This window comes from Chelonia mydas, chromosome 4 (assembly GCF_015237465.2).
Source record: "Chelonia mydas isolate rCheMyd1 chromosome 4, rCheMyd1.pri.v2, whole genome shotgun sequence".
NCBI lineage: Eukaryota > Metazoa > Chordata > Testudines > Cheloniidae > Chelonia > Chelonia mydas.
Genome location: NC_057852.1, coordinates 89,335,399 through 89,400,781, shown reverse-complemented (window position 1 = coordinate 89,400,781; position 65,383 = coordinate 89,335,399). Strand labels below are relative to the sequence as shown.

Below are 65,383 nucleotides of genomic sequence, written 5' to 3'. Positions count from 1 at the left end.
TTTCATTACATTTTTGACTTATGCTTTTAAATCAATTAATTCCCTTTTCCTGAATGAAATATAAAATTTTATGAATTGCTTATTTTATACAGTCTTTTGTGTAACAAATGTAATTAATAGTTTTCTATTAACTGGAATACTAAAATTGTCTGTGAAAACACATTTCTTAAGTCTAATTGTACTCTAGATAATGGCCTACTTTTTACATTGTGATATCTTAACTCATAACTTCTAGACTTTCACAGTAGCTATGTTTAGACATGTTTACTATGTGCTCATGACAAAATTACAGAGCCATAGATGTTTTAAGGCTTTAAATGGATCCCCATAAAGATGAAGCTGCTCTTGAAGGCTCGCATTGGCTAGAAGTGGAGTTTTAGAGTTACATACTATTTCATGGCAATCTCATTTGTTAGGATTCAGGGATAATCTGTTTACAGATGTATTCAAATCTGAATTTCTTTTAAGTGAATTTAGTGTTCTTGAAAGGGACCAGACCCACAGTCTGAGACTAAAATCTCATTTGTCCACAGAGCAGTTACTACACATGCAACGGCATTCTCCCACCGCCAGTCCCAAAATGCTTCAGTCCTATCATGGAGTGGAGAGACATCCTAATAGGATACAGAGGGACCTAGACAAATTGGAGGATTGGGCCAAAAGAAATCTGATGAGGTTCAACAAGGACAAGTGCAGAGTCCTGCACTTAGGACGGAAGAATCCAATGCACCGCTACAGACTAGGGACCGAATGGCTAGGCAGCAGTTCTGCAGAGAAGGACCTAGGGGTGACAGTGGATGAGAAGTTGGATATGAGTCAACAGTGTGCCAAGAAGGCCAATGGCATTTTGGGGTGTATAAGTAGGGGCATTGCCAGCAGATCGAGGGACGTGATTGTTCCCCTCTATTCGACATTGGTGAGACCTCATCTGGAGTATTGTGTCCAGTTTTGAGGCCCCACACTACAAGAAGGATGTGGAGAAATTGGAAAACGTCCAACGGAGGGCAACAAAAATGATTAGGGATCTGGAACACATGACTTATGAGGAGAGGCTGAGGGAACTGGGATTGTTTAGTCTACGGAAGAGAAGAATGAGGGGGGATTTGATAGCTGCTTTTAACTACCTGAAAGGTGGATCCAGAGAGGATGGATCTAGACTGTTCTCAGTGATAACAGATGACAGGACAAGGAGTAATTGTCTCAAGTTGCAGTGAGGGAGATTTAGGTTGGATATTAGGAAAAACTTTTTCACTAGGAGGGTGGTGAAACACTGGAATGCATTACCTAGGGAGGTGGTGGAATCCCCTTCCTTAGAAGTTTTTAAGGTCAGGCTTGACAAAGCCCTGGCTGGGATGATTTAGTTGGGGATTGGTCCTGCTCTGGGCAGGGGGTTGGAGTAGATGACCTCCAGAGGTCCCTTCCAACTCTGATATTCTATGATTCTATGAATAGGGCTAAGAGTACAAGTCAATCTCCATGACATTAAATCCTTGGTCCGTCTACCTCACCTGCAGTAAAAGTGCCTACTACTGCCAGTTGTGATTGTGGTTTTGTGATGTAGACACCTGTCACCATTTCACAAAGGACCCCAAATAACCATCACATGGTAAATAACTTCAGATTGACCTAGATAAAATCTACACCAGTGATCAAGTTGTGCAAGACTCCAAATCCTGTTGTTGCTACCCTGAGCCTTTTAGTCCCAAAAACCGAGGCCAAATCCTGCTCACTTTATTCAGACGTGCAGTCTCATTGACATCTGTGGGACTATATATATAAAGTAAGCTAGACATAGACTGAAATTTTTCAAAAATATTATTTTGAGACTCTGCCTTATATAAATCTTTACTTCCTGCAATTCCAATTTCCAGCTGTAATCAAACAAAAGCACAAATCTAGGTGAAAAGATAATAAGGGCCAAATCTCAGAAGTGCATATAAGATCTGAGCCAAACCCTACTGAAGTTAATTGGAGTCCCTCCGTTGACTTTAACAGTCATTGAATCAGGCCCATACATTTTTAGCAGGCATCTGTCTTAAATATACAAAAACTCTTATGCATGAATGCAAGTTGGGGGTTGTACACCCCTTATGAACATTCCAACTGACAAGCATGCATTAGGAGCTGCACATAAAGCTGCATAGGAACCACATTTTCCATTTCACAGGAAAATCCACAATTTTGAATTTTTCTTTATTCCAAAACTGAATGAAAACAAACATTTAAAATTTCCCGAGAGATGAAATTGTGGGGAAAAAATGGTTCTAGGTCAATCAAAACATTTTGTTTAAAATCAAAATATTCTATTCTGATTTTGACTATTTTTAAAATTATATATTACAAAATATGTATTTTTTTAAAAAAATAAACAAAGCCATTTTTAAATGGAAAATCAATAATCTGTTCCATTTTTTTTCCAGAATGAAATTTTGTTGAAATCTACATTTTGATTAAATGTTTTCCTTTAAATGACTTGACATTTTCCAATAGAAAAATATTCCACTGGAAAAATCTCTGACCTGCTCTAGTTGCACAGTTTGTATAAACTTTTGAAGATTTGCCCCTAAAGCTATTGGGGATGCTCCATAAGGGCCAGATCCTGCATTCCTTCTGTATGCAAAATTCCCATTAAGATCAATGAGATTTTGATGGGGCAAGAAATGCAATAGTGGGCTCCATATATACAATGTGTATTCACGTATAAAAAATGCAGCTTTTAAAATTGTATATGCAGCATCCCTAAATATTCAACAGCTTCCTTAAAGCTGAATAAGTAAATGTGGCTGTGTTTTTTCTTTTTGTTAGGATTTGTTTCATTAGGAAACATTTAAAAGGTCGTTCTTAAAGAACAGAAATCCTTGTATGTTTCACTTTCTGTGATGTATCTTTGCATGTCTCCATGGTCTAGAATTTCTTTCCTTTACACCACAAATCTAAGTTCCAAACCAGATATTTCTAAGATGTCTAGAAAGAAAACAGAAAGAGATGTGGCAAGATTATGCCCTATCAGCTTGAACCACACATTGAGATTTCTGGTGTACATAAAAATTCCAGACTTAAGTCGCTTGCCTCTCCCTTCAAAAACATTTCCTGCATAGCTTTTTTAAAAACAGAGACTTTTGGGACATGAAAAGAGGGGGGACAAAAGTTCAACAAGAAAAAAATCTATAGATGCAACAGCTTACTGGGTCAGATCCTCAGCTAGTGTCGATTAGCTGTATCTGAAGTCAGTGGAGCTATGCTAATTTACAGCAGCTAAGGATCTGGCCCATAGTGGCCCCAGTCTCTCTCAGCTCCAAATGGTTTTTCTTCTGTAGCAGGAAAAAACGAAGTTAAAATTGGAGGTGATTAAAAATTGCAAATAGTTGGGCCTGATGCTCTTTTACACCAAGGCCCCTTTACACTACCAGAGTGGTATACAGGCACATTAGTATGAATATCAAGCATCAGAGGGGTAGCTGTGTTAGTCTGTATCCACAAAAACAACGAAGAGTCCGGTGGCACCTTAAAGGCTAACAGATTTATTTGGGCATAAGCTTTCGTGGGTAAAAAACCCACTTTACCCACAAAAGCTTATGTTCAAATAAATCTGTTAGTCTTTAAGGTGCCACCGGACTCCTCGTTGTTTTTATTAGTATGAATGAGACTCAGGCCTATACATCTATATCACAATGGGCCAGATCCTGTTCCCACACTAGACAAGCTCTCAACAGGAGCAGTATTAACCCAATGTGTTAGCATGGCATTATACTAATGTAAGAGTTACAAAGCTCCAGGGAAAACGGATTGCTACTCAAGATATCTTAATTCCTTCTGGCCCTTCAATAACCCTATAATATGATGGATTAGTACATGTGTTATGTGTAATGGCACGATACTCTTAGCCACAACAAGTCACTGAGCGGCCATAGAGAACAACTGAAGTGTCATTTTCATATTTCTCCAAAGTAGCCTCTTTATTAAGACATTCTTCATATGGTCAACTTGCTTTGTCTTCAGATCCCATTGGGCAGATGAAAGGAAAGATGGGAACACAGCAAAATGTCTGTTGATATGGTATTTTGAGAAGTGGTGAAAATAGATGAAGGGAGAGTTCCTTGCCCTATAACATGCAGCCCTAAAACTCTGCTAATCAGTTGACTATTTATAGTTGAAAAATTAACCCCAGCTTTCCTAATGGCCTTGGATGACTCGACTTCAAAGCATGCTGTTTATTCCATTATGAGGAATGATAGGTAGTATGAAAGGCCAAATCTATGAGCAAGAGGATGCAATTAAGAAATGGAAAATTAGATCTGTGCATCGCCTTTCATGCCAGATTTTCAAAAGGGCTGAGCACCTAACTGCTCCCTTGTAAGCTCCCAAAATGAGTGGCCAGATATTCAAAAGAGTTCATTGATCTCAATTGGGTCTAAGCAATTTTAAAAATCTAGCCCCAGAGCAGCTTCCAAGGTGCTGAAATTTTCATCCGCTTCTCTGATAGCGGAGCACCAACTAATAGAGGGGACACTTTTCTAACACTGTGTCTGATGCAGGAACTGAACAAAAGCCATTGTCCCAGAGACACTCAGATCATCTAGGTGCGGATTAAATGAAATGAAGGAGTTTTATGTGTTTCCCTCAAGTCCATAGGTTGTTGAGTCAAAATTCAGGAACGATAAGCAAAATGCTGGCCAAATGGGTTTCTCACAGACACCACCAATCACAATCATGCTTGTAACTATCATACCAACAAATACTATGGAGGGCCCACTTCAGGAAAGCATTGATGAACAGGCTTAAATCCATCACTGTTCAGCAAAGCACTTGAGTATGTGTTTAAAACCCTTGCTGAATGGGAATGGAGGGCTAAATTGGGGCCAAAACCAGTTGCAACATGCCCTGTTCCAATCAAGGTCAGTTAAGTCCTTCCCTGCCTCTTAGGTCTATCATCCGCAGTTCCTTATCCCACAGAACAGTCATATTATGGTGCCGTGACAGTGTATTGGCATGTGTGACAGAGTATCATGACATGAAGATGAAATCCAAGATTATGTCAGGGCCTTTGAACACCCAGCACAGCCCAGTTGGAGGATGGATTTTCCTGTTGAAATTGGAATGATCACAGATTAGACAAAGGGGTGCATTGTGGCACTTAGCCAGTAGCCTGTTTGGGAGTTGGTGAAGGGCTGCACTTCCACGAAAGGCACAACCTTAGCCTGATCTCACTAGCTTACATGAGGATAGCTGCCATCCTGGCTGACACACCAGCAGTTGAACTGGTGATCTCCAGAGCTAAGAACCTCTACAGCAGTTACTCTCAAACTGGGGGTTGGGACCCCTCAGGGGGTCACGAGGTTATTACATGGGGGGTCACAAGCTGTCAGCCTCCACACCAAACCCCGCTTTTCCTCCGGCATTTATAATGGTGTTAAATATATAAAAAAGTGTTTTTAATGTATATGGGGGCTTGCACGCAGAGGCTTGCTGTGTGTGAAAGGGGTCACCAGTACAAAAGTTTGAGAACCACTGCTCTACAGCTAGAGCTAACAAGCCAGGCTCTCTAGCTAAGTGTTGTAACAGACTCACAACCTCCATCGATTGGGCACCGATGGAGACACACAACACACACTGATCAATGTGTTACATCTACACACGACACTGTCCCTTTGTGTAGAGCTAAGCGCTTCTCTCTCTGACCAAAGAGCTCTACAGGTCAGTGTAGAGGGGACAGGGCCCTGGCCTCTTCACCCCACTAGGATGGTTTGAGCCCCTGAGAGCAGCTCAGTCACTATCTATCTTCCTTGTACCATCCCCATCCTATGCACTGGCCTGGACAGTCTGGCCCAGAATGATTAGCGATCCTACCTCCTACTCAATTGTATGCTTGTTTCTGTCATTTGTGTGCTAAATGGTACAGCAAAAATTACACTTAAGCCTTTATTTTAAAAAGTACTATGATAGCCTATGGTAATGGTCGAAAACATCGCTTCTTTCTTTCTTTTGCAATGGGCAATGTTTGGGGTTGATTACTGCAGAGTACTCTAGTATTTTGTGTATAAGGGAAAACAAGGTTGTGACATAAATTGACAAGAGCTAGGAAACCCTTGCTAGTTACTAAGGCTATGTCTACACTAGCATTTTTGTTGGTCAAACTTTTGGCAGTCAGGAGTGTGAAAAAACACCCTCGTAACCAATATAAGTTTTACTGACAGAAGGGCCGGTGTGGACAGTGCTATGGCAGCAGGAGATGCTTTCCCACCAGCATAGCTACCGCTGCTCGTTGTGGGTGGTTTAATTATGCCAGTGGGAGAGCTCTCTCCCATTGGCATAGAGCGGCTACACGGAAGACCTGACAGCGCCACAGCTGCAGTGGTACAGCTGTACTGCTGTAAGATCTGTAGTGTAGACATAGCATTAGGCTGATTCTCTGTCCCCAGTTCATCCTGTTCTGCCTTAGTGTTGTCGCTCACGCAAGGTGCTGTACATACTGTTGTACACAGCTAAGAGATTTCTGCCATGTCTAGGCACAATGGAGTGAGTCAAGGAACGTCAATCAGCCGCAGCTCTGAATTTTCTTATTTATGTTACTGTACATTCCCTATACGGACGGAAGGAGACAGCATGTGCAAGGTACACAAAGAGACCACAAACCGCATCTAACATTTGAACATAACAGGCTGCAAAGTCCATTCGCCCTTTACTTGTTGCATTCTTTCAAAATGTATTTTGAAACTAGCCATCACATTATCACCATGGGTTGCACCGTAACTGCCTTTTGATTAGAGTGAAGAAATAATAATTTTGGAGAACATTGTCCACTGTCTTTTGGCAGGTAATTGTGCCAACCCTAAATGAATATAGCCTTTGTTCTGAATCAGGACAGAATGGATATTTGTTAAACGCTAGCCAGGGCACTTTGGTTGCTGAACAGTGCACAGTGAGTTTGGCAAGTGAGTTGCAGTGTTAGCTGAAGCTTCTTTCAGTATCTGAGCACAAAGATCTAGATTATTTATTGTCAGAGACCTTGCATACCCCCACCAGATCTACTGCTTCATAATGATTTATTTTTCTAGCCTTTAGATTAGAGTAATACAATGGTGTATACAAACCTTTAGGTAAGGCCCTAAAAGTATTTAACTTACACATGACCTTTGATTTGTATCATCACTGCTAAATCTTCTTTTATTTTTGTGCTAAACCATATTTATATATTTGTGTGTGTGTGTATGATTAATAATTATATCCATACCTAGCTACATAAAATAGATCATTCCTAACGTGTTTCACGTTTGCAACATTCAGTGCAACATTTTGTATCAGTGGAAGCTGTAACATTATTTTTTAAAAAGAAATCCCAAAGGTGAGATTGAAGATGAATACTAAATTTTGTCGGCTGCTCACCTTCTTCAGCTGAGGTGCCCATAGTTCTCATTAACTAATGTGAATTACATATGTGCATCCAGTGAAGAACACATTGTATGTGGCTTTATAAAAGGGTTTTGCGGAGTGGAAAATCAGTTGTTTATTTTTAAAGACATAAACACGATGGCACTCTTGAAGTGTTCACCTGGGATCCATAATCCATCATGCCAAGGGCGATGCCAATAAGAATGCTAAACAAGGTATGTTTAGAAACTCATTTCCTCTGGGTGTCGTCTCTTCTGGTAAATAACCACTTACATACTGTGTTCTCAAACAGCCAAAACACTTTGGGGCAGATCCTCAGCCGATGTAAATTGTCATAGCCCCATTGACTTGAGCTATGACAAATTACACCATCTGAGAATCTGCCCCTTAATTCTGTAGTTTAAACCCAGGGCCCAGTCCTGCATCCCTTAATCATAGGAGTATTCTAATCAGATTAATTAAGAATAGGTAAAGATCCGGCCCTTAGCACATAACAACTACAAACTACAACTTACTTCAAAAGTAAGATTCTATCTCAATTTATCTGTGTCTTAACACACTTGAAGCGTGCAGTGTATCTCTCAGACAGCATTTTCTGTTGCTTGTAGTCAATATTTACCATAAGTCTTCAGAGGTTAGCAGTGCTAAGCCTCTAATAAATGTTTTAAAACATAATGCTTTGCTGATAAATATTTACTAAAGATTTTCTGACAGGAAGCACACTGACATTTTTTCTTAAAAAAAAAATACTACTACAAAAAAAAAACAAACAAAAAAAGCAGCCTGAAACAAAAATTAACCAAAGAATTGGCAGAAAGGAATAGAAAAAAATGAACCATATACCAACAAGGGAAGTACTACTTGGACTCTAAGACTCATTCTACAGCACATTAGGTGATCAGCTGCGCAAAATAACGTTTAAAAGTGGGAGTAGGAAGAGTAACAAAGATTACAAAGTTTTGTGTAAGAAATGGACCCAGAGCATCCAGTAAAGAGAAAGCAAATGAGAAACAGAATAGATGCAAAAGCAAAGATGGGAATCTGCTGAAATAAGTAGGTTTAATGGGTTGAAAGTATTAGCTTCTGAAGTGAGCCTGATTCTGTTCCCACTGACGCCAGCGGCAAAGGTCCCACTGACTTCACTGGGAACAGGATTGGGACCCATAGTAAAACAACTGCAGATAAAGTCATGTTCATCGGAAGAGAGACTCCCTCATATAGGAATACTTTAATGGCCTTTTAAAAAGTCTCTCATGTGAAACAGGATTGCGTAATTTCAAATCTACATTGTCAATCTGAAATCTTGACTTGAAATATCATCAGGATCATATTCTGCTATGGAGACTACACTGTAATTGCACAGACAGTAATTATATTATTTGTAACATACTTAGCACTGACTCCTATGCGTTAACTACAGGGCATAGTACATATTCTGTCCTTTGTTTTATAAGTGGGTGAATGATGGTTAATAAGAAAACAAAAGTATTGAACAACATTCACCTTTAGTAAATTTCACTGGGTGAGTTAACCTTTAATTTTTAACAATTCATTTTCCAGTATATTTATAAATCAGTAATACATTAAATTTAATGCTCAAACACCTCCATTTCCCACTGTGATACATCTAAGTTTATGAACTACAAAGATTTTTACAGCTCTTTTTGTAAGTGAAGGATAATGTGCTGCTAAACAGCAGTTAGTAATAAAAAAAACTGAGTTTCCTTTTAGTCACAGATATATGAACAACGTCCATGTATTAATGTAACCTGAACAACTTAAAAATATATTGATTATATATACGGGGGATGGGGAGGAATAATTACATTATTGAATAATACTCCTGGGGGAATTCTATGCCAAAAAGTGATAATTCTGCACACAATATTTTAAAATTCTGCATATTTTATTCATCAAAATAACACAATAGAATCACACTGGTTTCAATTATTTTGGTAATTTATTTAAACTACAATACCATGGATGGAGAATGAGAATGGGGAGCATTGGAGAAAATCCCCAAACCCCCTGGCCTAATAGTAATGCAGCTAGGTTTGACCCTTTATTTCTAGGAATTAGTCAACAAATATGTGCAACCATATACTCTGTGTTACATCATAGGCAACTGAAGAGCAAGTGAGGGCTGAGGAATCAAACACAATTTATATTAGCTACTGACCATCTTCAGATATGTCAGGAGCACATTTTGATACGAAATTTTTTCAGTTCAAAAATTTAGTTCAGTTCTAATCACTAAAGCACCATAAGCATTTATAAGACCATGCTGTCCGTTACCCCACTCTAGCAATGCAAAGGAACCTTAAAACTTTTACACCTGTTTTATACTCCTGGGGGAATTCACAAAGACAATGGGAAAATTCACTAAGCAGGCAGGCTGCTACATTCTGCTCTGCATGAGAGGACAGAGCCTGCCCCACGCCTGCATCCTCAGAAACACCTTGACGCCCTGCCCATCCATGCCGAGCATGCTGCAAATAGCAAACAAGAGGGAAAAAGTGTCTCTCTCTCTCACACGCATGACTGCCCAGCCCCCCCTCACCAGGAGTGATTTATGTCTCTACCGACTGCTCCAGGAACCTGAACCAACCTGTTTGCACTGCCAGGGAGGGGCGTTAGACTACTCTTGCGGCTTCCCTTTGCTTCCCCATCAAAATTCATTTTTCTGCATGGAAACAAAGAAATCTGTGGGGAGACATGAATTCTGCGCACATGCAGTGATGCAGAATTGCCCCAGGAGTAGCTGGAGAGTAACATTTTGGGGACCTAAATATATATTTAAACACTTTAATAGTGGTTTAATTTTCAGAGGCGATAAGAAGCCACAACTGCTACTGACTTCAGTGGGAAGTACAACTGCTCATCATCTCTGGAAATCAGGCAATGTATCAAGATGCCTGGGGTAGGTGCCTAACTTTACGCACGCTGGTTTGAAAGTGTTGGCCCTAATATTTAGCAACAGCCTCCTAATTTATGTGCACAAATAATTGTGCGTGAAATGAATATCATTTAGATCTCTAACTACAGGACTGTGTCTGTAGATCGGATAGTTTAGCTGTCTAAATTACGTAGGCTGCATACACAGTTATTTGTGCCCACAAAACTGGAGGTGCAAAATGGATTGTTGGTCCTAAGTACTACTTCTCTTTAGCTATTAAGCTCTCCTTCCTTGCTAGGATCAGATTGATGCCTAGATACTACGATTGGTGACTTTTCAATATCTTAAAAGTAGCAGGATAGCCCACCATCAGTGGGACTTCCCCTCTGCTGCATCACCTGGGGTAACCATTACCAGTGGGTTCCAGTTCCCACCTAGCTCTTTGATACGGAGTCTGAAGCCAGCAGGGCTTTCCCTTCCCAGCAGCCAAGATCTTCAGGGCTATGCACCCAAAGTGTCCAATCCTACAAGATAATGATCATCCTCAACTCCCAAGGTGTTCCTCACCTTGTTTCTTAGTAGAGATAGGCCAGAACAATAAGCCATGGACCGGATCCAAGTTCACATCTCAAATCTATCCCTATCGAAGCACCCCGTACTACGGGGGTTTCTCTGTCTCTCTTTCTCCGTCATGGGAGAAGAAAGCTCTGAAACTAAGAAGTTTTAATTGTAGACTACATGAGACAGGGTCTTTTTGTAGTAAAGACTATTCTATAATAACACAGATAGGAAATTTCAGAAGCCCTCAATACTAGTGGCTGTGACTGGGTTTCTCCATAGGTTAATAGCTGGTTTTGATGTGTGTTTTGTGCCAGGACAATTCTTGAACTGCATATCAGAACTTTTAGACAATACCCTGCACGAAAACAGTCTGTGTTCAATTTATATTAAAAACCCTCAACATCTCTACTACCCTTCCAGAACTGCTCCCACCATGACCTCTACCATACTGCAGTTGGGTTACACCCGGCATATCCAGAATTACCCTTGAGTTACATAGATGAGCTCAAGGAAAGGATTGCCAGTACTACAGTACATATTTGATTTAGAAAGGCCTAGCAGGGGCCGTTAAGGGCCACTGATCCCATCCCTATCCATGGAGTGTATGAAGGGACGTACAGAGGGCCTTTGTTTCCATGCAGGGTTTTTGAACCTTCTCCAGTTCAGGGTTGTAGCAGTTAATATTATCTTTCTCCTTGCCTGCCAAGTTTACCTGTACCTTTTACCCTTCAGCTGACAGCCATGTTAAAAATAACCACTCTAAACTGCTTCCAATTCTATTGGCCTTTCTCCTTTGGGACACAGTAGCCCTCAGTGCTTTAAACTTTTTTGTTAGAAACTGAAAGTTGTAACAGTTTCTGAAAAAGGCTTTTCTTCCCAACCCAAATCTAAATAAATACATCAAGAAACTAAGAACTTTGCTTGTGACATGCACGTCCATTATTCCAAGGTTTGCTTCGTTGACCTGAATAAATCAGCAGTACTTAGCAATTTCATTTTCACCATTTCTTACCTTACACACTTATTGTATGCAAGAATTCTAAAGCCTGTAATTTCACTGAAAGGTACCTGCTAAGAAAATCCTAAGCTTTCTGCATGCAAACTCTTTCCCTAAGTGTATTTAAAAGGTACTTAATATACACAAGCCAGAGAAGGAATAATATGTGTTCTCTTCCTTAAATCCTTACGTGTTATTTAACCTATAGATAGGCCAATGTTTGGATATTTATTATTATTCATCTGTATTGCAGTAGTGCCTAGGAGCCCTAGTCCTGGACCAGGGCCTCATTGTGCTAGGTGCTGTACAAACACAGAATGAAAGATGGCATTTGTGAACTATCTGTAACTATTGTGGAACAGTACATCCTGCTAATTAATTAATCACAACAAATCACATAATTATAACTTTCATTAAAGTTCTTTCACATTAAGCCATTTTGTACGTCTTGCAGGGTTAAAACAGCTCTACTTTTGAGCCAAGAGATATTATTAGATTTAGGGATTTTCCTCCCTTTCAAACTTTTTAAGATAAGGATAAATCTTTTTGGAGATCCAAAATAACACGCTCCAAGTTGCAGTGTGATGCAGTGAGGAGTATCTTGCCTACACAAGGCCTGAACAGTCCATGCTCACTGCTACACCATCTAAATTCAGGCCAACTAATTTTGATTTGTATTCTTTTGCCTTGACTTTCCCCTCTCTCACCAGTCATAAAGCTGTTTTTATTCCTGGTGTGATAGCATCAGCTGTCCCAGATTCCAAATCTACCGGGTCAGCAAAGAGGTCAAGACTTCCTATCCTGTATAAATCTGATGTACGCTGACTTTTGCCATCTGCAGACCTGTCCACTGACAGTACAACAAATTATTTAACTTTTCTGTATTTCAAAGCCACTTCCCTAAGAGATGTTGAAAGTGCCTCCATGAAGTCTATGCCTTTTTCTGTGTTACTACAGCTTGGTCCTAAATAAAAGACATTTTTGACTTGCACATTGAAGAATATTTCAAAATCTCTAAAAGTGAGGTACTTTTGCCAACTGTAAGTGGTATTGAAGTGGCAAATTTTGGATCTCTTCCTGCTGCAGTTGAAGAAGTAATCTAGCAACAGAAACTTCCTGTGAACAAAGTGATGCATTTGCAGCTCCATGCACTTCACACTAGCACTACAGCCATCATATACAAGTAGGGAATTGCTTCTAAAGATCTTACACCAATCTACATGAGCATTGCCTTTATCAGAGATCTCCTCATGCTCTCTGGAAGTTACACAAAACATTTAAACTTTCTGATATGAACCCCATGAATATTTAGCTCTCCAGGAATTTTAAAAAGTGCATTTAAGCATATTCTTTAGCATACTCTTTTGTGCCAGTATGCTTCATTTTTTTCATGGTCCAGAGCCTTCAGTATTATCCTCTACTAATTCAAACTAGTGGGGCATGGAATGTTTAACCCAAAAAATCCAATAGTGTGGCTTGATATGTTCCAGACATTTTTCAAGGTTCCCCCCCACAAATCAGCCAACACTGTGTTTTTATATAACTATGTTTAAAATAAAGTGTAAATCAAGGGTTGCTTTACCAATTGCATTGCCCAATCTTGGCTGTAACAGCTAAGGCCCTGATTTTGCAAACACATGAGCATGTGCTTGGCTTTAAACATGACCACAAGTGTTTTCAGGATTGGGGATTAAACTGGCAATTGCCAGGCTGTAATTAAGTATTAAAGAGAGGCTACCTTTGTCCTAAAATCAAATGGAATTGTATCTTGCAAAAATCAGCAAGAAATGAATTTGCAGTTATTTTACTATAAAGCCTTTTCAAGCTTGGTTGGCAAATTGAAATCCATCTGGCCAATATAACTCCCTTTGAACTATTTGACTGCAGTCTATTCTCCATATTAAAATCAAATCAAACCGTATCTTGCAGCAGCAGCTGCTAAGTTTGTAAAACTCTAAAGATTGCAATTCAGCCTACTCTGGCGTGGCTGGTAAATTAAACTATTGCTTGCCTTTCTGGCAAAGATAACTTGCTTTGAACTACATGACTGTAGTTGAAAAGCTCATATGCAAAACCTCCCCTCCCTAGTCACCACAGCCCTTTGATCAGAGCAACAGACAATACATCCAAACTGAAGCCCAGGATCAGGCATGCTCAGCAGCACCTCTTTCTCTATGGCATTTCTTGTGTGGCTCACATCAAATAGGCCCACGCAACCCTCCCTTCTAACATCCTCAGTTCTATTGCTATGCTTGGCCACTTCTCCTCCCACCTGAATCTGAGGCAGCTCAGTACCCCTTTGGCCAACCCTCCCCTGTGACTGGCAAATCAGCGCTATAATACCTGATGTCACACAGCGCTCCTTTAACCTCCACTGTACTTCACACCTAGCAGGTAGGAAACCACACATTTACTTACCCAGGTAGCACGCCTACGCATCACAGACTTCTGGGAAATAGAATTGTTTCCAATCTGTGAATGCCTCTTCTCATGAGACTCCCAGGCCCAATTCTAGACCATGGGCTTTAGATACTCTTAGACAATCACACAAACTTTTATATGGAATCTTTTGAGATTCATCTATCACTAGTAGCAACCCTGTGAAATTAAGTACTTTTAAACTTAAAAGTACTTTTAAACTTAAGTGAACAATGCTATAGAATTGGTAGTAAATACTAACTCTGAAACAATAATATTCAGTCATAAGCATTCATAATTTTAAAAAGCTTAAAAATGTTAACTGTAGATTCTACAACTTTATTCAAGAGATTTAATTTTGGGAATAGCTGTTAACGGACAGCTTTGGTTCAATTATGGTCAGTAACATTTCAGACTTTCTGACTATACGCCACAAAAGTCTGAAATGCTACCTGTGACATCCACAAGCAATTCAGGAGAATGGGTTGTTCTTAGGATTCAAATAAAGAGTTTGTGTGCCATCTAGAGGCAGCTATTTATATAAAACGTTTTAAAACCTTTATTGTGCAATCACTGTACACAATGACTATAGCTAGTAAGTGCAACACAGCAAACAAAATCCATGACTCGGACTGCTTCATATCTAAAAGGAAGTTCTAAAGGATTTATTTCCCAAAGATTCTTACTGCTGTACAAAACTGAAGAGATGACATAGTACAATTTAGTTGTTTAGATGTATAGAGGTGATAACAAGGTGCCCATCCTTATCCTTGCCATAATGTAAAAATTAAGCATAACAATTTAACAATCCACCACAAATTTCTCTCCCCCTTGAAGAATTCCCCACCCCTGCAATTGCAATTCCCCTTTCAAAAGCCTGTGGAGACTAAAATAAATATTGAGGTTCGGATCCTGGTCCCCTGTTCTGCTCTGGCAGTGGGAAACAAGTGGAAAGTCAGATTAACTGGCTGGTTGGGGATTCCTGTGGCATACAGGGAATATTGAAGGCATGGCCAGGGGAAAACGGCAGGGCTGGAGCACTACAACACTGTAGTGATCCCCAGCTAACAGAATGTCCCCTTGGGGACTGTTACCAGCCAGTGCAACTTCAAGCAGCCCTTAGCTGCTCTAAGTTGTTCTGGGAGCTGAACTGACCCCACTACTAGTAGGGAGAGGGGCATAATGTTTGCAGGGTTACCTCCCTTCCCACCCTCATCAGCTATACCAACTGCGGCTGATGATTCAGCCCTCTGACTATGGGAGTGTGGTGGTTTTTGTTTGTTTTGTCATTTATGTCAGTCTGTGGAATCTTAAGAGGATGATACTAACCTTAAATTCAAAAGGCCAAGACCTTCCTCACTATGGAAAGCCCAAGAAAACAAACGTTGTGCAGCGGTTCTCCATGTGGTTTTGGAGTACAGAATCCTCCCCACCCCCTTCATGTTTTTGCACCACAACTGTGGGCCCTCCTGTGGGGGTGGGAGGGATTTCCACACTGGATCCACAGTCGCAGATCCATCAGACTTGCCTATGGCTATTCCCTGACTCAGAACAACTCATAGTGGCACCATGGGTCGAGCCATCACAAAGCACAACTATAAACAAATATCCACCCCACCCCTTCCCCCACCATGCTGATTCCCTACTCTGTAACAGAACACTAGTTCCTCTCCTTTTCTATCCCTACATGCTGGTGGAGGTGGGAGAAGGATTTGGCCCCTATTTATTAAAATCCTTTTTTACATGGCTTTGCTAGCGGAAACCCATTAGAGACTATGAGCTGGATTCTGATTCATGTGCACAGAATGGCAACAATATCATGCTCATGCACTGCAATGGAATGTGTGTGTGTGTACACTTTCCTTTCCACTCCGTAAAGGAAGCACATTTGATAGATTGGAACTAACCCTGTGGCTGTTCACTGACTTCAGTGAAAGCTGTGCATCTGCATCTGAGGCACTTAATGACTATGGCAAAGTTAAAATGTGATACAAGCTGTAGCTCACGAAAGCTTATGGTCAAATAAATTGGTTAGTCTCTAAGGTGCCACAAGTACTCCTTTTCTTTAAGTGAAACCCAGTTACTTAATTTTTCTTCAACAACAACCAGGCATTACCAGAGATTATAAAAAATCATCAAAACATCTTAAGTATGTTTTTTTTCCTTATATTTACGACAAACTTGATAAATGAGCTGATGATTTTCTTCTTAACCTTATTTATTATTTATATTAAGGTAGCACTACTTATATTAAGGCCCTGATTGGGATCTAAGTCCCACTATGCTGGACTCTGTACAAACACAGGCCCTGATCCTGCAAAGTCAGTCCATAATTGGGGGAGGCATGGATCAGCATTCACGTCACACTCCCCGGCAGTACCAAGCCCAGGCTGGAAAAGCTAATGATCCAAACAGCGACATACAAAGAATGGGTACAGAGAGACAATCAGATATATACATTTGCTATATTTCAAAGGTCAGTAACTAAATATCAAAATACCTCAACTGCCCCTCAGTCTAGGTATTTAAATGTTGACAGATTTCTTGTAAGCATCATAACAGAAGTCTTCAGAAGGATTCAGGTGAGGAGAAAGTAATAACCCTAAGGATCATTTGAGAGTGGGTATTCCATGTATAAGAAGAGACAGGGAAGAATGCATGAAGACATATTTTGGGGGAACAGTTAGGACAAAAAGCTTGAACTTGGTACAATGAAGGAGGAGGAGCAGGTGGAGGGATTCAAAGAGGTGAGCGAAATGGATAGCTTCAGGCAAGGAATGCTAATGTTAACCTTTTTGTTTAGAATAGAGAAGAAATGTGTGTACCAGCAAGGTCAGAGTGAAAGAGGTGTCAGTAACAAAGACAGGAGATTGTGACAGCCTGGTAAGAGGTTTAGCTGTCTGGAGAGAAAGAAAAGTGCAGCTTTTAGAAATGTTATGGAAGAAGATGTTGCAAGTTTTGGAGGCAGCCTGGCCATGCAGCATGAGACAGAGAGGAGTCGATGGGAAGAATGGTGGTATTGTCAACAGTGACAGAGAATTGGGGAAGCAGAAAGAGCTTGGGAGAGATCAGGGGAGGTTCCATTTTAGTCAAGTTCAAGGGAGGGAAGCAACAAACAAAACATTATAATGATTTAGATCTGCTGTGGAATTTAGCTCATCTATGGCAAATGAAATGTGATGCTGGCAAGAATAAACAACACACTGGGCTTAATAACAATAAACAATTGTGGAAAATGAATGGAATTTCAACAGAAGTTGGAAATGGAATTCTTCAAAAACTTGAAACAAAGCATTATCCTCAACAGATGAAACACAGTAAAATAAACTGAAAGCAAGTACAATGATATCATGCAAGTCTAATAAGATACCTCTTAGCATACTGAGCATATGGACCCAATTATAAAATGATTTACATACACGCTTAACTTAATGCATGTGAATACCCCCAATGACTTCAACAAGGCTACTCAGAGGATAAAATTAAGCATATGCCTAAATATTTGCAGGACTGGTGCCTAAGAGCCCAATCTTGCTCCCTCTGCTGTCAACTGGAGTTTTGCCTTTGACTTTAGTATGAACAGCATAAGGCCCTGCAGTATATTATTTTTAAAAAACGAACTTGCAACTACTACTATCTGTCTAGCTACCCTATGTTTTTATGTAGCAGTTATCACAACAGTATCTAAGCACTTGGGAAAAAATATAAAAGGGGTTATACAAACATTAACATGAATAAGGCCAGTGTTCTGGTACCACCTACCATTTGTTTAATTTTATGCCCATGGGTAAAGTTAAGCGTGTATGTGTTTGCAGGAGCAGTTCCTAAATTAGGAAAACAAGCTAAAAATCTCCTTTCTCTAGCCTCAGCAACATATAATAATAACAACTTAAATATTACCTGAATTATATTTTAATGAAGCACACAAGATAGGACAAGAAAGTCAAACAGGTATAATTTAGAATTCTGAGCTAAGACTCTAGGTAGTTCACGTTTAACAGCAGACAGTGAGTGTCATAGCAGGAATGAGACCAAACAGAGCCAGTCATAGATCTCCCTGTATATTGTGCTTAATTTTTATATTTTTAGCTATGAAATTCCCACACTGGCGTATGACTCTTTCAGCCTGCATTGCCAGGTAAACTGGATTGAGCCTCAGAGCTTTGTCAGCAAAAAGTTGCATGTACATAGATATAGGCTCTGATGATTATTATGAAACGTTATGCTGATATGCCCATTAAGGTTCTGGTATATAAATGAGCAGAGAATGTTTTAACCGCCGTCTATACTAGGAAATGTTACCAAAATATTGTCAATGGTGCTACAAATGGTTCAGTTGCACATGTGCTAGTGTCAGCCCTCGTATAGGCAAGGATCCGGTGGCTTCTGGCATTTTTACTACTGCATCAATTAAACCTGCAGCAGGTAACATTTGTGCAGCTGAACAAGTGGCACCACTGTTTCTTTGGTAAAATTCTCATGGCCTAAAATGGTCTCCAGAAATTTTATGCTGCAAGTTTGATACTATTATAAATGTGTGACTCTGGAAACCACCGGAGCACAACTTAGGCCCTAGTTCAGCAAAGTACTTACGCCCATTTGTAAAGCACAAGCCTTGTCGACACAAAAAAGGTACTATATTATACTGGTATAATTAAATGGTACAGCCCGCCTAGCATGCACATCATTATACTGGTATAAAACTGCTTACAACTGTATAGCTTAATCCCGTATGGGAACAGGAATAAGCTATATCATTTTAACCATTTTTATACTGGATAACTAAGGGTTGTAGTGGCATAATTATATTAATGAACAATCACACCACTAACCAAAGTGGTATTACGGGAACAAAAAACTGTATGTAGCTCAGGCCTTAAAGTCCTAATGAACTGGCTGACCTTGAGGAAGCTGGTTCCCTTTTCTTCTGCAGCTCCTAATCAGAGGGTTCCTGATTTTATGAAGGTTTGGGTGGCTTTGGAGACATTAATAAAATCAGAGTTCCACTATATTACAAAACATTTTAAAAATATTTGAATGTTTCCCTGTGAATTCATTAACTAAACCATTAACTTCTGCATATGTGCCATGGCTGAATGTTTGAAAATCCATTCAATATACCTTCAGTAGGACTGCTAAATTATCCTTTAAACTTAATACAGTATAATAAAATCATTGCTTCCACCTGAACTGGATCCCCACTGATATAAAAGAAAGGGGGAGGCTAGCAGGGCATTTTCCTCTGGACCCCATTTCTCTCTCAGTTGCTATCATCTTGACTTTGTTGATTTTCAGGGCATGCTACAAAGACCACCTTTTATCCCTTACTGCAGTAGGTGACGGGAAGGGCTGCCACACTCTGTAGGAATCTGGGAGTAGACTAATTATTTTTGTTGTGTTTATGGTGTTCCTGGGTTTTCTGATTTGATCTTGGGGTAACTGATGGGTTTACTTATGTGTAAATTTCTAAATGATTTTCAAGGGGTCCAGAGTGTTGGATTGGTGCTTTTTTATTGCACAGAAATAAAAAACTAAATATACAAAAGGAACAATGTAGCTAACTATACATAAAGTGCAGATAAATACACAACATAAAACAAACTGTAAATAGAGGAAAATATTTCTTCTGTAATCTTTTTATTATAATAATCATAGGTGTTACCTGTAACAGCAGCAGGTAAAAGAAATCAGGTGAGTATGACACTTACAACTTAAGTGTCCCTTTAACAGTCCTCACAGAAGGACCTTTAACTCCCGGTGTGAGAGGTTTATTGGCGTTTCCATTTATTTGCTCCCCTTTTTTGTTCCATATATTTAGCGGCAAGAATTGAGCTCTCTGCACAGTTTGCTCACCAATGCACAGGCAATGGCTTTGCTGTACAGAACCGACACAAGCCGCGCCTGTGCTTGCCACCCTACAGGATGCGTCATTATTTGAGCTTGTTTCCTGTTCAGCGTTTTTTGTTTTTAAGTGCCTTGGTACAAGGAAGCCTGGGGAAGAGCAGAGGGCGAAGAGGGGCAGCTGGGCGGCGGTTCAGGGGCGTCGGGGAGGGAAGACAGACAGTATAACGCTATTCAGGCTGAGGGCACGCAGGGCCACATGCGTACAGCGGACAACGGGGGGATGCTGGGCTCTCCTCGCGCCTCCCAGGGGGGCGGGGAAGCTGCCCGGGCCTCCCCCGCAGCTCCGAGGTGTCCGGCCCCGCCTCCCTTTCCCCACAGCGAGAGCTCGGCTGCGCGGCGGGGGCGGTGCTCAGACCCGCCTGGCTCCGGGGCCTTGGGCTGCGGCTGGAGGGGCCGGCTCCGTGCCGTGCCCGTGCGCAGGGAGGCTCCCGGGCCATGCCGGCCGCGCTCAGCGCCCTCTGGCTGCTGCTGGCCGCCGCCTTCCTCGCCGCGCTGCTGCTGGAGCTGCTGCAGGCCCCACGCGGGGGGCCCCGACCCGGCCTCTTCCAGGACCTGCTCCGCTACGGGAAGACCAAGAGCGGCTGCGGGCAGCGCCCAGCCTGGCTGCGGCTTCTGGATGTGCCCAAGAGGTGAAGGGAGGTTACCTCAGTCCGGCCGGGGGGGCGCCGGGTCTGCTAGCCCGTCCCCAGCACAGGGACAGCCGCCTGCCGAGCCCGCCCTAGCAGGGGCTCTGTCCCCTTCCGCCTCGGGCGGCGTGGCTCGGCTGGGGAGCCCCACGCGTGCCCTGCAGCCCTTAGCCCTGGGAGTGGGGTGCGCTTGTGCAACAAACCCCCCTTCTTCAGCCGTGTAAAGGGCTGCAGGCGTGCGGCCTTGGAAAGTCCTGAGATTAGTTTGAAAATCTTAAGGGTTTTTTTATGTTTGTGTTGCTTTGATTAATGTTGGGTTATGTTTTTTTGAGGCTGTCTAGTGGTTTCTGGGCTTTGAGATAAACTCCTAACATTTTCCAGCTTTTCTCTGTAATCATGAGAGCTGGAAAAGTAGGTGATGGTGGTTGTTTTAAGGAAAACTGAAGTTACCATGTAATCCCATGACTCCAGATGCTGGAGCTTTAAGAACCTACTAGATATTGTGAGTCTCCCCTCAAAATCTGGGGAGCTAGCATAATTGATTTTAAGGTCTTGGAATGAAAGATACTAAGATGGCAGGTATAGAGGAGACTGAACTGTTTGTTCAGTGCAAAAGCATATAATGGGCATCAGCAGTGCAAGCTGCCCTACCAGTGTGTCCTGACGTCTATCTGGAGAAGTGTATAGCCTTTTAGGGTTTGTTCTTGTATCCGCAGTTCCCCTTAGTTACAGCACCATTAGACTATGCCATGGAGGCTGTAATGTTGCCAAGGCTCAGCTGTTTTCATCATGAAGTATGTCTGCACTGCAGTAAAATGCCCATGGCTGGTCTGGGTCAGCTGACATGGGCTCACAGGGCTTGGGCTGCAAGGCTATAGCACTGCAATGTAGACATTAAGGCTCTGAGACCGCATAATGGGTGAGGGTCCCAAAGCCTGGGCTTATGTCTGAATGTCTACGCTGCAATTTTATAGCCGCACAGTCCAAAGCCTGCTAGTCCGAGTCAGCTGACCCGAGCCAGAAGGAGAGGTTTTATTGCAGTGTAGACATACCCATATGGTCTAATTCTGGATGACATGATAGAATCATAGAAGACTAGCGTTGGAAGAGACCTCAGGAGGTCAGCCAGTCCAACCCCCTGCTCAAAGCAGGACCAATGCCAACTAAATCATCCCAGCCACATTCCACCACCTCCCTAGGTAACCCATTCCAGTGCTTCACCACCCTTCTAGTGAAATAGTGTTTCCTAATATCCAACCTAGACCTCCCCCACTGCAACTTGAGACCAGTACTCCTTGTTCTGTCATCTGCCACAACTGAGAACAGCTGAGCTCCATCCTTTTTAGAACCGCCCTTCAGGTAGTTGAAGGCTGCTATCAAATCCCCACTCATTCTTCTCCATACTCCCTCAGCCTCTCCTCATAAGTCATGTGCCCCAGCCCCCTAATCATTTTCGTTGCTCTCTGCTGGACTCTCTCCAATTTGTCCACATCCTTTCTGTAATGTCCACATCCTTTCTGTAGTGAGGGGCTCAAAACTGGACACAATATTCCAGATGTGGCCTCACCAGTGCTGAATAGAGGGGAATAATCACTTCCGTCGATCTGCTGGTAATGCTCCTACTAATGCAGCCCAATATGCCGTTAGCCTTCTTAGCAACAAGGGCACACTGCTGACTCATATCCAGCTTCTCATCCACTGTAATCCCCAGGTCCTTTTCTGAAGAACTGTCGCTTAGCCAGTCGGTCCCCAGCCTGTAGCAGTGCATCGGATTCTTCCGTCCTAAGTGCAGGACTCTGCATGTGACCTTGTTGAACCTTGTCAGATTTCTTTTGGCCCAATCATCCAATTTGTCTAGGTCACTCTGGACCCTATCCCTATCTTCAAGCATATCCACCTCTCCCTCCATCTTAGTGTCATCTGTGAACTTGCTGAGGGTGCAATCCATCCCAACATCCAGATCATTAATGAAGATGTTGAACAAAACCGGCCCCAAGACCGACCCCTGGGGCACTCCGCTTGATACCAGCTGCCAACTAGATGACAAGCCGTTGATCACTACTCGTTGAGCTGACAATCTAGCCAGCTTTCTATCCATCTTCTAGTCCATTCATCCAATCCATACTTTACTTTGCTGGCAAGAATACTGTGGGAAACTGTATCAAAAACTTCGCTGAAGTCAGGATATATCATGTTCACTGCTTGCCTTCTATGAAGAGATAACTGGCTCTGTGGATACGGGGAAATCAGGTTGGTCAGGCATGACTTGCCTTTGGTGAATCCATGTTGACTGTTCCTGATCACCTTCCTCTCCTCCAAGTGCTTCAAAATGGTTTCCTTGAGGACCTGCTCCATGATTTTTCCAGGGACTGAGGTGTGGCTGTAGTTCCCCGGGTTCTTCTTCTTCCGTTTTTTAAAAATGGGCACTATATTTGCCTTTTTCCAATCGTCCGGGACGTCTCCCGATAATGGCCAATGGCTCTGCAGTCAAATCAGCCAACTCTCTCAGCACCCTCGAATGCGTTAGATCCGGACCCATGGACTTGTGCATGTCCAGTTTTTCTAAATAGTCCTTAACCTGTTCTTTCACCACTGAGGGCTGCTTTCCTCCTCCCCATACTGTGCTGTCCAGGACAGCAGTATGGGAGCTGACCTTGTATGTGAAGACCGAGGCAAAAAAACCATTGAGTACTTCAGCTTTTTCCACATCATCTGTCACTAGGTTGCCTCCCCCATTCATTAAGGGTCCTACACTTTCCCTGACCTTTTTCTTGTTGCTAACATACCTGTAGAAACCCTTCTTTTTACCCTTCACATACCTTGCTAGCTGCAACTCCAGTTGTGTTTTTGCCTTCCTGATTACACCCCTGCATGCTTGAGCAATATTTTTATACTCCTCCCTAGTCATCTGTCCAAGTTTCCTGTAAACTTCCTTTTTGTGTTTAAGCTTACTGAAGATTTCACTGTTAAGCCAAGCTGGTTGCCTGCCATATTTGCTATTCTTTCTGCACATCCGGATGGTTTGATCCTGTGCCCTCCATAAGGTTTCTTTAAAATACAGGCAGCTCTCCTGGACTCCTTTCCTTCTCATATTAGCCTCCCAGGGGATCCTGCCCACCCGTCCCTAACAGAGTCAAAGTCTGCTTTTCTGAAGTCCAGGATTTTGCTGTATTTTGCTACTCTCCTTTCTTTCTTTTGTGAGGATACTGAACTCAACCATCTCATGGTCACTGCTGCTTAGGTTGCCACCCACTTCTACTTCCCATACCAATTCTTCCCTGTTTGTAAGCAGTAGGTCAAGAGTAGAACGGCCCCTAGTTGGTGCAATACTGGAGGAACCAGGAAGTTGTCCCCAACACTCTCCAAAAACTTCCTGGATTTTCTGTGTATTGCCCTCCCAGCAGATATGGGGGACTTCAATCACCCTGACTAGAACCAGGGCCTGTGTTCCGGAAACTTCAGTTAATTGTCCGAAGAAAGCGTTGTCTACTTCATCCTCCTGGTCCGGTGGTCTATAGCGCACGCCCACCATGACATCACCCTTGTTGCTCTCGCTTCTAAACTTAACCCATAGACTCTCAACAGGCTCTTCTCCAGTTTCATATGGAGCTCTGAGCAATCATACTGCTCTCTTATATACAGTGCAACTCCTCCACCTTTCCTCTCCTGCCTGTCCTTCCTCAACAGTTTATACCCATCCATGACAGTGCTCCAGTCATGTGAGCTACCCCACCAAGTCTCTATTATTCCAGTCATATCATAGTTCTTTGACTGTGCCAGGACTTCCAATTTTTCCTGCTTGTTTCCCAGGCTTCTTGCGTTTGTGTACATTCACACTGAGAAAGCAAAGCAATTGGCTAGTTCTCTTAGGTGCATCAGGAGGCCCCCTATGTTGCACCCTCCTCCTTGTGTTTCCTCCTGGTATCCCACTTACCTCTGGGCTTAGGTCACTGTACCCCGGGCAAGCCTGCCTGCTAAGATACTCTTCCCTCTCTCTGTTAGGTGGATCCCCTCTCTTCCTAGCAGTCCTTCTTCCCGGAACAACATCCCATGGTCGAAGAATCCAAAGCCCTCTCTCTGACACCACCTGCATAACCATGCATTTACCTCCACAATTCGACAGTCCCTACCTGGGCCTTTTGCTTCAGTAGGGAGGATGGGCGAGAACACGACTTGCACCTCAAACTTCTTCCCAGAGCCACATACTCTGCAGTGACCTGCTCAAGGTCATTCTTGGCAGTATCACTGGCACCCTCGTGGAGATGTAGGAAGGGGTAGTGGTCCGAGGGCTTGATCAGTCTCAGCAGACACTCCGTCACATCCTGAATTCTAGCTGTAGGCAAGCAGCACGCTTCTCAAGTCTCTTGGTCTGGTCGGCAGATGGATGACTCCATCCCCCTCTAGGACGGAGTCCCTGACCACAACCACTTGTCTCCTCCTCTTGGGAGTAGTGGTCGTGGAACCGCCATCCCCTAGGACAATGCATCCCATGCCTTCTGGTCGATGGGATCTCCTTATGATACCTTCCCTCTGATGTATCTACCAAATCTTTCTCCGCAGTAGTAGCTGTGCAGAGAGTCTGAAAATGGTATCTTACCTCTATCTGCATAGGGGGTACATAGGTTCTCCCTCACATTATACTGATAAGAAGCACACGGGATCTTTATAGGGGAGAAGGCTGCATGCCACATTTATTGAGAATACAACAGTTAGCATATGCTTTTCAAGCTCTCTTACACACACCATGTGCACACAGTTCTGCCAGTCAATGTTTATAATTACCGATCCAGAGTCTGGATCAATCTAGTGACCAGCCAGATTGGTCGCAGAGGGGAGCAGGGCTCTGTCGGTCGAGATCTGATGCTCCTGGAGCATGGCAAGATGAATCCAATGTCCCATGGCCAAACACCCTGTTCTTATAGTCTTTTTCTCTGTTGAAGTCTATGGATTTTGCTGTGTCAGTTTGTGACCGGTTACTTCTTAATTGGTGCATCTTTTGATGTAAACATTCCAATACACCTCCGAGAGGGTCATTCTGTCCTGGTTCTAATTTAATCAATTATCCTGTCTTTAGGGGTGCCAGCCTTCACCACAGGGTCGTCAATCTGCCCTTCCTTCATTGTGGATGCCCACTGATGGTTCTTTGGTGTCATTAAGTCTCTTCACTCCTTCCTTGACCATCTGGCTATAACAATGGCCTTCACACTTTATCTTTTCCTGATGCGTGCATTCCTCATTAACACACAGAGTCTTTTACAGAGACCTTTGAGAATACAAATAGTGTCAGTTTATATTGAGCAAAAAACATTATAAATTAAGCCTTCCTCCTTAACATAGACACAATACAAGATCCTGTCTCTTACTTACTAAACCTTAAAACAAAGAAATGTATATTTAACTAGAGTGCCTAATTTGTAATACATATAGGAAACCATAGTAGACATTATAACTTACCCTAAAACAAAAGGGTGACCATAATCAGTCATAAGATTTGTTCTGGTCTGTCCCTGCCTTAACATCAGTACAGACACTGGCAGTCTGTCAGATGTATTTCTACCAATGTCCCAGAAGGTCATTCCTTTCTGCTATTCAAAAAGGGTGGCTGGCAGGATGAAATCAAATCATTCATTAATTCTCAGAGTACAATTATAAAATCCTGCTCTTACACTCATTCTTCTTCTGGAGGTCACGTGCTGCCAATTTTCTTCCCCGTTCTGCGCTGCCCTCTCTGATTCTTCGGCATGTTGTGCGCCTCCAGAACCAAACACTAACTTCTATCCAGAAAGTCTTCATTTTCTCTGATGCAATGCAAGGTTGATACTTGCGTCTCTAATCCTTTAACCTTCTCTTCCAATATGGAGACCAGTTTGCACTTTGTACAGACAAAGTCACTTCTGTCCTCTGGGAGAAGGACAAACATGGCAGATCCTGTGCAGGTCACAACAGCTGATCGCCCACTATCCATGTCTTCCTTCTGAGAGTGTCCTCAGGTGTTGTATTTACTTCTCACAGAAGCCTGAAAGGCAAAAACACTCTGCCTGGAAGTTCACCTCGGGAGAGTTCCCACAAACTCCCTCTATTTGCCTGTCCTCGGTTCGCAACTGCCTGCCTTTTTATAAGGCTGTTGGCTCAAGGCAGTTGGCCTGGCTCAAAGCCTTCCCTCCGATCAGCCACTCAAGGCCCACCTGGAACAAAGCACTCCCAATTCACACTTTTCAAACAAACACAGACACCATCAAACAGTCCCTGCAACTAGCTCCAGTCAAACAAATGGTCACAGCACACGGACACTTGGATATTCACCCCACCAGCTCACAACACAGGCCCCCTAATGCAGCACTCACCTTAGCTCCTCCCGAACGGTTCCCAAGCAAACTCCCTCTGTTTGCCTGACGATAAAAAGGTCTGAGCCCTGGCTAGGCTACAACTTACTCTGGTGGAGATACACCAGTGTCTGTTTTTTGGCCCTGAAACTGCAAAAGTAATTTAGTCTCTTTACCCATTAAGATCATGGCCTTTGTGATGGTGAGTTTTTTGTTTTATACCAGACGAACAGGACTGAGGGCAAAGCTCATTTTGTACATGCTATTTTACTGCATTTGGATAGTAACAACAATTGGTTGCCATGGAGTATTTAACTAGCTAAATACATCTGTAAAAAAACACCTGCATATGTATTTGCATGATAGAAAATAACAGTGCCACAGGGTACTGCCTTTAATAGATGTCCTTTCAAGTATGTATCAATTTTCTTATCTAAAGGTTTCATGCTGCAACCCTTAGAATCATAGAAATGTAGGACTGGAAGGGATCTCAGTAGGTCATCTCATCCAGTCCCCTGACCTGAGGCAGAACTACTAGTAAGTATTATGTACGACATCCCTGATAGGTGTCTGTCTAACCTGTTCTTAAAAACCTCCAGTAACAGAGATTCCACAACCTCCCTAATTTAATCTTTTCCAGTGCTTAACTACTTGTAGAAACTTTTCCTAACGTCTAACTTAAATCTCCCTTGTTGCAATTTAAACCCATTACTTTTTGTCCTCACTGAATAAGGAGAGCAGTTTATCACCCTCCTCTTTCTAACAGTCTTTTACGTACTTGGAAGACTGTTATCATGTCCTGCCTCAGTCTCCTCTTCTCCAGACTAGACAAACCCCGTTTTGTTTTGTTTTGGTTTTTTTTCAATCTTTCCTTGTAGGTCTTGTTTTCTAGACCTTTAATCATTTTTGTTGTTCTCCTCTGGACTTTCTCCAGTTTGTCCACATCTTTCCCAAAGTGTTGTGCCCAGAATGGGAAACAGTACTTCAGCTGAGGCCTTATCAGTGCTGAGTGGAAAGAATTACGTCTCATGTCTTGCTTACAGCACTCTGCTAATACATCTGTGATGGGGGACGCTCACTTCCTGAGCGCCGCCTGCTGCTGCATGCAGGACTGCAGTCTCTTTCCTGCTCCTGGCACCTCCTGTAGGTTGTTGACCTTGCGTGGCGGGTCTTCAGTGCCTCGGCCCTTTGGCTGGGTCACACAATCAAAATCAAACCCTTCAAGGTAGCAAAAGTCCAACAAAACTGTCCATCTTTCCTCACCAGGGTCTTCAGCCCTGGCTGTGGGCCATTTAAATTCAGCCCTTCACTCAGGCTTCCAAAGGAGCTTTGCCCTCTTCTCAGAATTTATAGCACTTCACTGGTGGTCAGTGGGGAAACCCAGGCCCATCCACTACTCTGGGTTCGAACCCAGTGACCCTATAAACAGCCACGTACCACTCACTTAAGTCAGTTGTTGCTACTTCCCTGGGCCTCTTCCCACCTGGCCCTTTGTCTTTGTCCCTTACCTCACAGTTAAAGTTCTCAGGTCAGAGTCGGCCCTAGACCAAATGGCACACCTGGTGAGAAGTGTCTTCGGTGCCCCCCCTCCATTTGTTAAACTTATGAATACCTTATTTTTTATTGCATTTGTAGCCTGTTTCATGACTTTGATGTATGATTTGCATACATGATTTATTCCTGTCATATATGATGATAAATTTGCACACTAAATTCTGTAAATCTGTATTTATTCATGCCATATATAAGCAAATAAAGATTAATTTCCTCTGAGCTTATAGAAACTTTTTAATTTTAAGAATTGAAGTGTACTTACGTCAAGAAATTGAACTGTACACCAACATTGGGTGGACCAGTATTAAATAGTGTTGCAGTAGGTGGCAGCCTTAGAGTGTTAACCCTAGTCCTTAAGGGTTCAAAAGGTTGCTTTTCTTGCCTTTGCCCTCGCAAACTGAAGCACAGCGTCGGAGACATCCAAAGACTGACCAATGGCATTTTCAAGCGATAAAATAGCAAGCAATGCCAGTCTCTTACCAACCATTGTCGATCAAAGATATGTTTTAATGAGCCTGAGCTTCGAAAAGTTGCACTCACCACTTTCGACTGTGACCGGCAGCGTGAATCCTCAAAGCCTCAGATCCTACCCCATTTATCCTGATGTTCACCGTATTAGTCATCTGATCACTGCTAACCTTTTTGGTGAAAACTGAAACAAAAAAGGCATTTAACACTTCAGCCATTGCTGTATTTTCTGTTATTTAGTAGTATCCATCATAGTAGTATGTGAGTGTCTTCCATGTAAAATCAGTAGCATCCTCATGGATTTAATGGCATCTCTGGCACTTCTTCCTTTTTGGGGTCAAAACTCTGCTTGGGTTAGGGTTTTTTTGGGAGGGAGGGGAATTAGAAGGGTTTAAAAATAAAGGGCTGTTGGAATTGCAAGCAAAGCTTTCCCAAAGATGAAGGCCTTGCAATGTTTCCTAAAGATGGTCAGACTCTGAATTCACCTGATATCGAAGTGCCAGAGTGGGGAATCCGCCTTGACAACACCCATCTATATGCCGTGCCCTGCTCTGAATCCTGATTGTGAGGCATCCAGAATGTTGGCTAATGTAACATGTTGTTGGAGCTTGATGGTTGCTATTTTCTCACTTGTTTTGCCCAGGAACAGAGGGTTAGAGATGGGACAGTAGTTGGAATCAACTTCAGAATCAAGTAATGGCTTCTTGAGGATTGGGTAAACTGTAGAATTTTTAGGTGTGTTTCTCTGAAGGTGACCTTGACTATTTGCATTGGCCGTGGTCATAGTTGTTTTTCATTGGCTTCTACCAACCACGAATGACATGGACCCATTTAATAGTTTGTGCCTGTAATATTTTTCAGGGCTTCTTGAACTTCGGCATATGTGAGGAGGCCCAAACTTTGCCAGGGGTGCTAGGGCAGATAATAGTTGGGTGAGGGGGGGAATTTTCCTTTCCAGTTAATCCCTCTGTATTCAGTTGCTCAGTGACGTATGCTGACAGCTCTTTACAATGGCTGATGCTTGGGTCTGGTGTCCGGGCTGTGAAAACTGGGTTGATTAGCTGGTTTGCTGTGTGAAATGTCTGTGCTGGCTGTGATTCTGCCATACTGATTTGCGGAGTAAAAGGCTCATTTTGTCTCCTTTATTGCAGTGGCATAGTCCTGTAAATGTTTGTTTGTGCTGCTGGCAGAGGGATTTAGAATGTTTTTTGGACCACTGATGTCCTGACTTTGCCTCTGCATGTTATCTGCTGTAGTTCACCTGTGAACCGTGGTGATCTTCTTACTTGGTGTGAGTGAGGGCGAGCGCACAGTTTGCGGCCAAGGCATCAACTCTTTTAAGTAGCCTTAGTAGTAGCTGCACTCCACTCTTTACATTAAAAAGATGGATGTTTTTGAACCAGTACACCTGGCCAATTTTTTAAAATATTAGCAGTTGATAGACATGTCTGGTCTATTAAATTGTGTACATAGAGATTTCACCCAATTTAATACAATCACTAGAAAGGATACAGGTGTTGTAATGATGCTCACTCTGTAATACGGTAACACTTTGTTCAGTAGAAAGTTCTGATGACTATATTCCCATATAAATGAAAGCTAACTATTGTACTGATTGTTTCTGATATTTGTAAACTTGTTAAAAACTTGCTAAACAAATAAATAGTTTAAAATACACATGCACCTGCACACACGTATGTAGTGTTTTGGGTTATTATTTATCGGAATATAGTCATAACACTGAACCAACCAACCAGCTATTAAAATAACTCTAGTAAAATACCCTTGGGAGGGGTTTAGAGAGGAGAGGGAAGAGTATGTCCATTAGCTACCTCTTCAGCCTCTGTTCCATCCCTCTTCCCACACAAACTTTCCACTTCGGGGGGCCTCCCCAAGAGTCTAAGCTGCCCATATCAAACAAGACTTGAGTTTGACTTGAATATGGGCTAAGTGGAGACCTGGCTTGCATAAAAACTCATAGCAGTTTGAGTTCTGTTTGTCTCTAAGCCCACTTTACTATAACAAACCCTACTGTTTCAGAGTAGCAGCCGTGTTAGTCTGTATGAGACTGGAGTACAAAGAGTGTTTTCAGATAAATTAAATCTGTACCTGCTTGGTCTGCCCGCTGTAAGTGGGCAAATGGTTTCTGTGTGCACAATGAAGCTCTTCATCTGTGTGAGTGACCTGCTATATTTGAGAGAGAATGTTGTGGAATGCTGATCAGAGGCCGATACCGTGCTCCTAAATGATTGTCAGCACTGGATACAAGCCCAGTACTCTTGTGGAGCACTCTTGTCTATCCAGAGAAATTTAAAGTTGCCAGCTGAGATATGTCAACACTGTAGGACATTCCCATTTTAACTGATTAGGAGAATTTGATCATGTTACCCTTAAAGTCAAATTTATTAAGCCTCTGGAAAGTTCTCAGTGTGATACACATCTTTGTTTGTCATTGTGGAATATCCAACTCCTCTGCATTCTGTCTCCCATATGATTTGAAAAATAAAAAATCAACCTCAAATGCCAGGTCAGTTTGCCTTATTCTGAAGCTAAATACAGTCTTATTTGATTACACAGTCAAAATCATCCGAGGAAGTCCTGCGGTCAGGAAACTTTGAGCATTCCCATCCTGAATGTTTATCTATTGGCAGATATCACCAGATGTCCTGATTTTATTCATAGACTTTGAGCAGAAGAAGCCATGAGATTATCTAGAATTACCTCCTGTATTTCACAGGTTATTAAATTTAATCCAGTTACCCCTTTATTGAGCCAAATAACTTGTGTTTATCTAAAGCATACACTCCAGAAAGGCATCCAGTCTTGCCTTAAAGATATCAAGAGAGATGAATAATCCCTAGGTCTGCAAGACAATTTAAAGACTCCTGGATTTGTGTGGTGACAAAACATCACACGGTCCAGCTGTGTAATGGTGTCTGGGTGATTCTGTACAAAAGATAAATGCAGAACAGTAGTAATTTCTCCATGGTCTGTTCAGAAGAGGTGAAGAAAATGAAAATACTGTTCGAGGCAACAGCACAGAAATGCCCAGAAAAGAATTCCAGGCAGGATGGCTGGGGTATTAAAACGTGACATTGTCATACTTTTAACCGAAGCATTTTATATTTTCAAAATTTCATTTTACATTCATGTATTGCCGTGTGGTTTGTATTTTTATTTATTTATTTAAAGCCCTGAGTCTTGCACTTGTTTTGTGTGGTCTCCACTCACTCTTCTAGTTTTCCAGTCCATCCACTTGAAGGTTCTAAAAATATGGAAAAAGATACAGTGAGTGGGAGGTTTAGTATTCTGAGCAGCATATAACTAGGAAAGACTGTGTTGGAATGAGGCTATGGTAGACATCTGGTAGTTCCATAAAAGGCCCCATCATCTCTTATTGTGGGAGGTTAGGCCAAATGAAAATGGGCCGTTCTTCTTAGACCTGGTCACTGAATTCCAACACTGAAAAAAGGAGTGATAAGAAAAAATTGATTGAAAAATCCAGAAAGTTAATACTGCTGCTTCTTTCTTCCACAGGTGGTTTTCTCACTTTTATATTCTTTCTGTGGTCTGGAATGGCTTGTTGCTCCTATTGCTTATTCAAGCTTTGTTCCTAGCAAGACCTTTCCCGATATGGCTTCGGGATTTGCTCAGTGCTCTTGGTGGAGCTTCGCAGAACCAGGATGTGGGCAAGTACTGCACATGTTATGGATAGATGCACAGATGTTGTAACACAGAACCGCTATACTCTCCTGACCTCCCTTTGAGAATACATCAGCTACTCATCCCTAATTTATTAATTTATACTAGGGCAGTCAATTAATCACAGTTAACTCATGTGATTAACTCAAAAAAATTAATCACGATTTAAAAAAAATATCTTGATTATTTGGAGTTTTAATAACACTGTTAATAGATCTGAAAGAAGCAAATTTGATCTCACATTAGATTGGTAAGGAAATATTTTATTTGAAAAATTCTAGATAAGGGTGTAATTATGTAAGGGTTTTATAGATTTGGGAGGGCTGTAAACATAGAATCCCATGATACCCACACGTTAATCTTTGCAGGACCACCGTAAAAAGTACAGGTCGGGCAACCAAGGCACAGAGAGGGTCAGTGGCCTTGTTCAAGGCTTTAACCATTATTCAACACTCCTTTTCTAGAAGTAATCCTTCCCTTATTTAGACAGAAGAAACTAATGGAAAGGACGTTCCAGAATAATCGCTTGGTTTAATTGATTTAAAAGTGAATGGCAAAGCAAAACTATTTTTGCCCTGTAAAATTGTTTTTAGGATATATAAAAAGTATTTCATAAATTTTAAAAATATATTCTTTTGTTTTTTTTCACACTGTAAATATCTGGCCTTTCTTTTATTTTACCCTAGCAAGAAAAATGGAGGACCTGTGCAGCTCTCCCTTCCCCCAACTGAGCAGGAAGGGGATGCTGATTCTCAGTCTTAATTTAAAAAAAGGGTCTATCTTAATACATCATCAAAATGTAATAAAAGCAACAAAAAAAGGTGTTTTGCTTTACAATTCACCTTTAGCACATTCAGTCAACTGAAAAAAAAACAAACTTCTGCCTAAAAATTTTTACAGGTAAACTTGAAATGACTCAGTAAATCTTGTAACTGCTCAGAGGTCATAGCCAAAACTTAGAAAAACCAGATTCCAGTTTTATTGTATGTTTTCACATTTTGGATAATCTGAGGTTTTTCTATGCAACTGAAAGAAATTAAAAATCTCTCTCAAAAGTTTGTTTACATCATGCATTTGATTAATTAATGATATTATGCACATGATACATCGTGTGTAGTCAGTTTCACTATAGTCTTTTCTATTTGTGTGATTCTTTCAGACACTAACAGAGGAAAAGAGGAGCACTTTTTAAAAAAAAATAGGGAAATTGACTGGGGAATTTGGAGGTAGTTTTTACACCCGCCCTCACTTTTAACTCATTTTTAAAATTTTTTTTTACCATCCTTCAAGTTTTCAGTGTTCCTTTAGAAACACTAATAGTAAGACAGACGCTAAATGTGCTCATCGTCATAATGTGCGGGTAACATATACGCAAATTAAAAAGCATCCTTTCTGTCCAAAAGGACTTACTCTCCATCTTTCAAGGCAGTCTTCTTAAAAATACACACACTGATTTTTTTTCTCTCTCATTCCTGCTGCTCAGGTTCCATAGCTGATGTCCCTCTAAGTAGTTTTAAAATGAATGCAAATTAAATTATAGTGAAAACTGGTTTCCAGAGGGAATTTGGAGCTCAGTTTGTGAAGAGGAAGAGTTTGAGATTGTCACTTCTGTTTGACTTGTAGGTGACAAACACCTGTCTGCCCTCTTGGTTCTCATGCTCCTCTGGCTACACAGCTTTCGAAGGCTCATAGAGTGCCTCTGCATCAGTGTATTCTCCAGTGGTTTCCTTCATATTGTACAATACTGCTTTGGGCTTGGGTACTATATTGTTATTGGCTTAACTGTGCTGTGTCAAGTGCCGGCTAATGTCAGCAATGGTGAGTGTCTCTTTAGTGCTAACCATACTTGCAGCTTCTTTTTAATTTGTTTCTAGTATCACAAGATGGTTTGGTGAGGGTGGGAGTGGGGGAAAGGGTGAACGAGAGATTAGTAGTATGCCTAATCTTTTCACCTTCTAAAGTTCTATCTACAGGGTGTTTTTGTGTGCAGGTGTATGTGAGAGAAGAGGTATTTGATGAGATCTATAAAAGTATTTACTGCAGTTACTTAAAGTCAGACTTATTAACCAGCACATGACATCACATGCATGGCCGTAGTATGTGTCCTAGTTCTGCTCTACATGTGGTTTCTCCTTATACCTCATAGCTCAGCTTATAGTTGTTTGCTGTATGCCACCATGTCCCTTAGACTCCCAGGCCCAACACATCATATCTTTCTCAATGAGCTGCTTCCACTTTATGAAGGAACCTCCAGTCCAGCAGAGGTCAGGATCTCCCTGGTTACACAGCTATTATAGTCTGAAGTTTCTCTTTGCTGTGGACCCTCCTTTAAATATGAGTCTGCCAGCACCTTTGCCTGTTTACTTAGTTCTTGGCTTCCAGTCACATGTCTAGTATCAGTCTCCTTTCTCTTTGCTACTTGGGCCAATTAAGTATCCAAAGAGCTCTACAGGATTCATGAATAATGTGACCTGTTTCTGCCAACATGTTGCACTAAGTCCTACAGTTGAGCTGTTGTTTGCTCTGCTGCATAGGTACATGATGAACCAAAATGCCCCTGGTGTGCATTTCACATGACTAATTTTTCTTATATGGTCAGCGCTAGATATAGAATTTAAGTCATTTCATGCTATCTTAGAGGTAGCTTTTGTCCTCCACGCTGATTTTACAGCCCTCTTAGAATGACTTTGGTGCAAACAAAGCCTTTTCTAGGTGGCACTGTCTGGGTGCATTTTCTACCTTTCTGATCATGGCATTCCACAGAGATGGTGCCTTGGCATAAGCACTGGGGTCCATCCATAGTGCAAATTTCCTGCAAATCAATCATCTGTTCTCACCATTTTTTTTTTTAAATTGCTAGTGTAGATAAGGCAACACAATTCTGTCATGATATCTTGACCTCAGCTATGGCACAGTCTTCTAACATGGTGATAAAAATACATTTTTACAAACACTGTCACAGTCCAAAACATGTTAGAATATGGAGGCCTGAACCAAATGGTAACCCTTTCTGCTTGTAGCATGCACCCTCCCTTATTCCTACAGCTACTGATTAAAAAGAAAACTGACTAATTTATAATTTGCAGTAGCAGGCAGTTAAGAATAAAGGCCTGCAGCAATTCATAACTAGGGTGTGGTTCACTGTCTGCACAAGTTGTGTTTAAAAGCTCCCTTCACCATTGTTCAAGAAGTGGGGCATACACTGGGAAAAGCTGCAACATATATATATATATATATATATATATAAGCTGAATTTTTTTGAGATGGTGTTGGTGAGGGTTTAATGCAGCCTTTTTCCTAATCTTGTATTAATAGGCATACTATTTTCATTTTTAATTCAGGGAAAGACCTCTTTATGCAAATCTGCTGGTACCACGCCCTAGGAATTATTATGTACATTTGGGCCTCTGTTCACCAACACAGATGCCATGTGATTCTAGCTAATCTTAGAAAAAGTAAATCAGGTGAGATTTCACTTCTTGGAGCTGTTTGTAATAACTTTTTCATTAAAAATTGTGTGTCACAATGAATCTCTGTTGAGCCCAACCCCTTAGAACACTGGTATTTTCCAAAAACTCAGTGAAATGAATGCTGATGTGAATATGTATCTCTGTAGATCACTTTCCAAGGGGTTAACTTAGTCTATCTGGAAGAGACATGAGCAGGTGATATGTAGTTATTCACAATATGCAAGGTTTAAAAAGAAGGTTCACACTTGTATCATCCTGAATAGAAATATGTCTAAAATGTGTTAGGAACACTTATTACCACTTTATTTGGTTTCAGAGTGGTAGCCGTGTTAGTCTGTATCAGCAAAAAGAGAAGGAGTACTTGTGGCACCTTAGAGACTAACAGATTTATTTGAGCATAAGCTTTTGTGGGCTAAAACCCACTTCATCGGATGCATTCAGTGGAAAATACAGTAGGAAGATATATATACACATAGAGAACATGAAAAAATGGGTGTTGCCATACACACTATAATGAGAGTGATCAATTTAAGGTGGGCTATTATCAGCAGGAGAAAAAAACCTTTTGTAGTGATGATCAGGATGGCCCGTTGACAAGGTGAAAGTAAAGGGGGGGAGAGGGGAATAAACATGGGGAAATAGTTTTACTTTGTGTAATGACCCATCCACTCCCAGTCTTTATTCAAGCCTAATTTGATGGTGTCCAGTTTGCAAATTAATTCCAATTCAGCAGTTTCTCGTTGGAGTCTGTTTTTGAAGTTTTTATTAGGTAAGTGTTTATCATCTCTCTTTTATAAATGGGGAGGCTGATACGCAGAGGCTACAGAAGGAATTACTTTCCTGAGCTATGATTAGAAAATCTCACTCTATTCTTAGACCTTACTTCTTAAAGTAACCATAACATTACACATTGTATTGGGAATGAGTTAAGATCACTATTTTCAAACCTGAGTGGCTAAAATTAGGCTCCTTAATCCATATGTAGGCATCTAATAAAAGTGGTGTGATTCTTTTTCAGAAGTGCTTAGCACCCACAAATCCTACTGAAGTCAGTGGGAACTGCAGGTGCTCAGCATTACTCTGTAATTATACATAAATATGGATTAAGAGTTAAAGCTTATTTTAATACATGCTCTATCTATCAACTAACTTTTTTCTTTCTTTAAATTGCAGGAAAGGTAGTAAACTTGAGCCACAGCATTCCTTTTGGAGACTGGTTTGAGAGAGTATCTTGCCCACATTATTTTGCTGAACTCCTAATATATGTATCCATGGCCATCACATTTGGATTTCAAAACTTAACCTGGTGGCTTGTAGTGATGTATGTGCTGTTTAACCAGGCATTGGCTGCAGTTCTATGCCATGAGTTCTATGTGAACAACTTCAGCTGCTACCCAACATGTCGAAAAGCATTTATACCATTTCTTTTTTAGAACCTTTATTTTTGTTAAATATGTCTTTAATGCAGCCTGTGAAATGCTGTCTAAAAGGTAACGGAAGACTGAGGTTCTCAGGAGTATGTGTAATGCAACTGTCACGGAAGCTGTGGTGAAACAATACTTACTGTCTGATTCCAGCTCAAAGCTACACAGGATTTTAGTGAATACACAGACTTTATCATTAAATCAAAATGAAACTTTTAAAAAGTATCTGCAGTATGTACAACCTGAACTGTACATGGTATTAAAAACCTTAGTTAAAATGCAAGAACTGCTGATGTTTAACATTTGTGTATTGGACATTCATGTCTAATATTTAAACCACTTTCATTGCTGCTATGCAGCAAGCCAAAATGTGTGCCTGTATTTTATAAGTAACCCACACGTGTATGTAGGGAAGGGAAGTTGCTCAAAGTGAGGAGAAACCACTGTATTTCAAGTTTAACTAATATTTTAAAAGAAAACTATACTCTTCCCCCACACACCCTGACCATTAAGTCTATTAAAAGAAGCTAACTGTTTAGGAAAATGGTGCATTGCCTCTAAATATTTTCCTAAAGATAATTTTGTGAGCAGTTGGTATTCTTAGAGGACAGTGAGTATGGGATTAAATTCTATAAAACTGTGGGGAGAGGAAACTAGGATATTTCGAATATAAGGATATGGGATCCCCACTCATGACTGTTTCATTTTTTGCTAATATATATTTATTTGTTTCAATTCACGTCTTTCAGAAATACCAAATACAAGAAAAGGTTGAGAAACCTCTTTGATGGGAAGGATGGGTATTCCACTGCCTGACTCTTCTTCTCAGAAGCAGGAATAAATCTACTTTTTAGGCAATAAAAGTCAGTGGTCCTTAAAGAATGTCAGCTTTTGCTATAGACAGTTATGTGGCAGCCTTAGAAAACTGTATAGAACTCAGATGCCTTCACCACAAGGTGTATTGAGAATTGCGATAGCCCATTCTATTAATTTTGTGCAAAACTGTAGAGTGGGAGAATTACATATGTTGGGTGATATATAGACTTCAAAAAAAAAAAAAGGTCACCTACCTTGTTCACTGTTGTTGCCATACGGAGAACAGAACTTAAAGTATGATGCTACTCTAAAAATGGCCATCTGATGTTTTATATTAATTTTGTCTCAAATATTTCCACTTAAATTTGCTTAGTTTTCAGAGAAGATGATACATTTTCCAACTACCAATCCTACAAACTTATCCGCAGTTCTGACAGTCACAGCAGATTCTCTCTATCTCATCCATAAGGTTAACATTCCATCACAGGTATTTTTAGTAAAAGTCAGGGACAGGTCACAGGCAATAAACAAAAATTAATGGGACACCCACAACCTGTCCCTAACTTTTACTAAAAATACCCTGGGGAGAGGGGAGTGGTAAATAAAGCACTGTTGGGGGTTTGCAGCTGCTCCAGCTTGTATCTTGGACAGTGAGAACATCCACAATTATACTGGGCTGTAAAAAGTGTGTGTGTGTGTGTTTTTAAGTGTTATGATACAGGACATTCACCTACCTCTAAATGAGAGGAATTAAGAAGAAACTTTGCTTATGAGTAAGTTATTCCTCATTGTCCAGTTCAGGGTTTCTTGCACCTTCCTCTGAAGCATCTGGTACTGGCAGGGACAACAGGATACTGAAGTAGATGATCAGCTGGTCTGATCTGGTAGTGGCATTGGCATTCTATTTGAATGTATCTTTTTCAAAATGTTTTGTAGTAATATCTGAATATGTAATAAATTCCTTGTATAAAGTATATTTTGTTGTAGGAAATTAGATTTTTTTTTTTTACTGAAGAAATATTATGGTATATGCTGTTTGTTTTCTATAACTGACATTTTACAAAAGAGCGATACAAGAAGTTTAAGTACTTATAAAGTATTAGTTATAGAAAAGAGAAAGATGAACCCCTCCATGTGTATTAACAATGTATATCACTTTGGATGAAATATTGGTCCTTTCACAGGATCAGTTGAAACAATATATAATTGCATTGGTAAGAGGTAACAAACTCCCTCTCACCTAGTATAACATTAATACCTAAAATGGTGCTTCCACAGTGAAATTTTTTTTAGGATACCTGAAGTGATTGTGCAGTTGTGGAAAAAACTGGTGTGTTTTGGCATTTGATTTTATTTGACCAGTACATCAATGTCAAATATCAGTGTAGCAGTTCAAGCAATACAAAGATATTTGGCTTGCCAGGATAAACTCATGCTATTGAAAACTCTAATTGTTTCTTAATTCCAAAGTGCGTCCCTTTTGACCAAATTACCACCAGCTGCTCTTTCAACATGTGCTTTATAATCCTGCAAAATACCAGCCCATATTAGTAAGTAGATGCATGGAAGGAAGGAAATTAAATGTGGTAACAGTTTATTGTGTCAAAGCTCTCAAGTCTAACACTAATGTTTTTGAGCTAAAGATGGTACATAAAATCTCTCAGCTGAATAATCATTAGTTTTGGAAAAGGGAAGAAGTCTTTTATGAAAAGATTCATTGGGATTCAATTGTTCCAATACTTCAGAGATCAACTGTAAAGCATGTTACATTATAATACCATGTTTGTTAAATGAGTCAGGGATACCAACAACCCTACTATTTCATATATGTTGTTTTTCCTAAACTCTACCCTGCTTTTACAGTTTTATTCTCTCTCCATAAGTAAATAGTAGATATTAGCCTAAGGTAGAGGGGGGTTTCTTGTCTATACCTTGTCCTCCACAGCTGAAATCGTGGAAGTAATAATCTCAACATTTAGTCATAACTTCATTTTTTGGTGAAATAATCTCTGAAGGATTCCTGTAGCTTGGGGAATCAGAGATACAGTCCCTTCCTAGTGCCATCTCTTTCTCATTAATGTATTTTCTGTGACAGGTACTGGGTTTGATTCCCAGACGACTACTTGGACTTGTTTCAAGGCATTTCCCACTTCAGCATTTGCAGTGCAATTAACAGTCTTGTAAACAGAAAAATCACTGATTCTGTCAAGTTGTTTGGCTAAAAAGTACTTTAGCAGATATCCCTTGGGAGTGCTCAACAAACACATCTGCTCTTGAAACAGCACATCCATGACTCCTTGTACGTTTCCTTTTTGCTAGTGAAAATACATACAGCACATTTTTTTGAACATACACTATATGTCAAACCTACCAGGTGATTCTGGATTTAAGTGAAACCCAGAAAGAGTCTGTTGTTGCTCAGGAAAATGTTCCTTTAGAGCAAGCCCTAGGTAAAAAGGGTACGGGCAGAATTTCTGTGAAAGAGGGATTGTTGCTTAGAGAATCTCCTAAGGAGAAAAATCCTCATGGCAGTTTTTCCAACCAGCCCGCTGTAAATGAGGGATGTGGCGAAAGTGATGTGATCAAGGGAGTTTCATTTCCTAACAGCCAGAATTTTTCTGTTGAAAGTGGATCCACTGAGTTTGCTTTAGAAAGATCCAGTGTGGATAGCTTTGAGAAGGTTTCAGATGGAGTGAAAATTGTTAGGGAGGTTGAACAGCCCTGTGATGACCAAGTGGCTGTGTTTGACTAGCTTGTTGGGGAGACAATGTTGTTGGAACAGGAATGACTCCGTGCTGTTTCTTTGACTAAGCAGTCTGTACCTCAGGGTCTGAGGAAAGATTGGGTTACTGGTTTTTGAGAGCAGAACAGCCTTATGACTGAACCCACAAGGATGCAGGGAAGAGCAGGCAAATGCTCACCCTTGGACACTTTGGGTGCGTTTGATATCTCGTTAAATCAGAATCCAGTCTCTGAGCTGGTGGTGGTGGATCCACAAGCAAGCATATAGGCAAGTGTCTGTGTAGATGTTCATAGCACAGAGGGGCTGCAGTTGGTGAACACACATAGCCAGCAAAGGGATTCCTGTAAGCAGGGAGGTTCAGTTTCCAACCTTCTAGGAGAAAGGTCCGGGGGTAGGGTGAAGGACCCAATCCTGCTGAAGGGAAGAATGAGTGTCCAGCCTTGAAATTGTTAGCAGATGACAATTTGAAAGCTAGTCTCTGGGTTGATACAATCTACCTGGCTGACAAGGGAGGGGGAAGATTTGCCTCATAGCTGGTAGCAATGAGGGCACACCTGGCCAGCCCAGGAATTCAGTGAGACAAGAGGCATTGTATGACCAAGATACTTACAAACACTGACTTTTAAGAAATTTGGTGTTACTGTTAAGGTTTAGCCTTCTAATGTATTTGATTTTGATGTTAACCCTAGTAAAAGGTACAATGTGTATGACTTTGATACAAAGCCTGTAAATATATTGGGAATAATACCTAAAAACACATGGTATGCTAGAGCTTTATGATAGTGAAATGTTACAGCTGATACCTGCAAGCAATTGTGAAACTTGTCACAGCAGAGAAACCTTTACAAATGTAGTCTGCTGTATATAGAGGGAAACTGAGGCACACTGCCACATTGCTGTCATGGCTAAATGCCAAGGTAATTATACCCTTGAGAGCATTAATGTCTACATTAATGTAGCATCAGAGAGAGAATATTTTCAGAAAATGAAGGTAGCTGTATATAAAGAGCCTGATTTAGTCAGACATGATTTTGATAAACTATTTCTGTTGTACACTAATACTTGTGATGTAAACTGAACGTGTAATAATATAGGACCTAGAATGGAAAATTCTTGTGATGCATTCAGCAGTGTCTAGGGACACCCTTTTCTGCATCAATTTTGCGTGGGGAGTGTGACGCTGTATGGATTCTGGGGGACACCTGAGGATATTATGAATATTAATATTATAAAATTGCAATCAGTTGTGCCAGATATGCCATGTAAGATATCTGCAAAAATGTTATAGTTTGCCAAATATTATAATCTCATTTGTTTTTGTATCACATTTGTATTTTGGGGTATAGATATGTATCCATATCTGTATTACTACATTTGTACTGTGCTTCTGGGTGACACCCCCAGACAGTTTGGGCATCAGCTCTGCCTAGCCTGCTTGATGGCCCATTAAGGACCATCAGCTATACGACTGATCCATTGAGAGAAGTCAGAGGATACACTTAATGACTCAGCAAGGCATGCATGGGCATGCCTATGGACAGAAAAGGCTTCCGAGCCATGTGCTGGGCAGTTTGTGTTTGAAACAAGGAAGCACAAGCCGCATGGCAAAAGACTATAAAAGGCAGCTGCATCTTCTCCATTTTGTCTTCAGTCCTGCTTTTTACCTTTTGGAGGAACTTTGCTACAAACTGAAGCTCTGAACAAAGGACTGAATGACCCATCCAAGCTGTGGATGTACTCCAGAGACTTGACTTAAGCCAGCAGTTTATTCCATCGCTGCTACAAGCCTGACCCAAGCACTTTGCCATTACTGTACGTAATTGATTCCTTTAACCAATTTTAACTCTCACCTTTCTTTCTTTTTATGAATAAACCTTTAGTTTTGAGATACTAAAGGTTGGCATCAGCGTGATTTTTGGGTAAGATGTAAGTTATATATTGACCTGGGTGTGTGGCTGGTCCTTTGGGATCAGAAGAACCTATTACTTGATGAGACTGGTTGTAAAGAACCACTCATTTCTGAATCCAGTGTTTTTGGTGGTGGTCTAAGAAATGGAATGCCTGAGGAAACTGCATTTATGTTTTCTTGTCAGCCAATGTGGTGAAACAGAAGTTTACTTTTGTTTCTAGTTTGGTGTATCCTGTGGGAGATTAGCCACCAGTCTTGGGATGTATCTGCCCTATTTCTCAGCAGTTCGTCCTGAATTTGGTATCCTCATTTGTGACCTAGTGAGGCATGGTTACAACTGGGCCCAGGCTGGAAGGGCGTCTGGCCTGTGAAGAAGATTATTAGAGCCACATTTAGGGTGAGAACTTACATGCAACTAGCATGTATTAAGAAAAGGAGTACTTGTGGCACCTTAGAGACTAACCAATTTATTTGAGCATAAGCTTTCGTGAGCTACAGCTCACTTCATCGGATGCATACTGTGGAAAATACAGAAGACGTTTTTATACACACAAACCATGAAAAAATGGGTGATTATCACTACAAAAGGTTTTCTCTCCCCCCACCCCACTCTTCTGCTGGTAATAGCTTATGTAAAGTGATCAATCACCCATTTTTTCATGGTTTGTGTGTATAAAAACGTCCTCTGTGCTTTCCACAGTATGCATCCGATGAAGTGAGCTGTAGCTCACGAAAGCTTATGCTCAAATAAATTGGTTAGTCTGTAAGGTGCCACAAGTACTCCTTTTCTTTTTGCAAATACAGACTAACACGGCTGTTACTCTGAAACCTAGCATGTATTAAATGTATTAAGCTTAGTTTGCATGCTGTTTATTTTTAGTAATCTGTCTTGTTCTGTCTGCTACCTCCTTAACTACTTAAAATACACCTGTTATAGTTAATACATTTATTTCTGGTTTACAATATAACCCAGTTTGTGATTTCTAACGGAGGGGGGAGGGCAGAAGTTGTGTATACCCTCTTCCACATTGAGGGAAGAGGTGAATTCCATATAATTTTGGGTTTGTACTCCAATGGTGGGTAGACATCTGGATGCTGTAGCAAGCCCCTTAAGCTGAGCCTTCTCAGAGTGGATCTCTCTCTCTCTGCAGCTGGGTGTGGCCCTGCCTGTGTGCTTGACTGGAAAAGGCTGGAGAGCCTAGCCCAGCGAGACCAGCTAAAAGGGCGCCCAGGCTGTCAGAATAGTCTGACTCAGTGGTGTCCCAGCACACCAGGTGACACCCCCGGGGGGTCCAACCTGTCACATAGTGTACTCCTTTTATAAGAATCACATCCATCCTGGATGATTTGATTCTTATACGTGGTTGATTCTTATATGCAGAATTGCAAAGAATGGATGAAATTGACAGTTATTTTTTTAAACTAGCTTTTTTTTATTCAATTGAGAAACATCTCATTTACCATAATTAAATTATTTAGACTTTAAACATACTCAACATGGAACAAAACCATACCAACATTCTAACTGAGCAACAGGCTATTAATTATTTTTATTATCCAATTATTTAGCTGGTGTTTTTATTCAAGGCAATTATTAATACTGTACAGCATGTTACAATTTTACACAAAGTGCGAGTTAGTGGAACTATATAACCTTACGGTAAAGATACAAATTTTAAAATCTCTCATATAAACTGCAACAAACATAATATATGAAAGTGCATTACACAGACTTTTGTAGCATAAATATAAATTGTTTAACAGTATTGACTCATTAATATTTATTTTAGTGTCACCAGAGTGGCACGTTTGGCAGTGTGAATGCACAATGCAGTGGCATGGTCACTGATTACAAACTTGTCCAGTGTTCCCTGGATCATTGCACAATCCACAACATTATTAACTTCCTTTTCAATGCGATGTAGGAGGTTAAAAGCATCGAAGCCCCTGTATAATAGGCCATTTGTCAAAGTTTTCATTGCATCCTTCATCTGGGTCAAGGTTGGAACGATTACCTCTTCACCATCAGAGTCCACCTCTGCATCGTTTTCAGGTTTCCCGTCAACCTGGTCTCTGACCTCAGTCACCATGTCCCCATCAGAGACAGGTTGTATAACAAAAGCATTGTCATTGATGTCTATCCACTCTCTTCTCTTGGTGGATCAACAACAATTGCTTCCTCTATGGGTTGTATGACCAGACTCCCTTTTTTCCAGCAATTGCAGATTGTTCAAGCATTGATGTCAGTCTAGGCATTTGCAAGCACTAGACTGGCATCGAAAACAGTGGTTTTCAAACTTTTTTTTTCTGGCGACCCAGTTAAAGAAAATTGTTGATGTCCGTGACCCAACGGAGCTGGGGATGAGAGGTTTGGGGTGTGGGAGAAGCTGGGGCAAAGGGTTGGGGCGTGGACATACCTCAGGTGGCTCCCGATCAGCGGCGCAGTGGGGGTGCTAAGCCAGGCTTCCTCCATGTCCTGGCACCGTGGACCATGCTGCACCCTGGAAGAAGCCAGCAGCAGGTCTGGCTCCTAGGCGGAACCATGCAAGTGGTTCCATGTGGGTCTCACCTGCAGGCACCACCTCCCCAGTGCAGAGCTAGTGCTCAGGGCAGGTGCAGAGCTCTATGGCCCCCGCCTAGGAGACGGACCTGCTGTTGGCTGCTTCCGGGGTGCAGCGCAGTATTGTAACAAGTAAGGACTAACCTGCCTTAGCCGGGCTGTACTGCCGACGGGACTTTTAATGGCCCGGTCGGCGGTGCTGACCAGCGCTGCTGCGACCCACACTTTGAAAACTACTGATCTAAAAGACTCATCTTCCTGGCAATTTCCACAGCAGTGGCTTTGCTGTTCTCATCATCAATGTGGTGCAACACCCAGTGCAGGGGCGGTGAGTTGTATGAGCCCATGGTGCCTGGGCTCCATCAAATTCAGGGCCCGGGGGACCCAGCTCCACCAATGTTTGGGGCCGGGTCTCTCCCTTGGCCCTGCCTGCCACCTCTGCGCACCTCCCCCAAGCATCCCCCGGCCCCACCTGCCGCCCCTGAGCGTCCCTGCCTGCCCTGGGCAGTGGGCGGCTGCCCCCTGCAGCTCCGTGCTGCACTCCCTTGCCCTCCGCTGCCAGCTACAAGGGAGCGGCACCGGGGGTAGGCTGAGGCGGCTGCTGCACGTGTGGAGGGAGGAGGCGCATGGCAGCAACTCTGAGCGGTGGTAGTGGTGTGGGGGGGCTTACCCTGGCTGGACCTCCTGAGCAACAGCCGGGGGGGAGGGGTGGTTGGGTGAGTGTCGTGCCCGGGAGGGCTGGGGGGAAGCCTCCTCTCTGGCTCCCTGCCCCAGCCCTACGGCAGCCTGCCTGCTGCACACCAAACTCCTCATCCCTGGCCCAGGCCCACCCCCCGCACCTCCTCCCGCACCCTAACTCTCTGTCCCAGCTTAGAGCCTGCGCCCAAACCCCCTTCCAGAGCCTGCACCCCTCCCACACCCAAATGCTCTCCCAGAGCCTGCACCCCACACCCCTCCTGCATCCCAATCCCCTGCCCCAGCCCAGAGCCTGCACCCCAAACTCCCTCCCAGAGTCTTAGGCAGGTGTGTGTGTGTGTGTGGCGGGGGGACAGGACTTGGACCTGTTCTGGGCTCCACCAAAAATTATACAAACCCGCTGACCCTGAGAACCATTTGCTTGCGAAAGTACAACTTGGCAGTTCTGATCATTCCCTGATCACATAGCTGAAGGATAGAAGTTGTGGTCTTTGGGAGGAAATTCAAGTTGGATATTCCTCAGTGCTACATCTTTCATCACGTGGGCTGTGCAGTTGTCCACAAGTAGCAAAATCTTTCTCCTTTCCTGGCCCAAATTTCGATCCCAGTCATTCAGCCACTAGATACCTGTCATCCAAGCAGATGCATTGGCAGGATAGTGGCTGCAAGATGTCTCACATTTTTTCAAACACTGTAGATTTTGACTTTTCCTGATGATGAGGTCTTTTCATACCCATCATGGAACCAGTGAACTGAGCAGTAATTCTTTCTTTAGACTTCTTTCCTCCTCTTTTATTGTCTGATTTAAAGATGAGCGTGCCATCAGACAGGGCTTGTAAGTAAATTCTACTTTCATCTGCATTCCAAATGTCTTTTTTAGCAAAGTCCTGTCTTGTTTCAATCTACTCGTTTTCTAACCATTCTTCGTGTACCCTATTGTCTGCATCTTTGGCTTCTACAGGTATTTTCTTAAAAACAATCCCCTCTTGTTTTTTTAAAGAGCTCAAATCAGCCAGTGTTGGCCTTGAAGTCAGGAATGCCCAGGTCTGCTGCCAGTTCTTCTGCTTTTTGCATCACCAATGGTCCATTTAGGGGGTATATCTCTCTCTGGAATTTCTGATCCATTTTATAAGGGCCACCTCAACCACAGGTTCCTTGCCTGACCTCATTCTTTTTCTGTCTCCTTCATTTTTTATGATGCTCTCCCTGGCTTTGAGAATCTTAGACAATGCAGGTTGTGGGATTCCCAATTTCTGAGCTGCTTCTCTTTGGCTGGTTTTGGGAAGACTATTGTAGGACTCCAGAAGGTGGCATTTTTCATCTGCAAAAAGCATCTTTCTTTTTCCTATCATGTTAACTCACACATAAATGGCACATCTTGTTTCTACACTGGGATTATACTTCAGACATGCAAGATGTCATCAAATTCAAAACAGCTTTATTAGCTTATTACATGTCATTGCACTTGATTATTGTATTACAAGTAGTCAGTTTGCCTCAAAATGATCCTTATAAGTGGACTGCTTGATTCTTACAATCGGAATATTTTAGCATGGTTAGTACAGGTATGATTTTGTCCCAGTGGTTTTGATCACTGTGTGTGGCTGATTCTTATATCAGTAATTCCTATAAACGGAGTGCATTTGTACTTGGCTGTCTGGGATGCTGCTAACACTAAGGCACCCGACAGCTCCTGGCTGGTCCCTTGAATGCTCTTGGTGGTTCCAGCAGCACTGGCTGCAGCTGCCGGGCCATGCACACCTATTGACTCTTCCCCCCACCCTGCAATTGTGGGGGGCAACAAATGAGGATACAGGGATGGGAGCGAGGGTCAGTCAGGGAGCCACTAAGAGCCCCAGCCAGAAAGTGCTGCTCAGGCAGCTTGGCCTTGTGAGCCCCGGTTTATGAAGCCAATGTCCTAACCCCCGAGCCATGGAGCCAGCTCGCCTAGCCACGTGGAGCGGCTCCTGCAGCGGGGCCATGACCTGCCTTGACCTGGAGCGCCTCCCTCCCTCCCCGCGCTGGGAGTCCGAACTCCCTACAAAGCCGGCTTCCTCCCCCGGCCGCTCGCGGCCCGCCCCCTGCCGCGGTGACGCCCGCACGGCCCACGCTGCTCTCTGAGCGGCCTCCGGCCCAGCGAGAGGGAGACAGCGCCGCGGGCCCCGCGCGAGGGGCTGTAACGCGCCGCGCGGCGGGTGCCAGCGCGCGGGAGCCTCGCTCTTTCGCCCCTCCCACTCCCTTCGCACGGGGCACAAGGGCCGGGCAGCGCGTTGCTAGGGCAACAGGCTCATGGGAAGGACACGTCAAGCCTCCACAGGCAGGCACTGGAGGAAGGGGGCGGGACATTGGGGCGTCACAAGATCTGACGTCTCAGACAACGCCGGTTCCTCCTTAGCCTAAAAGTGGAGCAGCGTGGCTCAGCCTAACCTGTCAGCTCCGCGCTCTGACGCTAGCACGTCGTGAGGGCGATCGCAGCCAATCAGGGGCGCAGCTACAGGAAGCCGGACGGACAGGTGGGGGCGGGTTCGGTTGCTCGGCGCGCTGGAGGCGGCGCTTCTGTTGTGAGCCCTTCCTGCCCTCCCCCCACCCGCGCGCTGGGACTTGGTGGCGGCCGCTGCGGGAGGCGGTTGAGGCGGCTGCGAGGATCGGCCCGTCCTCACCCGGGAGCGGCCATGGCGCGGCGCCGCTAGGTTTCCGCTGCGGGGTCAGGTCGAGCTGGGGCCGCTCCGCGAGTCGCAGGCCGGGATGGAGCCGGGGGGGGGCCGAGCGTCCTGCCGGGCCGCCGCGCTGCTGTTGCTGATGCTCCTGGCCGCGCCCGCCGGGCTGCGCGCTGCCCTGGAGGAAGAGACCGGCAGGAACAAGGAGCCGCCGGCGCCGCCACAGCAGCAGCAGCCGCAGCCCGCGGTGCAGGGGCTAGATCCGGCCCGGGCCGAGGTGAGGCGGGGGCCGTGTGGGGGGAGGGTGCCCCCCGCTCCCTCTCCTCGGTGCCTGGAGGCCGCCGCCCGGAGCCCTACGGCAGCGTCCTGGGCGGTGCTGGCTGGGGAGACCTGGGGCCGCCTGTCGCACAGCACCCGGCACGGGGTGGATGAGTTCGGGGTGGGTGGTGGGGGCAGACCCCCGGCCTGGGGGCGAGTGTCGGGTGTCTCCAGCCTGCCGTGGCTTGGTGTCGCCTCCCCCGCCTGCTGAGCACTCTTGGGTATGTGACCTAGGGTGGTTCTGCAGCATCCAGGCTTTAATCTAAAGGAAAAGGCGTTTAGCCCATGTGGCTGCTAAGTTAACCTTGATTAATAGAATACCTAACTAATAACACGTAACTAAACTTAATTGCAGCGTAAAGGGCTGTATTCCCTTGGCCTTTCTGGCGGCAGTGGGGAGTCCGGCAATGGACAGAGAGGATTGTGCAATTTTAAATTGATACCCTGTGCACGGCACTGAATTAAAAGTGGATTTTGTTCCTCTCTGAATAAAGATGGCTCACCTTCCTGAAGGGATAGGCTGGTTAACTAGATCCCAGCATGTATGTTGAAGCAAAGCTCTAATGGCTACAAATGAACAACAAAGGGGAAGTCATTCATGCAAACGTACTAGCGTCTTATACTTTAACTATTGAAATGTGTCATGTGTATTCCGCGTGTTCTGGATCATTTAATACCGACCATCAGTTAATCAAGCACAGTACTCCTTAGTGAGTACTTACTTTGACCATGTGATTTAGGAGGAACTATAGAAGCCACTTAGTATTTCCATACTTGACACTGTGAGGGCAGAAGAAAGGGGGAAGCAGAGAGAACATGAACAGTGTAGGCTAAAATGCAGAGAGGAAGGAGAAGAAGCAAGACCAAACTGCAAGAGGAAAACAGTTGATGCAGCAAAGTGAATAGAGGTGAAGAGATTGGGAAGACAGGGATAAATGCTAGTGAGGAATGAAACATGAATGGAAAAATACTGTCTTTATTGTATTCCTAGGCTAATAAAGTTTAAAGCCAGCCCCTTCCCCCAACTATTTAACTTTCCCCAAAGGCCTGCAAGAGCTAATGAAGATTTCATCTACAGCTTGTTGAGGAGTCACTTCAGACCCAGACCTCCGGTCATGGCTTGTTATCACAATCATCTGTCCTCTTATTCTTTCCCAGACTTATCAAGTCTCTCTGACTGTACAGTAATGCTTTCAGAAATGGAAAGATGGTAATTTCCATCTGGCTGAACAGCAGTGGTTTGCTTTGTTTTTTTTTAAAGCAACTCTTATGGGAATCTTGGAGCCTAAGAAGGAATAGGTTATTGAGGTAAAGCTAATCTGTCCTTAAGGAACACCTGAATCTGTACGGGGATATAAACTGTTAGGTTTGTCAACATTTACTGCTGAAAGGGGAGACTTTCAATGGCACAAAGAGCAGTTAGGTGCCTAACTCATATTTGTGCCTCTGAAAAATCTCCCTAAATACCTTGAACTGGACTGTCTTGAGGGCAGAGATTAGGGCAGTGTTCAGGAAGTGTCTAGTATATTTTGGACATTATAGCAATCTAAATAATGCTAAGTATGTTGCTGGTAAACGTTTTCTTTAACTCCGGAAAAATTTCTCTTTGCTCCTTGTCTCCACCTCCAGTTGTTGACTTCATATTCACTGGTATGTTGGGCTGACAGGCAGAGGCACGTACAGTATGTAAAGAGCGAAACAGTATGCAAGAAACTTGAACCTTTAGCCAACAAAACTTGACTGCTTAATCTTGATCTTCAAGTTAAATTTGTTAATGCATCACTCTAAAGAATTAGGTACTTTATGTTCACCATAGTTCATTTGAGTGTTGGGACTATTTCTGCTATAGCTCTTTCTCTGTAAGAATTGACAAGTGATGGTTGAAACTCCAGAATGGGATGATCATGAGATGCAACAAAGGAGCCTGTAGGCTGGAGCGGAGGGATAAATATAGGGTGGAATTTTATTTGCTAGAAATTGGTCTACCTAACGTGGAACATTGAGCTGGGGATTTGGCATTTGATAAAATGAACAGCAAAACATGACCACAAAAAGTAAGATAACTTAGGCCTGGGCTACACGGGGGTGGGGTTCGAACTAAGATACTTCAACTTCAGCTACATGAGTAGCATAGCTGAAGTTGCGTACTTACCTGGCCGTCCTCATGGCGGTGAGTCGACCGCTGCGGCTCCCCGTTGACTCCGCTTACTTCTCCTGCCGAGGTGGAGTACAGGTGTCGATTCGAGGATCGATTTATTGCATCTAGAGGAGACGTGATAAATCGATCCCTGATAAATCGATGCGGGTAGTGAAGACGTACCCTTAGTCTGAAAGCATTCATCTGATGACAGCTTGTTTGCTTACATGCTAGTGAACGGGGAACTGACTTCTCCAGGTCTTCTTGACATAAACAAAAGGAAAGCATATTTTGCCTTAAATTGAAACTCATTACTAGCTTTTAATATCTTTCAGTTCTGAAAATTAGGATTAATGTCTTAAATGTTGTAACATTCAAACTTGTTTAGATAACTTCACGGTTCTTGGTTCGGCCGGCTGATTCTAGCTGCCAACCAGTTGGTGAAAGTATCTGTAATGTGTGCTTTTTAGTCCCTATAGTGTGAAGAATGAGCTTTAAATGTAAATGGCTGTGTGCAGGATTTTAAGGGAGATTAGAAAGACTTGGTTCTGGAAAAGATGATTAACCACTTTTATTTATTAAATGTAGTGTAGTCTGTCACGATCAATAGATACATTAAAACTGACCGTTCTAACCAGCTTTTTGCTGAAATGCGAACAACTTTTTATTTACTTCACTGTATGTTTTAACGTCTATGTTCTGGCTCTCTATCCTTTTTTTTTTTTTTTTTTTTTGCAAAATTCAGATTTCTTTTATTAGTGAAATCTCAAGTGGTCTTCACAAGGGAAATAAATAGTGTGCATGAGCTCACTAGAAACCTCTTTATGCTTTCAAAAATAGGGCACTGCACTTATGATGGCAGTAAAATAACACTTGTATCAAACTTCACTGTGGCATAGATAATAGAATTTTGGAAGGAAGAGAAGAAAGCTATACCTGATTGTGCTTAAATGTTAAGAAGCTTTACCCTTGTGCTAAAATACTATGGACGCTTAAGTATTAAATGTAATACAGTAATTCAAAAACTGCTTGCTTCACTGATCTGCCAAAATATTAGGAAGAGCCATGTATTGTAAATTGCGGTATTGCAGTGACTTGAGTGTACCTTCCATTTACTGTGATAGTGATCGCTGTACCTAAGTAATATAATCTGTACAAAGGTATTTCATTATTAATCATAGCAGGATATCATAGGTTAATGACTGATCACTATAGTCCCAGATGGGTGGCAGTCAGTCGTAGTTAAAAGATTCTGATGGAAGGAAAACTTCAATAATCCTGCTTGAAAATATTCTAATAAAAGGTATTAGACCATAATGGTTTGCAGTAGGAGAAAACTAGAGTTGAATTCTTTTGGGAGTTAAATGTTCAATCTTAAGCAATCATTTTCTTCTTTTACAGAAATGGCCCACGCCAGTTCCTCCAGTTCATCTTATCAGTGAAGAATCTGCTGATAAAACTAATTTGGGGTTTATTCATGCTTTTGTGGCTGCCATATCAGTCATCATTGTGTCAGAGCTGGGGGATAAGACCTTCTTTATTGCAGCCATCATGGCAATGCGTTATAATCGTTTGACTGTAATGGCTGGTGCCATGCTTGCCTTAGGACTGATGACATGCTTATCAGGTTAGAACTCTTTGCTGCCTTTCTCAGAATTCACTGATTAAATGTATGTATATAGTCTGTCATTCTTAAATCTTAACCAAAGTGAAAATGAATGTAGTAGGTATGCAGGATTTGTTAGTGATTCTTTTCTATACAGCTTTAAGAGCTACCAGCTTTTTTTGTCATCCCTTCTAGTATTAAATTTTATGCCTTTCAAAGTAAATGCAATGGGATCTTATAACTCCATTCTTTAGTTGAAGACAGAGGGCCCAACATGTATATTGATATAAATTGGACTCTCTTGGACTTTTGCTTACATATTGCTCTGTAGGTGTAAATGAGATTAAGGGCCAGGTTCTGTGGTGCTTTTTCTGTGCAGTACTCAGAAAAAGTAGCCAGGGTCTGGGAGGGGAAGGTAACTTTAGACATCTCTGGGATTCTGGGCTGGTGCTGCCCTCAGTTTAAGTTAGAGCAGCTCCAAAGGCTGCTGTCACAGCAATTTATCATAGCCACCAACACAATGCTCTATAGTTCAGAATACAGGAAAACAAAGTGTTTGAATGTTCTGTAATAGGTCTCTGAACAGTGAACTTTGCTAAGGAGCAGCACTTACAAATAGTAACAATATCAATGGTCATCTTGGTATTATTTAACATATAACATAACTTATTTTCTTTCAGTTTTATTTGGCTATGCCACCACAGTTATCCCCCGAGTGTACACATACTATGCGTCAACTGCACTGTTTGCAATTTTTGGCATCAGAATGCTTCGGGAAGGCTTGAAGATGACCCCAGATGAGGGTCAGGAGGAGCTGGAGGAAGTTCAAGCAGAAATCAAGAAAAAAGATGAAGAAGTAAGTCATAAAGTAGCTAGAAGTGATGACTGATGAAACACTTAGGCCAGTTAAGTTGCACAATTAAGGAAGAGCGTGCATGCAGGTTGCTCAGCTGTATACATGTGTATTAAGAGTCTCATGCAACAAATGTGTGGTTAACAATAACATGAAAACAGACAGAAATGTCCCTCTTCACCATGGGACCACATAACAGAATGCCCCCTCTGCTAATTTCCTGGAGACTGTTTTAACAGCTGGCTGTAATTCTCAGCTATATGGCTACATTTTGAGGTGGGAGAGAGAAGTGAACTGCCTCTTCATAGAATTCATGCTTGAAATATGTATCTCTTTCACCTTGGGCTTTGCCAGCCAGAGTGTTGACAGCTACCATTGCTGCTGCTTTTATTTATAACCGTTAGGTAGAGTAATACTGAAGCTAGTGTTGTTGCAGGTGTCCTTGTGAAAGTAACTTAAGCAGAATACTGCAGCTGTAAAGAATACAGTTAATACAATTTATCTGGAGCATTAGTTTTATTTCATTTAGTATTCTTGTCACTAATTTTACTGTCTTCCCCTTTCCCACCACCATTTATCACCATAATAATGCAATCTGTTTCTTCTCAGTATAATTAAAAGTAGCATAACAACTCATTATGTATCATTTTCTAAAATAAACTATTTTTCCTGCTTTAAAATGCCTGTCCTATGTTTCTGCCTACTTTGCACATTTGTAGTAGAAGCTAAATATTTGGATTGTCTAAATGTGCAGTTGCACGGCTTTGAGGCAGACAGTAACTTGGAGGAAAAGAGTAAGTGTAGATATGTAAATTGTAGGTAACCTTGGTGGTAGGCAGTACGTTATATTCAACAGCTAAGTTTATTGTTCAAAGTCTAACTGTCCTGGATATTAAATTATTGGGTTTACATTTGAGCAGTATTTGCATTGGGATAGTTGGATAATATTTCAGTTCTTCTGATGGACTTCTTGTTTTCGTTTCCAGTTCCAGAGAACGAAACTGTTAAATGGGCCAGGAGATGTGGAAACAGGGACAGGCACAAATATACCTCAGAAGAAGTGGCTGCATTTTATTTCTCCAATTTTTGTTCAAGCTTTTACTTTAACGTTCGTAGCAGAATGGGGTGATCGCTCTCAATTGACAACAATAGTCCTGGCAGCAAGAGAGGTGAGTGTGATTGATACAAAATGCCCACTGTTCTTTTGTCCTTTTTTTAATATTGGCAGCAGATGAGGTGGAGAGACAGACGGTATATCCTTCATCAGCACATCAGATTCTTCTTTGTAGTTTATTAGATATACCCAATTAATGCTGGGAGCATATGGATGCGTGAATCTGAAGGCAGTGTGGTTATTTCTATGCATCCTCAACACCTGAGGTGCTATTGCTGTACAGTCTCCCTCTAAAGATACAGTTACATTGTTTGCTGCATGGTTTGGGACTGCAAGTGTCATTTCTGGAAAAAGCTGTTTCTCTCTCCAGCTGTACAGCATAAGAGATGGTTATTGCCTGGAACAACATGACAATCATTTAAGAAACCTTTTCGACAATGTCAGGCTAAGCAGATATTGCTATTAAAACTATTTATAGCTTTAAAGAGGAACTTGTAATTTGATCAATCCTTAAAACTGTTAAAAGCTGATGGATTCTAAGAAACAAAAATGCATTATCTTATTATATGTACTGCTATTAATTGTGAGCTGCTCTGAAAAATAAGCATTAAAATGCTATTTCTATCGATTGACATCAACAGTGCTGCTAAAGCAAGAAAGACAATGAGAAGGGGAATCCAGGTAAGCTTCTGGCTTGTTGGAAATGGAGAGGGAAAGATAACCTTTCTAGATAGGTTCATACATGTTGCGTTTCTCTTTTCTATTATATATTCATATTACACACACAAACATTAGGCTTGCAAAATCAAGCACTCAGAAGGTGGTAGGAACTACCAGAACAAAGGTGGGGTGTGCAACCTTAATTTGGCCTCTTTCTGCGTATGCATTACGATAGTATTTAATTACGTTATTACATACTATTTTTCCACAGGACCCTGGCCACAGGATGGATCTGGCCTGGAGATGAGTATTTCACAAACCCTGACTATCTTTACAACACCCCTATGAGACAGAAAGTTTAAGATCAGACGTATCCATGAATATTTGGTGTCCAATTTGAGACTCCCAAGACCTGCAAGCTTGTGTAATGGAGGAAGCTCTTGTCTCGGGACCCTTGCTTCCTTTGTTAAAGAAGTTGGAAGATGTATAGTGAATGAGGCAGGGGACTGCCGGAAGAGAAAGGATGGTCTCATGGTTAAGGCAATTTAGTGATTTCCTGGAAGATTTGGTTCTATCCCTGCCTCTGCACAGAGTTCCTGTGTGATGCTGGACAAATTGCTTAAACAAAACTTTTCACAGGTGGTCACTAATTGTGTTTCTAACTTTCCAGGTACTCATCTTGAGACCCTGGGGTCTGATTTGTAGAAGTGCTCAGTGCTTACAACTGCAACTAAAGTCAGTGGGAGCTATGGTTTGAATATGTAAAGTGCTATATAATGCTAAGTTTAATCAGGTCTTGAAGTCTCAAGTTGGACACCCAAAATTACTGGATACTTTTGACCTTACAGACATTCTGCCTCATAGTTCCTCCCTCACAGGGGTGTTGCAAGGGTAAGTCAGTGTTCGCAAAGGACTCCAATACCATAGTGATGAGTGCCATAGAAAAGCACATGAGAAAATTAATAATTCTGTCATCAGATCACGGTTTGAATAGTGTGGAGTGTTCAAATATGTATTCAGATATGTTCAGATAATATTTGAAAAATGAGGAGAAAACAAAATATTGAGTAGCCCTTCATTAAGTGAACCCTATCTATTCTGGGCACTGAAAGAGGCAGGCATCCTGTGATCATGTAACTAGACTGATTTATGTATGAAGTGAGCTGTAGCTCACGGAAGCTTATGCTCAAATAAATTTGTTAGTCTCTAAGATGGCACAAGTACTCCTTTTCTTTTTGCGAATACAAACTAACACGGCTGCTACTCTGAAACCTGTCAAAATAATCATAATGCTAAATTAAGGTGTCTCAGGCAACCTGAAGTTTGGCATTCCTAACTTTTGAATGCTCAACTCTGGAACTTACTGTAATGTAAAAGTAATTATGTTCAATTTCCTAGGTTTTAAAAACAAACTGGAAAAAAAAACAATTCCATCATGTAGCATGACATTGACACCCACGTGGGTCATTAGCAGGGTTGGAGCCTTTAGATCCACCACACAAACCTCTGCCACTTGAGCTAGCAGAATAACTGATAGCATAGTAGGTTGTCATCTTCTGTGTACCAGCACTAGCTGCGTATGAAGTACATTTTGCCAGAGGGTTTCACAGATTTGCTGACAGCAGAGGACTGGTGAGACTCAAGAATTTTGGGTTCCATTCCAGTCTGGAGGGGAGTGTGCTCTAGTGAGCACAGTCCCTTTTGCCCATTCCCTCCCCCCATATGTGACCCCTTTTTGCCTTGTCCCCTCCAACCTTTCTCTGTCTTGTCTCTTCTGCACCCAGGGCTCCTCATCCCAATCCAGTTCTCCCTTGCCTTGCCTGTACCTGTCTCCCCCACTCTGGGCTCCTTGTCCCATCAGTTGCTTTCTACATCTCCATGGATCCTTGTCCTAGTCTCCTTGCCTAGCTAGTCCCAATCTACTCCCCTTCTGGGTCTGATGTTTCCCTGAATTTACTTTTTCTTCTATTTGCTTTCTAGAGACTCTCCCCTCCTCCCCTCCCCATGCATTCCTTGTAGGGAAGAAATACTGTCATTTCTTTTGCCTTCTGTTGAGAGATCTAACGCCTTTTCTTCCTAGAGGAAGTACAAAAAGTTTCAAAAGTATAAATGACAGTTAGGCACCCAGCTGCTGCTTTTGCCTTTTGAAGATTTCCCCAAGTCATTTTTGGTGTTAAAACAGTCTAGGATTGTTAGTTATATTCCCGACTACTGTAAGAAGGTAAGACAGAAGGGGAGGATACCTTAAGAAGCTATGTAACGGTTACCGCTGTGTTTATTCTCTATGGCAGAGCAATTGTGTCATGTCTTTTTATTTACCCTTCCAGTAACCTTTTTAACAAAAATAACAGCTCTAAAGCTTTCAACTTTGTAAAGTGGTTTTATGCAGTTGAAAACTTCATCCAGTGATGTTACGGTTGTAACTGCTGGTAAACCTAGAATAGAATAGCAATTTCCATCTAGGCTAAAATTTGGTACCTATATTTCCAGTCCTAGTCCCTCTGATTTCATACTTCTTTGAGTGGCCTCTTTAGAGTGGGTGCATTGGCCTCGTGGACCTTGACAAAATACTTCTGGTAACTAGCATGTGCTCTGACTACCAAAAGTTCCTCTTTACCGTTTCAGTTTGACATTTCTTAACTTTTGAGTTAATGTTCTTCTAATTGTGTAATGTTGCTTTGCTTCTAGCCAGCTGTCAGCCTCCACCCTAGAGGTGGCTGCTTTTCAGTGGTGGGTAAACAAAGTGAATTCTGCGTCTGTGTTAAACCACTTAAAGATGGTTGAAAAGTGCCATAATAGGCTGTTCCTGATTTATCAGATTTTAAGTCTTTTTCATTTGTGACTGTTCCTCAGTATTGTAGGAAACAACTGCTATTGAGCCATGCAAAACCCCTCAGGGGGGTTGGTGATATTCTCTAGGGTAACCTTGCCTTGCAGCAAACTAGGAAAGCATAATTTTTTTCCTGGTAGACTGCTGTTTGAGCCTTGTAGGTTTTCAACTGTGCTAATGTTGATCGTTTGTGTTTGCATAGGATCCCTATGGTGTGGCAGTGGGAGGAACAGTGGGACACTGTCTATGCACTGGGTTAGCAGTTATTGGAGGAAGGATGATAGCACAAAAAATTTCCGTTAGGACTGGTAAGTGAAATCTCATTCTAACTGAAAAAAGAAATACTCAGCATAACTATAGCTGGCTTCAGGGACCATCAGAATGAAAATGATGGTATGTGCACTTGAGGTGCAGTTAAAGGCAGTGGTTTTTAATGCTAAAGAAGGTATGTGAAGGAGCTTAAATCAGTGTGTTTAACTTAATTTTTGATTGTCACACTGTGAAACTCACTGGAGGCTTTTATAGCTGCCTTTAGGACTTGTCACTTCCACCTCACACTCTTTCTGTGAAGACTTGATCCTCTGACTTTCACATGACTGCACCTCCTGCAGAGGAGAGCTCTCAAGGTATATCTACACCACACACTTCTTCCAGCAGCAGGTAGAATACATACATGGCTTGTTCCCCCAGCATGGGTATAAATAGCACTGTACGTGGCAAAGCATGGCGTAGGGGAGTAAAGTGAAGACACACTTGAATCATGCGGTATGTACCCTACATGGTTCTTTACTTGCCCAAGCAGTGCCTCCCCCATCGCTGCTATTTTCACACTGCCTCCCTGTTGCCAGAGTCTATCCACGACATGTGGAGCTACACACCACAGTGTGGACGCAGCCTACTTTTTCACTGCACACACAGCCTACATGCCACCGCAAGTAGAACCAGCCTAGCTGAGATTGTGCATTCCTTGCAACTTAGTGCTTGTTGGTGCTATGGAGGAGCTTAGTCCAGGAGCTCAATCGTAATCATGTTTGGTAATGTAACAAGTCTCTTCTTACTGTGATTTTGAGTTTCAGGTGGGTACTGAATTCCAATATCAGGGGTTTAAAAGTAAATTAAGATGAGACACATAATTTTAGCTCCTGGAGTATGGAGGTGGAAGAAAATCTTAAGCATCTAAGAAACGCAAAGTATGCTGTCTGGCAAACAGCAGCAGGGATTCCACTGTCTAGGAGTTTAGGCTGGGTCTTTCAAAGGAGGGGGATTAAGGGGGTTAGGCTATCCGAAAATCCCAGCTGCGTGTCAACGTTTTTTAGAGCTATTGTACATGTGGAACAACTACTTTTCAGAGTATCAGCTGTGCATAGAGGGTGTTTTTATAATGTTTTGACGAACAGGGATATGCCCATCTTGGAAGCAGGCCACAGCTTGTTCCAAATGTATTTTCTTGCCCCCGGAAAAGGTACAAGACGCATCAAGAAAATTCATTTCTGCAGCAATAGCGTGCACACATTTTAAAAGTAAACGCTATTCATGAAACTTAGATAGTCCCCTGTTTACACTGGCCAAGGAAATGTTAGTATCTCATCAGCAAATATGACTTACGATGCTGCCGAGAAACATCATGATACAATTTCTCTGGTCACTGGAGTTGTAGTTGTAATGTTTCTGAAGTCAGATTTTCGGTGCTGGTATAATCTGGAGAACTGTGCTAGCGGTGCTCATCAACATTTGCTGTTTGTGACCGCACCTTTGCCTTAATGTGGAGCAAAGTAGGGTTGTTTTTTTCTTACTCCTGTCAGCCAAAACTTCTCAATTCTGGAGGAGCAGGCTGCATTTTATTCTGGTTTATGTATAATAGAGTTAAAACCAAGTTTCATTTTAAGGGTCAAAATTTATCCTTATTTACATCAGTGCAGCTAGACAGTAGGATGACAAAAGACACACCTTGGAAGGGTGCTGCATGAGCCAGAAATAACTTCTCGTTCAGGCAGTTTAAATAACCTCTGAACTGTACTTATTGGTGTGGAAGTCAAGTCCATGAAAATGGACCCCTCATGAGGCATGGTAGAAGTGAATTTAACTTGTTTTAAAACTATTTTTACCTGTACAACGTCTAACTTTTTTCTTTTTTGTTTTTCAGTGACAATCATAGGAGGCATTGTTTTCTTGGCATTTGCTTTCTCTGCACTATTTATAAGCCCGGAGTCTGGTTTTTAACAAGCTTTTTTTCATTGTCTTTAAAGAGCAAGGATCGGGAGCAACAAGTCTGTCCTTGTGTGTTGCTGTATATAATGTACAAGTATTGTTGCTGAACAAGCACTGAAAATGAGATACTGCACTTCTATAGCAGTGAGTTTGGCACATTCATGGACCCTATGCCGTGAAGATCTGCTTCCTGTCTGGTTTGCAAGGTGTATTTAGGTGGCGGTTGGGTGCCTCACAGGATTTGAGTGGCTTTCTTGCTTGCTGAACCCGATCAGATGGGTTTTGAGGATCTGCATCCACAAACATGAGGCTTCCTTCTTCTGTTCCACATGATCGCTATTGCTGTCTGTTCTAGAGTTTATCCATCTGGCAGGATGAGCTGCCACCTTGCCAACTGGCATTATGATGTTACAAATTTCTCCAATATTAAGGAGAAAATCATTGACTCTCTCACACTTCACTCCCAGGATGCCCTGGTAGCCTAAGAAACCTGAGGGCAGCTCCCATGCCATTAAGTGACTGAGCCACTTATTGAAATGTTTAGAATTAATTTAAAAAGGCAAATATCTTAATCAGGGGGCTTTGGGATGAAGTCAACAAAAGTGCTGACTCACAATGTACTGTTTTCAACAACAGACAATCTGGCTAGATCTGATTTTCTTTACTAAACAATTCCTTTTTGTATTAAATTGAAAACTTATACCATACATCATAGTAATAAAATAGTCAATATTTGACAATGCTGCATTCCCAAATTTGAACAATAATGCAATTCTTACAGATTGATGTTCATATTTTCTTTAATAGTATAATGGGGGGAATGGAAATAAAACAGTGGTGTCTCCATTTTAGTTACTTTCAACTTTTTTTGATGGTGGTTCATTTAATTCCCTTAGCAGAGAGCAAGGTAACGGCTGCTTGCATGCACTGAGGGAGAGGTTCACTTCTTATCCAGGTACGGTCGAAAAGGGCACCTATGTTGATTTTGTAGCTGGAGTGATAAGATGTCATGACAACTTTTGCACAGCTTCATTACCAGAATATACCTGTAAGCACTCTGCTGTTTATACAAGGTGAAGCTGGCTTCTGAATTCACACCAGGTGCGTGGCGTATAATGCAGTGTTTTAAGCTGAAATACATGAAGTAGCAGGCTTCTGTAAAGTGCAATCCATGATGGCTGGCTTTGGCCGGTGCCCTAAGACAAATATAAATGCTGAGTCTGACATAGTTGTAGGTTTGAAGTGTAACTTTCACAAACACTTAAACTTGAAACTTCTTGGGGCAGGCAAACCGTGATCAAAAAAGCAGTTGTCTAGATGCCCTCAGATTATAGTATGTATGTACCAAAATAACTGTACCTTTAACTGTAGTAATAGCCTTCCCGCTCAGCACTTCCTCTAAGATGTTCCTCCATATAACCCCCAACAACAAAAACCTAAATGCACCCCTCTAAAGTGCCTCTTTGACTAATCTTTCTAACAATTAATTGCAAGCAAAGAAAGTGCAAGTGCACTAAAGTAAATGTTAAAGTGGGTGAATTACACCAGCATCAAACTTGCCAGAAAAATGAACCTGGGCATATTTTGTTCGGATTAATTTTGCCTTTTTAAGGTTTCTGAACATCTGTGGGAAGTTATGGAAATAAAGTGAATCAAACGACGGTCTTTTAGCCTCCCCTCCTCAAACTCCTACTAACCTCACTAAAGTTTCCAGATCAAGATACCTCTTGCTACTTCAGAAGGGTTCTGAAGGTGGTGACTTCAGCACCACAGATGGGGACTCTGACTAGTCTAAATAGGTGGTGTCTCTTTAAATTGTAAGTCCTGAGGCTGCCCAGCAACTGAGTCCCAGTGTGACTTTGTTTCCTTGCCTCCATGCCCACTGGGGTCTATTAACAATCCCAGAGATGTGACGTGACCACACCTGGAGCGTGGGCCCCTGCACCAAAAGACAGCTAAAGACCCATGGGTCTTGCATGGCCCATGGGGGAATTGCTAAAGTGAGTGCCCTACCTCACGGGCTGTTGCCTATAAGGGAGCCGAGTGTCTCATTTTTCCTTCCCTTGCACAGGCAGCTAGTTGCAGGAGAAGAATGTTCATGGCTGAAAAGCCCGAGCAGCAGTAGGCATTTTCCTTTGGGCCTTCAGGGAAGTGCCATGGGGTGCAACTCCCATTAAGCTAAGTGCCTAAATACATTTGAGGAGCTGGCCATGCCCCTTTTACTCTGCATTTTGCTCCTGTTCAGCTGGCTGGCTTCTAAGAATCCCTTTCTTTGGGCTTGCCTTCAAGTACAGTGCTTTAGCTGCACCTGTGTAGCTGTAGTGAAGACACTTCTCCAGTCAGTGTAGTTAGCTGCTGCCTCTAGGGGAGGTGGATTGTGTCCATGGGAGAAGATCTACCATTGACATAGTATTGCCTTCAGCGGGGGTTAGGTTGGTATGACTACGTCAGTTGGGTATGGATTTTTGCTGCCCCTTGAGCAAAGCAGTTATACTGATACAATTCTGTAGTATAGACCTGGCCTCATACAATGGAGGGGGAACCTGAGTGCCTAAATTAGGGCTGAAAACTCCCTTGGGCAGCAAGCTACCTAGGAGTTAGGTGATTTTAGTGTACTCTACCCTAGTGGCAGTGGCTCAGTTGGAGGTAATAATTCATGAAGGGAGAGGATCCCACCCACAGTCTCACCAGCTGTGAATTTTTTCTTGTATTTCATAACTGTGCCAAACTCTTGAGCCACAGTGCAAAACCTCAAACTAAGAACAGAGGTAAGGGAGGGTGTATTTTAAGCTATGTGTAAAGCAGACTAACATTTCAAAAAATGCTGAGGTTAAATTAGCTTTTTAGTTTCCAGCACCAGCTGCTGGCCAGTGAGTGACATGCAGAACAGGGCTAAAAGCACCCACCTGCTGTGGAATTGCAGCTTGTCACTCCATGGGCCTTTTTCCATGGTGGAGAATGTTCTCATACAGTGAGGAACAGGATCTGGAGGGAGTTGATGCTAGTATAAGGTTTGACTTACAAATAAGGCTATACTTTTGACATGTAAAGCTAGGTTGATGTATCACGCTGGGCCTGTGCAGCAGGTGAAATATGCAAAAGGAATGCAGGGAAGGGGTGAGGCAGTACCTTCCTCCACAGGGTGGGTGTGGATCAACTTCTGTGGGTGAGACAAGCTACAACAGCACTCTTCAGGTTACCGACAGATGGGGATCCAGTAAAAGCTATTACCTCACCCACCTTCTCTTTCTAATATCCTGGGGCGCATACAGTTACACCACCGCATTTCCCCATATTGTCATTTTACATGTGTTCAAACTGCATAACACTACAACTCTTGGGGAGTAGCTTACCTATTTTATCAAACTGATCCAGTGTTGATGTGTCAGTATGTGGGTCATCTGATCAGGGTACTGGACCAGTGTGTAGTTTGTCCCATACACAATTACAGCTATGAGGGTTCAGGAGTCCAGCTACTTTCAACAAGTGGGTTATGAAGCAGGGGCTTGGGGTTTGCAAAATCCTGAAATCACCAGGACAGTAGAACCCAGACAGGGAAGAAGTAGTTTCAACTCTGCCCACCTGGCTGTTACAACCCAGCCTGCGAGCATCATCAGGCTAAACTCCAGGTCGGGGAAATGGCTTTAAGGGGCTGGCTTGGTGCTTCTTGGAGAAGCACAGTGCTTGCAAGACCTTAGTTGGAGAAACCCCTGCTGCATCCTGTGGTTTTATGATCCTAATGCCACAATCCTTGGATTTCAGGGAGTGCACCTAACTCTGTTTTTAGAACTGGGGAAGGAGGTGGCACAGAACACACTTTGGGCTAGATTCACAAAGGGACTTCAGACAGTAAAGCTGTGTCAAAACACCTACAGTTTAAGTGCCTAGATATATATATACTGGGATATAAGCCTTGGTTAGGTGCCTATACAATGACTGGGAAGAAATAGGATTCACAAAAGCCTGCTAAGCAGGGAGCAACACCTGAGCTAGGCCGTGGTGTTCTGCCCCATCGAGATCACTTAGTGATTAAGGAGTCTGCTCTAAACCCCTATTTGGCTTTAGTTCATGCACTAAGCCAGGGGTCTCAAACTCAAATGACCACGAGGGCCACACCACTGACCACCCCTCCATGAGGCCCAACCCCTTCCCCGAAATCCCCACCCCAACTCCGCCCCCTCCTTGCCCCCAGGGGGTTGGGGTGCATCAGGGGGGCTCAGGAGGTTGGGGAAGCAGCTGGAACCTGGGGCAGGGGGCACAGGGCTCCCATTGGCCGGGAACGGGGAACGGCGGCCAATGGGAACTTCGGGGGAGGTACCTAGAGGAGCGGCCAGGGCAACACACAGGCCCCTGTGCCCCCCAGGTCCCGGAGCCGCTCTAGGTAAACGCTGGAGCGGGGCTGCAGGGAGCTGGTGGGCCGCAGAAAATAACCCTGCAGGCAGCTTGTTTGAGACACACACACACACACTAAGCTCCAGAGTTCGCAGGTTCAGTCCTGCCCAGCGAAGACCGGGGGTCTGTGGGTGTTACAACGGCAGACAATG

The 65,383-nt window shown here is 42.5% G+C and overlaps 2 protein-coding genes across 6 annotated transcripts; both read left to right on the top strand.

The window, feature by feature from the left end:
* The first annotated feature begins 20,369 nt into the window (after nucleotides 1–20,369).
* SRD5A3 (steroid 5 alpha-reductase 3) lies at nucleotides 20,370–43,186 on the top strand. 3 transcript variants are annotated; one of them, XM_037897763.2, is made up of 5 exons: nucleotides 20,370–20,794; nucleotides 32,674–32,825; nucleotides 34,462–34,656; nucleotides 36,180–36,302; nucleotides 37,482–43,186. In XM_037897763.2, the coding sequence occupies exons 1-5, from the start codon at nucleotides 20,601–20,603 to the stop codon at nucleotides 37,739–37,741; spliced, it is 924 nt and encodes a 307-aa protein (XP_037753691.1). In that variant the 5' UTR covers nucleotides 20,370–20,600; the 3' UTR covers nucleotides 37,742–43,186. The 3 variants fall into 3 exon arrangements, with proteins under 3 accessions (XP_037753691.1, XP_043402146.1, XP_037753692.1); XM_043546211.1 differs by lacking the exon at nucleotides 34,462–34,656 and having other exon boundaries at nucleotides 20,464–20,794; XM_037897764.2 differs by lacking the exon at nucleotides 36,180–36,302 and having other exon boundaries at nucleotides 20,465–20,794.
* A 5,339-nt stretch (nucleotides 43,187–48,525) lies between these two features.
* TMEM165 (transmembrane protein 165) lies at nucleotides 48,526–61,701 on the top strand. 3 transcript variants are annotated; one of them, XM_037897762.2, is made up of 6 exons: nucleotides 48,526–49,390; nucleotides 52,970–53,195; nucleotides 53,855–54,030; nucleotides 55,014–55,196; nucleotides 58,834–58,939; nucleotides 60,775–61,701. In XM_037897762.2, the coding sequence occupies exons 1-6, from the start codon at nucleotides 49,202–49,204 to the stop codon at nucleotides 60,849–60,851; spliced, it is 957 nt and encodes a 318-aa protein (XP_037753690.1). In that variant the 5' UTR covers nucleotides 48,526–49,201; the 3' UTR covers nucleotides 60,852–61,701. The 3 variants fall into 3 exon arrangements, with proteins under 3 accessions (XP_037753690.1, XP_043402145.1, XP_043402144.1); XM_043546210.1 differs by lacking the exon at nucleotides 58,834–58,939 and having other exon boundaries at nucleotides 48,993–49,390; XM_043546209.1 differs by lacking the exons at nucleotides 58,834–58,939; nucleotides 60,775–61,701 and adding an exon at nucleotides 55,783–58,827 and having other exon boundaries at nucleotides 48,993–49,390.
* The last annotated feature ends 3,682 nt before the right edge of the window (nucleotides 61,702–65,383 follow it).

Bases quoted from the DNA above. Each gene is read 5' to 3' on its own strand.
- SRD5A3 (XM_037897763.2), top strand. From the start codon at position 20,601: ATGCCGGCCGCGCTCAGCGCCCTCTGGCTGCTGCTGGCCGCCGCCTTC. The intron at 32,826-34,461 runs GCAAGTACTGCA...TTTGACTTGTAG, and splicing joins TTCGCAGAACCAGGATGTGG to GTGACAAACACCTGTCTGCC. The intron at 34,657-36,179 runs GTGAGTGTCTCT...TTTTTAATTCAG, and splicing joins GCCGGCTAATGTCAGCAATG to GGAAAGACCTCTTTATGCAA.
- TMEM165 (XM_037897762.2), top strand. From the start codon at position 49,202: ATGGAGCCGGGGGGGGGCCGAGCGTCCTGCCGGGCCGCCGCGCTGCTG. The intron at 55,197-58,833 runs GTGAGTGTGATT...GTGTTTGCATAG, and splicing joins TAGTCCTGGCAGCAAGAGAG to GATCCCTATGGTGTGGCAGT. The intron at 58,940-60,774 runs GTAAGTGAAATC...TTTGTTTTTCAG, and splicing joins AAAAATTTCCGTTAGGACTG to TGACAATCATAGGAGGCATT.